General features: G+C 40.5%; 4 protein-coding genes and 1 non-coding gene across 13 annotated transcripts in view; all 5 read right to left on the bottom strand.

The window, feature by feature from the left end:
- Positions 1-10676, bottom strand: part of vstm5 (V-set and transmembrane domain containing 5) — an 11631-nt gene extending 955 nt beyond the window's left edge. The window contains exons 1-3 of the mRNA XM_015387030.1: positions 10180-10676; positions 4675-5001; positions 1765-1908 (exon numbers count right to left, since the gene is read on the bottom strand). Coding sequence (XP_015242516.1) covers positions 1765-1908; positions 4675-5001; positions 10180-10255 — 547 coding nt within the window. The 5' untranslated portion in view covers positions 10256-10676. The remainder of the gene's footprint in view (positions 1-1764; positions 1909-4674; positions 5002-10179) is intronic.
- Positions 10677-16307: 5631 nt separating this feature from the next.
- On the bottom strand, positions 16308-33007 carry hnrnpl (heterogeneous nuclear ribonucleoprotein L). Of its 7 annotated transcripts, none has more exons than XM_015387018.1 (14): positions 32892-33007; positions 31810-31925; positions 29750-29987; positions 29173-29258; positions 28796-28892; positions 26774-26846; positions 23124-23156; positions 21032-21103; positions 20667-20914; positions 19234-19355; positions 18945-19146; positions 18795-18852; positions 18609-18719; positions 16308-16769 (listed from the first exon to the last, which is right to left on the bottom strand). In XM_015387018.1, exons 1-14 carry the CDS (start codon positions 32964-32966, stop codon positions 16711-16713), a joined length of 1590 nt encoding a protein of 529 aa, XP_015242504.1. In that variant the 5' UTR covers positions 32967-33007; the 3' UTR covers positions 16308-16710. The 7 variants fall into 7 exon arrangements, with proteins under 7 accessions (XP_015242504.1, XP_015242506.1, XP_015242501.1 ...); XM_015387015.1 differs by having other exon boundaries at positions 16309-16769; positions 18573-18719; positions 21032-21100; XM_015387014.1 differs by having other exon boundaries at positions 16309-16769; positions 18573-18719.
- Positions 33008-34985: 1978 nt separating this feature from the next.
- Positions 34986-41927, bottom strand: LOC107092507 (serine/arginine-rich splicing factor 7-like). 3 transcript variants are annotated; one of them, XR_001481578.1, is made up of 9 exons: positions 41817-41927; positions 40020-40253; positions 39743-39919; positions 39566-39664; positions 39321-39362; positions 39126-39170; positions 37436-37534; positions 36121-36652; positions 34986-35736 (listed from the first exon to the last, which is right to left on the bottom strand). XR_001481578.1 is itself a non-coding variant. In XM_015387025.1 (8 exons), exons 2-8 carry the CDS (start codon positions 40241-40243, stop codon positions 35685-35687), a joined length of 738 nt encoding a protein of 245 aa, XP_015242511.1. In that variant the 5' UTR covers positions 40244-40253; positions 41817-41927; the 3' UTR covers positions 34986-35684. The 3 variants fall into 3 exon arrangements, 2 of the variants coding, with proteins under 2 accessions (XP_015242511.1, XP_015242510.1); XM_015387025.1 differs by lacking the exon at positions 36121-36652; XM_015387024.1 differs by having other exon boundaries at positions 34986-36652.
- Positions 41928-47357: 5430 nt separating this feature from the next.
- LOC107092498 (sodium/calcium exchanger 2-like) overlaps positions 47358-54017 on the bottom strand; it is a 209638-nt gene continuing 202978 nt past the window's right edge. The window contains exon 17 of the mRNA XM_015387001.1: positions 47358-51901. Coding sequence (XP_015242487.1) covers positions 51525-51901 — 377 coding nt within the window. The 3' untranslated portion in view covers positions 47358-51524. The remainder of the gene's footprint in view (positions 51902-54017) is intronic.
- Positions 52449-52520, bottom strand: trnag-ucc. Its single transcript has one exon. It is a non-coding gene; the product is annotated as a tRNA-Gly (tRNA).

The raw sequence follows: 54017 nt of genomic DNA on the forward strand, positions 1-54017 counted from the left end.
TGGCCCTAATCCTCTTCCATATATAGCATTTATATATATATATATATATATATATATATATATATATATAAATGCTGGAAGAATTTAACATTTTGAAACTACAGCAACAAAGCTGTGTATTTTGTTGGGACTTCATGTGAAAGGCCAACACTAAGAGGGTTATCGTGAAATGAAAGGAAAGTGATGCATGACGGGTTTTTATTTTGCTGAAGAGTGCAGCAGGTATTTGTATTCTATTCACCCTCAGTCAGTTATCAGTAAATTTATTTGAGATTCAGTTAAATCTCTACCAGCTTTAGTTATTTAGAGACTTCATCCATGCAGAAATTACACTATGAAAAAAAAAATAAAGTGCATTTTCCCTCAGTTTAAGGAAGTAACTCAAATTAGCAGTGAAAAAATAACTTCTTTCAGGTGCAGTCGTGTTGGGGCCCGTGCCTATCTCTGGTAGGCGAGGGGTGGGCTGCACACCCCATCTATCACAGGGCTGTTTTTCTGATGGCTGATGTCAAAATGAGCATTTCAAACAAAATGAAATTCTTCCTAAATGAAAAATTCTGGATGATTAGAAATGAATTTCATAACTTGTATTACTTGATTTACTTTGAGGAAGAAATGTATTTCAGATCTCATAAATATATTCATTCAAGCTGATAGGTGCCCTAAGGGCCACTTAAAATGTGTAAGAATGTCTAGGTATATAAAACCTAATTCTTATTAGTTAAATTTTTTATTTATTTTTTTTAACTTTCTGAAATTTAGTTTCTGCTGCAAAAATGTAATTTATAAATCTGTTATTACAGTTTGGTCTAGGAGTTTGATTTTGATCAGGAAGAATCTTATTTTAGTGATCTACATCTGGAACAGCAGAGAGGAGAGTGCTTTCAATAAATGTCAAAACAGCCTGCCATATCAGACTTCATATAAACCTGCGCATTAATCAAACACATCAAGCCGAATTCCTCTCCTCTTTTTTTAAACATTTTCTCCAATTTGTTTTTTCATCTCTGTGGGACAAGCACTTCTATTTCTAAATACAATTCCGTTTTTCGGAACGGTTGGCAACCCTAGGGAGCACTTACATCAGTTTTTCTGTTGGTGTCAAACAGGTAGGAAAGTATATAGGATACAATGCAGCTAAATATTGGTATCAGGTTATTCGATCTCAGCCCAAATTCTAACATCAGTGCATCTCTGGTTCTAACATCGACCCTGAGGGACGTGATCCAAAGATGAATCAAACCTGATACTGTGGGAGGAGCAACACTTTGTAGGTTTTGGTGCTGTGCAAGGTCCAGAAAATTCTTAAATGCTAAATAAATGCACCAATCAGGCATAACATTGTGACCACCTGCTCTGACAGTCAGTCAGCCTTCCTTCTGGCTGCTTACCCGTCAAAGCTTGGACTATGTTAGTCCTCTGAAGATGTCTTGTGGGGTTTGGCACCAGGATCTCAGCAGGTGCACATGTAGAATCACAAGTCTTTTCTAATTGGCTCTGACCGAGTCAGCTCAACTTCTCAGAAGGCTGAGGTGAAAATGTTCTGCAGACGGCAACAGGGTCTATGACTGACTTTATCTCAACTGGTCATAATGTAATGAGTCCCTGACCTTTAGCCTTTAAGATGACCCTTTATACACCGCCTAATGATAAAGGCTGTATGTAACAGACTTCCCGCCTGACTGCCTCATGCATCCCATCAATGATCTGCATGTTGGACTGGACTGGTGGTTCTGGTCGGGTGCTTTAGTTCAGTGGACTCACCTGGCATCTGCTTCCTGCGTCTCCAGGCCTTTATCCTCCTGCAGGCTTTGTGCAGCAGCCACATGGTTAGCATGAGCAGACCGGCCACAAACATCAGTGCTATGGCGGTGACCGACAGGTACTGGAGATCCTCATACAGAACCTCTAGAAAGACACAGAACCAACTAGAATCAGCTTTCTGTTCAGGACCAGGATCCGGTTCCAGGTTAGAGGAGGAACCATCTCAGGTGGAGGGTGGGAACCAAAACAAAGAGTCCAGATACAGTTTACTGGCTCACACAGACGTCCGTGCGCTGCAGTGAATCTTCCCTCCCTCCACATCTGAAACTGTTTCAGGCCAAACAAAGCTGTTCATCCTTTCAAACAGCAGAACTGGGGCAGCTGGACCCTGATTCAGTTAGAGGATCAACAAATTCCTCTTTACAGCAAACATCTGCAACAGTTTGGGGTAAAAACAACAAATAGGAGACAGAGACAGACAGCTGAGAGGATCTTCATGATCAATCTTATATTTCTCTAACAGGTCAGCAGGGAAAGGCTAACACTGTTAGAGTAAACATCCTTCTGTCTTTATAGCCAGTAGGACCTTTTAGGAAGATGGTTCTGCTGGTTTAATAAACGGGCCTTCCCTTATCAAATCTGGACCTCTATCGAGGTTTGTTTTTGTTTCCTGTTTTTAGGTCCAACAGTTTTCGCTGCAGTTCAACTAAGATATGTTTAAGGTGCTTATTTTATCCCTGGTTCTTTATCAACTTTATCATTCTGATTCAATCAAGAAGCAAAAAAGTGGCTTAAAGGGTTGTTTTTTTAATCTTTTAAGGTTTTAAAGTTTTAAGATTAAATAAATGTCAGTTGGCTAAGTTACTTCAGAACTAGAATATTTAGGGTTTTTTGGTCTATTTCTAAATAACACCTAACATGACCCCCCCACACCGGGTCGGTTCTTATCTAAGAAGAATATCCAGAGGCTGAGCATTTAAAGTTTATATCTTTACACTATTTTATCCGGCAGATTTACTTTTTATAAAAAAATGTTTTAATAAATCAGAAAGATTTTTTTTTATCTTGTTTATAAAGAGAGAAAAAGATCATTTTTGACATCATTGTTTTTGACAAAATAATATATTTGTGTTTGTATATTACCAAGGAACTGTTGCCACTCCTAGATTTAACTCTTTCTGGTCCAACAGGAAGAACAGGAAGACTTCACTTAGTTCTCCTTCTAAAATGTCAAACTGTGGAACAGATGGAGATCTTTGAGAGTTTGGATCAGACACTCCAGAGTCCTCCGATCTATCGCAGGACTCTACGCACGTATTTACCTAAAGGGTTTAAGTCTATGGATCACTGCAGGAGGCTGATTTTGTGTGTTGATGCATTTGTCACTTATGTTTTGGACCCAGTTTCAGTTTACAGGCAGAGGCCACATTGTATAATTCAATCTCCTATTTAAAGCTACAGTGTGTAATTTTCAGCGACATCTAACGTTCAGACTGCAGACCGCAGCAACATGAACATCTCCCCCCCACCGCTTCTCCCCCCCAACAGAACGGCGAGCGTTACGGGACAAAATGTCTTCCACGACGTCCGCATCACCTACCTTCTCAAGTGATGAGGTTTGTTTACATAGATAATTTTACAGATAGTATTTCATTAGTCTGTGCAGGGTATAGATTATTTATTGTTCAGTACCGTCTCAGTTCATCTCTCTCAACTTGCCGTAGTTACTTTCGAGCGTAATGGGCGATCTCGCAATCGCTAGTTTGTTGGCTCTGCGCTGCCGTAGCGCAAAGATGTCTGCCTCCATGGCTGCGAGACCCGCTCCGATGTAATTATAAATAACGAATTCTAAGGCAACGCAAATATTAAGCTTAAGAGGCTGAGCTCGTAGATGATGATAAATAACATAGTTATGTATAATATATTATGTTTCTGACTGTATATCCCTGTAATTATTACACACTGTAGCTTTAACGCTTATCTCAAGCAGGGTGGAGAGCAGTGCTGGTGTCTATCTCCAGCTTTCTACAGGTGAGAGGCGGGGTACACCTGGACAGGTCTCTCCAGTCCATCACAGGGCAACACAGAGACAAACAACCATTCACACACACACTCACACCTAAGGAGAATTTAGAGAAGCCAATTAACCTAACAGTCATGTTTTTGAACTGTGGGAGGAAGCCGGAGTACCCAGAGAATCCCCTAATGCACAGAGAGAACATGCATACTCTAAGCAGAAAGATCCCGAGACGAGAATCAAACCCAGAACCTTCTTGCTGCAAGGGCACTGTTCCCCTGAGCTGCCTCTAACTCATTGTATAAGTCAAATATAAAAGACTTTAACCAGATTCTTGAGAACTTTTTGACCTCTGTCTTAATGATGAGGGTTTTCACACAAACGTCTGGAGTCCAGGTCCAGATCTGAAGAGCTTTCAGATGCATCCCGTCTCCAACTCCTGTATCTATTGCATGTTTCGTCACTGAGCATCTGTGTAATCTGGAGCAGGCATCCCCAACCTCGGTCCTCGAGGCCACCTGTCCTGCAGGTTTTAGAGGTTTCCTTGCTCCAGCACAGCTGATTTTAATTGAAAGGTGATTAACAGGCTTTTGGTCTACTGCAATCATTATAATCAGCTGTGCTAAAGCAGGGGAACCTCCCTGGATCAGGGATGAAGCTCTCCAGAACCACACCTGGGTCACACCGATCCTTTGCAAAAGAAATGTATTTGGATTTTTTCTTCAAGCTGCAAAGTGTGAAAACATCAGCCTCAAATCTCTACCTTCAGACTGAGGCTTATTGTTCACCTTCAACTCTTGTTCAGTCTCGTCTTTTTAATCAAGTCGTTTCTCATCTGCCAGAATAAATCAGTCTGTGTTTCTTTGAGCCGTATGCAGCCTGGAGGGACTCACCGTTCACCTTCAGGACAAAGCCAACGTCCTGGCTGTTCCCCGCCGGGTCTTCAACAGAGACCACATAGTATCCGCTGTCCTGGAGCCGCAGGTCCAACAGGCCCATGGAGCCGTTCTCGTAGGTCTCCACTCTGCCGCTGTAATCCTCTGTGATGTTGGTAAACACCCTCGGCTGCCATGTCCCTATGGAGCGGCTCCCCTCTCCTGACATAAAGCTCCATTGTATGGTAGGGACCCCGGAGCACGTCACGTCCACAGAGAAGAAGACATCCTCCTGCACTGACCGGATCAGGTTCCTCTGGGAAGAGTTGATGGAAATGGCTCCAGCTTTGAAAGAAAGAGAAGAGAAGATTTAAAATCAGAAAACTGATCCAGATGTGTTTAGGTTTGCTTTGTTCAGGATTGCAGCTCAGAAAGTAAATTGTTAAAGCAGCAGGTGGTCCACAGTTTAGGCAATGAAGAAAAGCACCACTTTGTTTTGTTGTTTACCCAAGGTTGTCAGGTTAGAGGACAAAAATATTTCAGGTCACAAGTTTCCGTCCACCTGCATTGGTTTATGATGCAAAGTCCCGTTATTTGACAGGGACAGAAATCTGACTTTAATCAGAATTCTCTTGCTATTTGACAGTGTTTTTTTTTTTTCTGAAAGATTATGGCATCCTATTGGTATATTATTTTGTTATTTTTGTGTTATTATTGTCATTTTTTTCTCAATTTTTTTGTAAATAAAGTCCTTTATTATAACATTTGGGGCATTATACTGTGCAGCTGATAAACAAAACGAGGAAGTTGTCTACTGTGGCGAAGCCAGTTTTTACCTCTAAGCAGAATAATGAAGAAAAGGCCAAAAGGTAATTTGTTACATTTAATTAACTTTTTAACAAAGATAGGAGTAGTTTTAATGCACCATACTTTTATTTTTACTTGAGCAATATTTTTATAAAATAGATGGTTTTAAAATGCTTGGCCACTATGTTCTCATGAGTAACCGAATAACAAGCTTGTTATATGCAAAGTGCTTCAGATAAAGACTTGCTGTTAGTGATAGTTATTATGAGTATTTATTTTTTACACAAAGTTATTTTAGATTTGGTAAAGCTGCCAAAGGTCAAATTAACATACAGCAAGGAGTAAATATTGTTTATATATTATTTATTTTACACTGGTATTACATGTGTGCATTACCTATAGTGGGGATTTGTTTCTGTTGTTTCTTCTGCCTAAATTTCCTTATTTGTTCTAATTATTTCATTAACAGTCTTTAAAATATCAGAATTTATCGCATAATTCTAAGTAATAACTCAGATGCTATCATGAGGTTATCAAGTCTTCTTTTTGCTAAACATGTTCTACTCTTACTAAAAAAAAATGAAATTGTGTTTTTTCTTCTTGGGAACAATTTCTCTGTTTCTTTCCCACCTTTGCTGAGGAGATAAAGCTGCTGATTTTAGGTCGGGTTTTATATTTGAAAGTAGTGGCCTTTTATTTATTGGGCAATGCCCCTTTGACAGCAGCAGTGAGACTGCACCACAGCATGATGCTCCCACTACTGTGCTTGACATATGGTACATAACTCTTAGATTTAAAAACCTCACCCTTACTCTTCCAAACATATTATTATTCCTCATTGTTTTATCCACCCAGAAACACATGGTTGAGGTGTATTTTTATCTGTTAGGATGATCAGAAAACAAAACCACAGAGGCTGAAGGCTGCTTTACTTAGAAACAACCTGAACAGCAGTTCAGAGCAGAGCTGAAACAATAACTCGGATTAATCATTGCTTATGGATTGTTAAAATAATCATCAACCCAGTCAGTCATTGAATAATTTTTTAACTAGATTATAGACAGACTGTAAAACTTGACATGCAGTGAAAGAACAAACCACTCAGAGCAATAAATAGACCAAAACTGTAGAAAAAAAATAAAGCTGCAGCTAAGAGATACTAGCAGGAACAAAGCAGAGTTCCTTTACTGCAAAATGAAAATAACTACGAACAGGTTCCATCACAAACCTGCAGAGACAGATCAGAGGTTAAGTTCCTACAGAGCCGTTAGAGGAGAGTTGGTTCAGGTTCTGTCCGGTGCATTTTTGGCAGAGGGTCTAATGTGTGGCTGAAGTTTATGATGAGGGTTTGATTTGGAATCAACTCTTGGCTTTAAAGGTTGATAAAAGTTGATAAATTCTGCTGTTTAAAAGAAACACTTGATTTGTGACCTTTTCCTCAACAAAAGCAGCTTAGTGCTGATAAATCACACAGAGGAGGCTGAGCTTTTCACACATTGAGCTTAGAGCTTCATTGTTTAAGAGCACAGGAAGCCTTTATAACCAAAGTGGGCACTGGGGACGTGCTGCATGTGTGTTAGGATAAAGGAACAGAATGATTTGTTTGCTTTGGTCTTTTTTGCCCCTTGTTTAATCCTATTACTTGATTAATCACTAGATTAATGAATTACTTAACTAGTTGTTAGCTGGAGCTCAACTTTCATCAGTGAGGTCAATTTATCATCAATGTTGACTAAAAAGGGTCTTGACTGAGACAAAAATCCTCGCTCCAAAAAAATAAACACCTTCTAGCCACCAAATATCTTGAAGAGAGAAGCTTAATGCTCTCACCAGAATAACTACAAAGTATGGTGGTGGCAGCATCATGCAGTTTAGGGCTAAATAGATGGATTGTTGACAGAATTACCACTCAGCTCTTTAGCTTGAACTCAAATCACCATTTGGACACAGTCTTGTGTTTTTCTGACCAACCTGCTTGGTTCAGTAACAAAATCTAACAAGTCTTATTCTTATTAAATCTTTCATTTTCTGTGTTTTACCCTGGAACAAATGAAAATCTGCTAATCTCTTTTCAGTCACCCTCTGCCTCTCTATGTTACGGGGTCCCACAGGGGTCAGTATTGGGCCCTCTTCTTTCTTCTACTCTAGGCTCTGTTTTCATGAAATAGGGAGTTTCCTTCCACTGTTATACAGATGATTCCTAAATATTTCTCCCCTTTAAGAAGGGTTACACAGATTCTTCCATCTGAGGCGTAAGCCAATATAAGAGAAAAACGACTAGAGGCATGAGAAAAAATCGTTTTGGTTGATATATCTTGATTTTTGGCTGCCTGATATAATATTGATCTTTCAGATCCTAGAACCAAAAGAACCCAAAAGATTTTGACCTAAAACGATGAGTGTAAATGGGCTACCTCTGCGCCGCCACTCTGTAGCACCATGTCTGTAGTTGAGGCCGTCACAGTGAAAGGCGTGGACTGACTCACACCACAGACGACGTGGATACCAAAATAACCAAATGATCATTATCATCTGATGAACATATACAGAACTTGGTATTTTATCAATACATTTTATTTTGATAGCTGGGGAAAATATCGCAAAATATCAATATTGTGATAATATTGTATCGTGAAATGTATCATATTGCAACAGCCATGTCAATACTCTGTCAGGACTCCTGTCTGTGTGTCTGTGTTTCTGTGTTTGTCTCCCTTCCTCCACCAGGAGGCGCCTGGTTGTGGTCCGCCTCCTCACACACCTGCTGATGGTTTCCTCGTTAGACGGAGTGTTCTTAAGCTGCTGACTGCCACTACCTCGACGCCAGAGTGTTTGCCAGTTTTGGGTACTCTCGCCAAGCTGAGTTTTGCTGAGTCAAACTGAGTTCTTGTCAACCTGAGTTTTAACATTGTTTGTCTTTTGCCTCTCGGCAGAAAGTCATCCTGCAAAATGGATTTTTCGGACCTTTTCTCCCTGGAAGGATCAACTGAGCTTCAAACTGAGCTGGGGTTCAAACAGGAGGTTTGGATCCACTTTCCCCAAGAGATCGTTTGAGCTTCGCACTGAGAAAGGGATTAATCTCCACTACGACCCGTTCAAGTACCGCAGGAAATCTGAGTGGCAGTCAGTTTCTCCGTTCACCTATTAACAACCGCATTCTGGGTAAACCCTGTTCCACCCTCCACCCAATAAGACAAACACTGGAACCACAACACACAGACAGGAGTCAAGGATTCAACAACTTCTCTGGAAACGTGAGTCAGCAACCAAAGTTCACGAGTCAAATATCCCACTGAGCCTGAACTAACCGCTGTGTCTTTCCCTCACTTTTCAGTTCCGGTTGAGCAGTGTTCAGAGCAACACTTCTCTCTGTATTATCTCTTCAATAAAACCTGTTAAACATTTTCCCTGGTCTCCACGTTTGGTCTTCTGCATTTGGGTCTGAACCTTAGTAAAATCATGACACACTCACCCCTAATAACAACAATTATCTGAGCTTTTATTTAATCCATAATGGATTACGGTAACGCATTGTATTAAGGGATTAGTGACACATCTAGAAGTGCTTGCAGATTGTTCAAAATGCTGCATTTTGGCTCCAAATTGGAACATAATCCCACTGATTTTAATTTCATTGCTTTCCTGGACATTTCAGCATCCGATTTAAATTTGTTTTATTGTTTTTAAGTCTCTCCAAGCACATATACCCCTTACCCTCTTAGAGCTATTACCTGCCCCCTTCCTAAGGTCCGCTTCCCAGCAGCTCCTTAAAATGCCAAAAACAAAGAATCCCTCACATTTCTTTGCTAAAGCGTTTTGTACTTCCTTAGAGATTGGCTCTCTTTTTAATCACTGTTCTTATTAATACCATCTTTTAGTATATTTTTTTAAGCTTCTTCGTTTAATCCTGTTTATTTTTATCTTCGATATGTGCAGCACTTTGTGAAACCTGGTTTGTTTTAAAGTGCTTCATAAATAACGGTGTATAAATCACTAAAAGCTCTATTTAAAATGACCATTATGCGGACTGACCTGAGCTGCATTTATTTCAAAGAAGAATGTGAAACTAAACAGATTATCAAAGGTCTTTACTGGAGAATCTGGTCCAAACTTTTCAAACAAACCAGCAGTTCATGTTTAAAATCACATAAAGAAGCATCTAAAATCTGAGACCAGAGTAAAGGTTTGTGCATTTCTAACCAGTTTCACCTTTCACTCCGTTTCCTTTCTGATCAGTTATTATATGGCAGCAGTTACAGCTGCAGCATGTGGGTGAATGACCCGCATCTGAGCCATAAAATAGGACAATATTTCACCCTGCAGCTCCACAGAGGTTCTGTTTTTCTGATACCAAGGTGGGAAACTGGTCAAACTGGCTGAGAGCTCCTAGTTCTCCTTTAAACACAGAGACATGACAATCAGTGGACGTTCTGGTTCTGCTGGTATGTGTTTGCTTAATGAAGCACAGGTTAGGCATTTCAGTCCTGACTGAGAAGAAAGGCGAATGACTAAACATTAAACCTTCATGGATTCCTACCTGCTTTCCTGTGGAACATGGAGGCCAGAAAGGTTTTAATTTTAGAAGTTTTAACTCAGATTAACAGACAGAATGAGAAAATGTGGGTTTGTTGCTTTTAAATTTCTGGACATGCAGGACAAATGTTGGCTTTTTGTAGAAGCAGACAGCAGTAATCAATGAATCAGACAGAAACTCACCTAAGTGACACATATAGAGGGTGATGCTGAGAAACACAGCAACATCTTGAACATCCCAGAACCTGAAATGCCACATTAGAATCTCAGGCCCATCTGTCGAACCGCAGCAGAAGAATCCCCCCTGAGGTTATTTCACATTCTGGACCAGGCTGCTGGTTCCCCTGCCGTCCACCCCCACTCGGTCCCGGGCTCTTCCTTGCTGAGGTGGTGGGATCCGTTTACCTGTTTTGTTTTCCAGAAACCAGAGAAGAAGCAGAGTTTCCCCCAACGTCTCTTACGACTGAGCAGGATTTCTTCTCCCTCCCTACAGCAGCTAGCTCCGGACCAGCCCACACCCACCAGACAGGTTGAGCCGGAGATCACAGAGCAAACAGAAGGATTGCACACCTGGCGTACCTGAAACTTCTCTGTGCTTGTCGTGACTCTGAGAAAGGCCACAGCAGAACACCAAGGCCCTCCTGAACGCTCTCAGAGTGGGATCAGGTAACGACAGCGGGTCAAACTGAAGCTTCAGGGCTCCGATCCAGGACACACCTGGAAAAACGTGTCAAACAGGAAGTCCATACTTATGCAAATCAAACAGAACACAGAGGCAGACATTTTAGTTCAAATGTCCTCGATTACAGCACAGCGCTTCACATTACAACATAAATACTGATGTACTTTTAGGATTTCATGTCACAGCGGAATGGAGCTGAAGTAGAAGTGCATTTATTTAGCCTCCCTCTGTCAGTCAGCACTCTGTAGCAGCATGTTTGGCTGCAGGTCTGTTAGAATCTGTCTTCAACATCTTTAAACATAGAAACTAATATTATCTCCATTCTTCATTGCATAAAATCCCAAATTCAGACAAAATACTGAGTTTTGTTAACAGCAAATAACAGCTATTACTACAGATTCTGAGTTTATTGACTAGGCCATCCCAGCCCAGAAAATTTAATTAATCTAAATAAGGGGTCTACAAAGTTTTCCAGGCCAAGGACCCCCAAACTGATGGAGAAATGGAGCTGGGACCCACTAATTATATATATTGTATCAAATTGTGTTATATCAAACTGGTACTAAAGTCACTCTGTTACAGATGGAGTAATGTAGTAAAAACTATTTTGCCCTGGAATTATTAAGGCACTGATTCTGATTCCTGGTTGATGGGACAGGTGTTTTGAATGAAACGGTGCCCAGCTTAAAAGAGCTCCTGTGTGTCACTGAATGTGTGCATTGATGACTGAAAGAGATCTTCTGCCTCCATTTATCTGTTTACTACAGTCTGTTGAATTCATGTTAATGTGGATTAAAAGACATTTCAATTAGTGGAAAAAATTGCAGGGGTGGGGGGGGTATAAAAGTCTAATCAATCAAAACTTTCGCGACCCCCATGCAGTACCTCCTTTGACCCCCTACGGGTCGCGGACCTCCTGTTAAAGACCTCCGATCGAAACCTTTCCACTGGAGCCAGCATTGTCCTGAATTTAGCTTCTTCCATCTTCTCGTCAACCCTAACCAACAGGAATTCTGTTGAAAATATGATCCCCACAGCATGATGCTGCCACCACCATTATGTTCAGTGTTACTTTTCCAACACATCAAGCATTTTACATGAATGGTGAAATGTTAAATCTTTATTTTCACATAGGAGAGCACCTTCTGCAACATGTCTGCTGTGTTTCCCCTCAATGACTGGTGACAAACTGCAAACAGGTCTCGTGCCTTTCTGTTATCATTTGATGCTCTTTCCGTCTCTTTTCAATCACGCACAGCTCTGTGGACTTCATTGATAGATTTGATTGATCTCACAGTGGATAAATGTACTTGTTACATTGGCTAAATAGTCCAATAGAAGTGCCAAAAGGAGGAAAAGGGGTGATTTGGGGGATATATAGAGTATATATAATAAAAAAGGAGAAAAAATCATATAAGTCATATGTTTATACTACTATTTTTATGTATTTATTACTGTTTTCAAGGCCGCACTTTAAAAAAAAAGTAAAAAAAAATATATATATATATTGTGTGTGTGTGTGTGTGTGTGTGTGTGTGTGTGTGTGTGTGTGTGTGTGTGTGTGTGTGTGTAACTCTACTTATTATAGCAGCTGAAGTCTCTTATTTAACAGGATTATTGCACAGGGTATTTAATGGGTATTTATATAAATAGGTATTTACATATATAGTTATTGCACTCGGTATTAAATATAAACAGGACATCACACAGGGTATTAAATAGTGATTGCACATTATTTTTTGCACAAGTTATTGCAGTTATAGTGCTGCATTGTAAAGCCTGATCGCAGGAGGGATGAATGACAGAAATTAATGTTACCTGTTAACAGATATTTCCAGCTGAGCAACAGGCTGCTTCTCTGACCAATGCTCTCCTTGCCTGGCCTGTCAATCTAGCTGATAGGTTAGGATTATGACCAGTCAGCAAATTAGGATGGATTTTACTCGTTGAAGCAGCCAATCAGATGTCAGGTTCTCTAAAGTAGCAGCCCTAATCTGCCCAATAATTTCAATCATTCCATGTCAACAAATGCAAACTGTCTCTCTGTCTTCCACACTCTGTATCTATGCATGTCTGAGCTAAAACACGGTAAATTAAATTAACCAGATAAAACATTTTTTAAATACATATATGCTCCCAAGTGTAATTTCTTCACAGGGAGATAAACTTCGAAGTACTGGACATGAAATGAAATGCAATACACAAAGCATGTAAAGAAAATCACGCATGGAGACGATGAACAATGGCTTAGTCCCAGCTCTGCTATTTACTCAGAGTTCAGCAATGTTATATTGGCAACAGTTTACATTCCACCACCTGATGACAACACTGCGTGGGATGTTATCAGTTAAGTTGCTGTTAAGCCACAGACACATATCTAAAGCAGGACTTTGTCTTGGGAAATCAGATGACATCTTCTTTTTCTCTGCTCAGAATATAACTCCTTTTATCAGAGGCAATCTGCAGTAAAAATAATTGTATGGAGATGGTCCTAGGAAGCTGAAGAAGCCTCAAAGAGTTGTTTTGAGGTTACAGAGATGTACTGTATGAACTATGTGGAGAGTGTATTCATTGTGTATAATTGAGAATATAAACTTCTGTGTAGATATGACTGTTCAAATCATGATGAGATTCTTCCCCATGATAAATGCTGGATCATCATTGATCTGAAGGAACAGCTTATCAGGGGGGGAAAGAACGTCCAGGAAGGGAGACAGGGAATTAATAAGGAGTAAACAGAAGTGACCTCGAGTCAAGATAAGAAGCAGATCAATATTTAAGGTCACAGATGAAGAATATCACAGGCTTCAAGCAGAAGGACGGTGAGACAGACAGGCAATGAACTGAATTTATTCTTGAATAGGTTCAGTTCAGGAGCAAGCCTGGTATCCTTTTCTCTCTCCCACAGTCAAACACACGTCTCTCCCTCCTTTAGGCTTCCCTCTCTCACCTAAAGGGTTTATATTCCACCTCTGCCATGGACCCGCCTGCTCCTTATGCTTTTGTTCTCAACCAAATCAGAAGCTGGTACTGCTCCCTCCCCCTTCCCACCCGTATGTCTCTAGAAGCCAAGTGAATATGCAAATAGAGACTAAACTACAATAAATCACCTAGTCCAGATGGTGTCAGTCCTGAATTCCTGTGGAGAGCAGGATTTCTAAAGAAATTCTTCAACCTTAGCCTGATCCAGGAGACAGAAAATCCCCTGCTTTGTTCCACTATCAACAGAAAGTTAACAATCACTATAGACCTGTTTCCTTGACATCCCACATCCTTAGAGAGTTTTCCGTTGGTCCGCCTGAGCAAGCAAACTCTTTGCAGTTTGCTTATGGCTGTGCAGCTGGAGCTGTCATTAAGACAAAGCATCCAGCATTGTGGGGTCATGTTCTTTGATTTCTCCAGTACGTTTAACACCATTCAGCCTGAAATACTTTGTAAGAAACTCCAGAAGACTCAAGTGGAGGCATCAACAGTTGCCTGGATCAATAACTACTGGACAAACAGACCAGGTTAATAGACTGAATGGTGAACCTTCTAACCAGGTAGTTAGCAGCACAGAAAATGGGAACAAGATGTATCCTATTGACATCATGGGAGAAGAAATGGAAGTGGTGATGGAAGTCGTCTACAAGAAGGAACAGAGCAGATTGTACTTCTTAAGGAAGCTCAGGTCCTTTAGTGTTTGCAGCAAGATGCTGCAGATCTTCTATCGGTCTGTTGAGGAGAGTGTGATCTCTTCTGCCATCATCTTCTGGGGTAAAATAAAGAAGCTCAACAAACTGACAACAAAGATTGGTTCTGTTCCAGAAAGTCCTCCAGATTATTTCACAAAGAAGAAATCTTCATAAGCAGCAAGTATCCTCTTCATCAGACGGTTAAACACCGACGGAGTCTATATCTAATTAATCAGTTTTTATTCATACCGCAAATCAACAACACATCATCTCAAGGCAGCTTACAGAGACAATTCAACCAGATCATACAGTCAGATTGGTTCAAAGTTTTCTATCTAAGGAAAACAAGCTGATTGCATCAACTAATTGTCTTGAAAGCAATCCCTCACACTAAGCATGATTGTAGCGACAGTGGAGAGGAAAAACTCCCTTTTAATAGGAAGAACCAGGCTCAGTGTGAGCGGCCATCTGCTTAGGCCGACTGGGCAATTGTCTACAGCAACTTGTTGAAAATTTCCCTTTCCCAATTAATTTCCCTTTTATATATATACATATATATATTTGAGTTTAATTTAAGTTCAGCTGTTTACCTCACAATATATTTCTGTTAATTTTGTTGCCTTTAAAGCTCAATACAAGCTGTCCTTGCAATTGTTGTGTTTGTACGAGTGGCAGGAATGAGCCTCTTTCTATTCGATAAACTGGTCCGCTCAGTAGTCCAGTCTAGGTCCCTTTAAGGGTGATCACTAAAAACAGATGTTATTGGCCACATAGGGCCCCTGATGTAAAAAAAAAAAAAAAATATCAGCTTTTTTAATTGTCTGTCCAGTTGAACACATGTATCAGGCTTGTTTCAAAATGTTTGATTTGCAAATGATTTTATTGTTCTGATGCTTGTAGAGTTTGTGACTTATTGCTCATTTTATGTCTTATTTTATGGGCCTGTGCAGTACTTTGATCACTTTGGGTGTGTTCGATAAATGAAGTTCTGATTAAATGATAAATATTATGATCCTCACTCTGCCCAGTCACTACAGCCAGAACTATAGGGTGGAAACCATATCTATGACCACAAAGCGCCCCCATGTTGTATACAAGGTGTATTACTATGTTGTCCTGATCTTAAAACCAACTGTTTCCTGAGAAACTCCTCCAGAACGAGTTGGTGAGGCAATCAGCTGCCTGATTTGGTTCTTTTATTGAAGAATTCTAGTAAAGCAGGTTATTCTGATGTCTGCTCATTTCTCCAGATCTTGGATGCTCTCAAAGCAGTTCTTTCCTGAAACTGAGGGAACTTCATCCACACACCATCTACTTTGTGCATTTTTTCTGAAATCTCTCTGTAAATCTCCCAGCTCCTTAAGTTACCCATTTGACGCAAACATTTTCCCCTCATGTTTGACAAAAATCACAGGAGACTGAAGGCCTGCAGATAATCTGACACTGCATACAGGAAAGTTACCTATTCAGACTACTGTGTCAATGTTAAGGGAAAGTTTAGAAGGGAACTAAAATATTTTTTGTTGTGATGACCTAACGAGCACGGGAAGCTACTCTTCCTTTCAACTAGGAAAGGTGATCTGGACATATTTGATGTATCTTTATAAGTATTAGAAAATCTACCAGTGACCTGAAAGCTGTTGAAGTGATTAAGCTTTGGATCATATTACGATCAGACAAACCAGGTAAGAAAACAGCCTCCCCCTTCAGAATAGGTCAAAGAGCAACAGTTCAGCTGATCAGTCAAGATAAAAATGCCTCCTAGGAAAAATGAAGGCTGATTAAGATCAGGGCAGTAAGTTGCCCCTAGCAACTAACAGGCCTAATTTTTTTACTGATCATCTCTGCCGCTTTCTTTTGGTTTAACTCCAGAACCCGGAGTGAACAAAATTTTTCTGAAAATTAACAGTTTTTATAGCTTTCATTCAAACATGACTCTTACACGGTCTGTCATGATTTTTCTTTATTTTCTTAGAACAAAACATTTCTCCAACTGCATATCATGTTTAAACACAGAAACAAACAGTCGGTAAATTAAAACAAGAAAAAACAAAAACATGATATAATAAAAGTTTGAAGCAACGCTGCGTTCTTCAGCCTGATCATAAAACCAGCCATCAGATGTCCACGTCTTAGTTCAACAATTCAGAGGGACAACTAAATGTGTGGACACAAAGGCGAACCACATCTTGGCCATGAAGATTAAATCTAAACACTTGTTACTGGGTTTAAACGATAATTTATGCCAAACACGGATCAATCAGGTTGTTAGTCGAAGTAATTTTCACAAGCAGTCCGGGTCAGACTACATGCGAGCAGGTCCTGGTTCTTCAAAGTGGACTTGAGTGGAACCATCTATCAGTTGGCGTGCTGGACGGTGGAGAAGCACAGCTTTAACGTGTAGGGGTAAGGACCACCTGGAAGCAAAAAAACAGGACGTCAGACACCATCAGAACGGCAGCAGAGATCTTCAAGACGTTTGGACAGCAAAGGATGGAGGAAATTCAGCCACCTGAGGTGCAGATTTTTAGTGAGGATTTAAAAAGCAGAATCTGGGAAGTTGGACCTGGCTAACAGCTGGATTACACAGTCACCAGAGCTGGAGTGCACCACGTCAGACTGGAACCATTAAAACCATCTCCTGTTAGCCTTTTATTTGAAGCTTTGACAATTGATCGTTCCATCTAAAAATCCACTGGGATGCTGAAAGCTGTACTGAATCCAACTATATAAATATTTTCTCCTGCACAGAGCCTTACGATGCTTTATAGTTCTGGGCTTTTATTGCATTTGCAAAAAAAAAAAAACTTAATTTAACAAGATCCAATCTTCACATCGCAGATGTGCTCAATTTCAGTCACATGATTAATGAAGATCAACATGATGACCCTCTCCCTCCAGTCCTTTAAATGGTGGCAGCACACATCATACAGCAGTGTGCAGATTGACGCATGCGAGTGAAGGTACTGGACAACGAACGCTTGACAAGCAAGATAGGAAGTCAGTTACCACAAACCTTTGTGTCAAAGTGGATGCCAGAAAAAGGAACTGAAGAAAAGTTTCTTTCAGTTAAAGCAAGTGGCCAAAATAAAGCCCATTCTCTCCAGAGATCTTTTAGAGACAGTAATCCATGCCTTTATCACTACCCGGCTAGATCACGGTAACGCACTTTATTTGGGGGTTAGTGCCTCTAACATTGCTAAACTCCAGAGTGCAAAACACTGCAGCACGTCTTTTATCTGGCACTCGTAAATTTCAGCACATTACCCCAATTTTAGCCTCATTACACCGACTGCCTGTACATGTTAGGATTCGTTTTTAAGCCTCTCCATGGTCTTGCTCCATCTTGCCATCTCAAGTTGCTGCACCTTCATGCACCCTCCTGTTCACTCAGGTCAGCCCATCAGCTGACGCTTCAGGTGCCAAAATAAACAGAAGCTTAAGATCGTGCTTTCTCTGTGGCAGCTCCAAAAATGTGGAACGACCTTCCATTGCAAATTCAATTGTCTACTTCTTTGATTAAAGTTGCTCTTTAAAACTCATCTCTTTGCCTTGGCTTTCTAAACTGTGTGAGATGTTGATTTTAGTCTGATACATTTTCAATTAATTCTATTATAGATTTTATAGTTCTGATTTAAATTTTGTCTTTTATGCTTGCATGGTGAATTTGCGTGTAATGGTGTTTCACTGTACATCACTTTGGTCGTTTGAGAAGTGCTTTATAAATAAAGTTGGATTGGAAGGTTTCAAGGTCATGAAAGTAGTGAAACCCTGGAGGATAATGTGTACGCTCCTGGTCAGGGTAAAGAGGGAAAAATAAATTGAATTAATATCAAATCACAATATTGCTTCAAAGATTACATGGTAGGTTTCATTTTTTTGAAAATAGACCAGAAGGTTGAGCTGTGCTTCAGTACGTCTAGAATACCCATCATGCAACCTGAGCACTGATGTTTGACACAACTCTGACACGTCCAGCAGCAACAAGCCGCAGCTCAGAGGTTCCCTCAGACATTAGTTACCCAACAACAAACATCAACCTTCATAGAGCTACATCTGAATCCTCCATGTTCCTGCAGCTTCTGTGCTTCGTTCTAACAGATGTCTAGTTTGCAGGCCTCTACAGAAGCGGTCGCTCTGCTGGACTGGCTGTGAGCTCCAGGACCAACAGAGGGGAAGATTGGAGAGGAAATGAGAGGAGGTGTGTGATCTAAACAAACCCTTTGTTGACCCTTTGCTCGCCTGCCCCCCCACACCTGGGTTTTTCATTTGGTAGTGGTTCATCAGAGCCAGAGCTTCCATGGCATCATTGATGGACTCCCATTCTAAGAGACCGGAAGCACTGCGGTCACTGGGAGCGGCGCCGCCTGTTGGCAGGAAACAGCAGGTTAATCCTCCCAACGAACAAACATTTATAATTCAGTTCTTATTGATTTCCTTACTTTTTCCCGTGAACATTTTGACGTTAACCGGAGTCTTTACTCCAAGCTCTTCACAAATCTGCAGTGTGAAAAATGAACATTTAATCAAAACAGTTCCAATGCAGCGAGTTATTGCAGAACATGGACTCCATGTTTGCGGTTTGAACAGACCTGAGCGAAGATCTCTGGGGTGACGTCTGGCTGAGCGTTAAAGAAATGCAACACGTTGCTCGGATGCTGGATGCGATTCTTGGCCGCCTGCTCTGGGGAGGCAAACCGGTTGTTCCGGGAGCCGTGGAAATCCTTGAAGCTGCTGGTTCCATCCTCCAGCTCGTAGCACTGACCGGGAACGATGGCCTGCTGTTTAGAGACGCTGCAGGAAGAAAACCATTTCCACTTACGTTCATGACAGAAGAGGACTCTGTTCAGCACAGAGCTTCATCATGCAGAGCAGACTCACCACACGTTGAGCTTCTGGCCGAACAGGAAGTTGTTGTTGAGGTGTGTGATGGCACGGTCCACAGCGTAGCAGTCTCCCATCTCCACCATGGCAGCCCCAGGTTTGCTCTTCATGAACTTCACCTGTGAAACGACAGAACATCTTTAAGAGAAGATCCTGTGGAACAAAGATCAGGGTTTATACAGGAATGAGTAACTAATTTAATGCGTTTTAATGCTCTTTGAAATAATTGTAATGCCATCATCAAGTACCCATGACTCATATATACATGGGAAAATCCTTCATCTTTACCATCGACAGGCAGCAGCCATGTCCGGAATTCCTTGATTTCCAGCCACGTTTGTTGAAATTAGCATTTTCCAATTCTCTAGCTTTTTTCTCCGCTTCAAGCTTCTTTTCCAAACATTTTCCAGCATTAAGCTCAAGCGGAAGCAGTTCTGCGCAAATATATTGCAATACATCATACAAAATAATTTTTATAAACTTTTTTTCTTTATACAAACTATTTTAAATGCCACAATGATCAGATTTAGGGAATTTTAATGTCAATTCTGGGCTTAAATCAGATAATTTAATGACTTATGGACCCGTGGAAACCCTGAATATGAAAAAGAACATTTTTCCATTTTAAAATCTAAAGTGTTTTTTGAAGTTGAGAACAACGATCATTCAGTTTGGTATTTAGAAGAAAATAAATGTTCAGTTCAGGTGTTTTTATAAAATGTGAATCAGTAAACAATCTCTTTTTTATGCCTTAATGAGAGCAGTGGGCTTTAGGCTGACCTGCAAGGCTTTAAACCTGGGTTTGAATGGAGACAAAACCATTCTAAAGCACATATAGTGCTCATTTGGAGCCTGGATGGATATTTAATTTTTTATATAATCATGGTGGAAAATCCTGCTTTAACCAGTTCACTGCGCTTTTTCCAGCAGTCCACACTTTCTCTGCTCTCTTTTTCTCATCGTCTTCTTTCCCATCGCCCGGCTTGCTACAGTTTTACCAGCCTTGTCTAAAAGTAGCAGCAGCAGTAACCCAGACTGACTGCAGCTCATTGGCTAATTTGTATCACGAGTAATCTGGTCCTGGAAGCTCTGCCGGGCTTTACCGTACAAACAGGAGAAGCGGTGCAAGTGAAATCAGACACTGTCATTGGACAACATGCAGTAATTTATAAATGTTTAAAATAGGGGTGGGTCCAAATCCGGACCGCGGTCTGCTAATCCCTGACCTCTGTTCTACACCTTGTAGTTCTATTTTCCAGCCCAGATGTTTATACACAATATCTAAATGATAAATCACACCATCAGGTTTATCATAAAGGGCTCAGCAGACATCTTTGAATTAAAATGTTGCTTATTTAAGAAGATGTGGATTAACGTTTGCATTTATACTTAATCCAGACTCATTTTCTTTGCAAACCAAAGGTACTGACCCGCTCTACGTTTCCATAGAGACAGAAGATATTGAAGACTCGATCTGCATTCATCTTAGCCGTGTCGAGCCCATAAGCCATGAGCACTGGAGAGTCTGCATGGGCACCGTATTCGCCTGGAGGCGGGGGAGGGGGTCCGTAACCCGGCCCGTAGCTCCTCCCCCCACGGCCCCTCATTGGAGGGCCCATGCGACGGCTCTCATAAGGAGGAGATCCATAGCTCTCGTCGTAGCCATGGTAACCGCCTCCTACAAGCAGGGATGAAGGAAACGAAGCTTAAGCAGGAACATGGATGTAAAACTCAGAAGTGCTTAATTATGGGGACATGAAAACGTGTGAGGAGCTCTGCTGTTCCTTCAACTCACCGTACTCTGGAGGATGATCTCCGAGCAGCGCCGGCTGTCTCTGCCGCTTGTTAGGGTTTGCGTTCACATCTTCTATGAGAGCAGGAAGGCAGAAAGACAAAGAGGCACAACAAAAAAAAAAAAATACAGACATCTATTAACATCCATATCAGCAGGACGCAAAATGGTTTAATAGCAAAAACATCCTGAATGAGCACCACCCAGCTGTAGTTTCACAAAACTCCAGATTAGCAAACATGCTTTAAGATTTAACCAGGAAACTCCTTCCAACACAAACAACATCCCTCCCCCCTCATTACTCTCCATGCTGGCTGCATTTAGCTCAGAGGAACAAGGAGGGAGGCATGAAATGCAACATAAGGCAGGATCATCATCATCATCAGGAAATGGACCTGAAACTGAATTCTTTTTATGCAGAATCAGTTTTATTTTAACCTCAAGTGGAAGAGCAGAAAACTTGAAGGATGAGGTGGATGCAGATGATCTAAGGCTACATTCAGACCTGGCACCAACATGCACCCCAAGCTGAATCCCAGAGGTTGGTTTAAACTAAACTCAGTAGCCCCTTCAGACCGATACCCCTTAATAAAATCTGGCTGAACAAAAGACCTTTGAAGTGAGCGACAGCAGGCTGGTCGGGACCAAGTTCTGGTTCATTTTAAAGCAGGTTTTATTCCTAAACATCTCATGCTTTGATCGTCTCCCAGAGCTCCATTCAACCCACCATCTGAGGGAGGACGGTCCTATAAGGACATCCACCTACACTCATGGGCTGGACAAGATCAAGCAGAGAAGGAGCCAAGAGGATCATGGTTACTGTGGAAATTAATGGCATTTGCAATATATTCACAAGTTAGCAGTTTCTTTTTTTTTCTTTTTTAGTCCATGGCCGTTTCTCAATTCACCAGAAGGCGAGCACAGTGTCCTCGTCCAGTACGTTCTTTAGAACACAGGAAAGTCTGGACTTGGGGAGAACGGGAGCACTCAGCATAAATATGGGTCAATTGGAACAGAAGCGTACCTGTGACATCACTTCATTTAGTGGGGGAATAATAACAGTCAGATAAACACAAACTGCCGTTAGCCTTGGAGGAACGCTGGTTGCCGCGATCCTCTCAACTTCGGAAACGCATTTAAATGGTAAATGGACCACATAGTGACGCTTTAAAGTATAATATTCTCCCCCCCAAATTATCTTAAAACATACTTTTAATGAACATCAACAGAAAAGAGAACTTTGAACTTTCAATGGAGCGCTGCATTGAAAGCTGCAGCTGCCGCAGAGCATGCTAGGACAGCTGTCAATCTCAAGAACGGACAAGTCTGCTCTGATGCATGCTGGGTAAATAGGGAGGGGCGAGAACAACTTCTCGGTCTGCTGTTCTTGTGAATTGTGACAGCACTAGGGCTGCGGCTGTTGACGTTTCATGAGTACACGAGCACGTAAGAACATTCCATGACAACCCTGCAGGAAAACCTGTGGGCTGCAGAGGACCTGGGACAGAGATTCACCTCCCAGGAGGATAATCATTCAGATATATTGGGGGTGGGGTGGGTTCAAATTACTTTCATGCATTAAAATGGTCAAGTCAAAGTCGAGACCAAAATTCATCTGAGAGTCTGTAGCTAAGCTAGCTAAGCTAGTTCTGCTACCATTCCATCTGAGCTTGAGCTCCAAATATGGAACAAAATGTGGAAAGTTAAAGTCAAACTGCAGACCTTCCACTTTACCCAGCAGGTGCCGTTAGGCTCGGTCAACATCGGACCCTGATATATAGGCTCTGTTTGGTTTGGATCCTCTAAAGGTAGCGTTCTACAGCAGGGCAAAAAAAAAAAGAAAAAAAAAAAAAGAAGAAAACCCAACATATCTTCATTAAAAGGGATTCAACCGTTTTGTAAAGTCCCACCAGGTCAGTTAGCATAATTCAGTGATTCTTCCATCTGGCGACATCCAGCGGATGGATGTTAGTGCCCGGTCTGAATGGGAGCCCAACAGGCCAAGAGGGGAGGATATCAAACAGACATTCATTCTGGACAGTGGGTCACAGATGGCCAAGTTTAACAGTAAAGAGGTTTGGACGCTCACACACACCTGCACTGCTCCCATTGCCATCTGCATCACCATCTGTACAGGTACAACAATGAAGCCATGTTATTCACCATCACATGTTCACAGGGCAGAGAACTGACCACACCCCAGTTAAATGTCGGGTGAGGAGGGGAGGGGGGGTGCTCCAGATTAAATGTGTGGTTGGGTGACCAATGAGGGAGCCTGAGCCCCCAGCAGCCTGTGCGGCTGGTGGATGAACGGCTCTCCAGGCCTATCAGCGGGCAAAGTTTGAGTTCATCCGTGGTCTAAACAGGCTGACTGAGGAATCATCGATATGAAAACTTTGCTGGAATCGCTCATGAGCACCAAAACATCAGCTGGTTTCAGAAAGTACAGGAATAACAGGTGTATGAGGGGGTAAATGTCTGAGCAATGCTGAGCTTTAGGAGGGTGGGGGGGTCATGTGGTGCTGTGCAGTTAACTTTCCGAGGAGGGTCTCGGATTACTTACTGCAGGTTCAACAACACGAGGAGGCATTTGCTGCAGCAGATCCCTCACTCTCCACTCACTTCAAACCATCCATACTCTCATCCTGTCTGGAGGAGGGAGCCGCCTCCTGCCCTCCGGTCCGACTCTTGGTTCTATCAAGTAGGAATGTTCATTGATGGTTGGTTGGTTGAGATTTCCATCCTTTTGAGCCTTTTTAGAGGAAAATGTTGCTTTAGCGTCCGCTGGGAGGCTGTGAGGCTGCCACTGAGCACAGTTCAGTTGGGAAGGTGGCCCCTCTTAGCCGCATATTGCCAAACCTGCATTACATGGAAGGCATTACACAGGTTCTAGATATAAAAAGGACTTCAGGGAAAAGAGTAAAACTGTAACTAAACAAGGACATTTAGCAGAAGAAAAAAAATAGATGGAGAACAAGAGGAGAAGAAAGAGCAGAAAAAAAATAAATCCATGTAGGGGAATATGAGGGATGTAGGCAGAAATGGGCCTGACTGGGCTCTGAGTGTTCTGGGTGGTGTTGTCAGCAGTGTCCTGTCTTCATCAGTTGGCTTGTGTCGACTCCAGTGTGAGTGGCTAGTGCTTGATTGGATGGTGTTGGTTGGATCGGTCGTTGTGATGATGAAATGTGTCAGAAAGCACTGATGCTGCACAGATGAAGGCTTATATGGGTCTGTATCAGTATGCATCAGCAGCTGTGATGTTTGGCGTCTTTCTGGGTGATGGTTCTGAATCCTCTGGTGTGAGCCTCCGCTCAGTGGCGCTGCTGCAGATGTGGCCTGCTTCAGTGTGTCAGGCTCTGGTGGGACAGAGGGAGGGCGAGGGGGGAGGGACCAAGTGTAGCTCAGTGCCCAAAACTCCCCACACTCTTCCAAGTGTCTTCGTGGCTCAGAGGTGGAGAATGAGTGGAGCGTATCAGTCCTACTTCGTCGTGTGGGGTGGTGTTGTCTCCTTGTATCTTGGATGCTTTGGCCCTCTGTATGACAGTGCGCGTGTCCTTACTGAAGATGGTGGCTGCTGAGTGCTGGTGTCAGTCTGTCCCTGTGCGTGTTCTCTGCAGGCCAGACTACAGATACTGATGCTGGTCCATGCCTCTGTTTAGGTTTTTGACTTTTTAAACCTCCATAAACCCAAACCAGCTTAAGCTTGAAAAAGTCTGCTCCCATTTTCAAGGCAAGCCCAACAGATTGAGAGTGAAACAACTTCACCGTATGCGACAGCGGAAAAGACCAGAATCAGACTCAAGTCAAAGAAACTTGTTTCCCAGTGGTTTACATTAAATATGCACAAAGGTCATGGTTGTAGTTGTGCAGGGAGGAATGCAGGAACAGCTTTTGCAAACAAAGAAAAAGTTTCTGTCAAACAATAGCCTTTAATCCTTACCTGCCAGACACTAGAAACTTGAACATAGGGCTGGGTGATATAGAAAAAAAGCTTATCGATAAAAATAAATGCATATTGATCGATATCGATAATTATTGAAAAGATTTGAAACCATATTTTATGTGCAGCTCTACCTGGACTTTTTATGATATTGCTAAATGATTCAATTTTAATAAAGAACACAAACCTTTAATTAAATCTTTATTTAACCAACTTTTTTAACCATAACAGAATTGTTTTAAAGAAAAATAACTTAAAAGACCTGAGTTATGTTATCAAATACTGACAAAGAATAAACTAAAGTGACCAGAAAATAAATGGCATGACAGCATTTTTCTCTCAATCGTTAGAACTATGTGGGAAACTGCCCTGAAAACAATTTCCTCCGCCTCTCCTTGCTGCGACATCTTCATGTTGCTCTGTGTTGTGGTTTGAGAGGGCGGCGCTTGGTGAATTGGTCACTCAGGTCTTTTAAGGGGGGGGCGTCCATTTATGTTCTGGTCACTTTAGTTTATTCTTTGTCAGTATTTAATAACATAACTCAGGTCTTTTAAGTTATTTTTCTTTAAAACAATTCTGTGCCTGGGTCCGCGATTGTGATTGTTTGGGAGGACGTAGTGATTAACATAAACCTACATGCTAGGCTACAATGAGAAGGAAGGAAAACAGCGTTTCTTTTTTATCGAACTTTTATCAACCCGCTTTATTTCTATTGCGCCACACGTCTATCGATCGATATATATCGTTATTGAATTATCGCCCAGCCCTACTTGAACATTTATAACTTTACACCAAATTTTATGCCTCTTACCGCCCTAATGTGAAGAAAAGTTAAGCTGTTCATTTTAAGGTTTCTTGATGGAACCTCAAAGTCTTAGAGAAATCATATTTAAATGTCAAATTATTATGGCTTAAACATGTATATAAATGTACTCTTTATCAGACCATATAGTCCTAAAAGTCAGAAAATTACTATTTAGGAAAAAAAAAAAATTATTTTGTGTTAATCACGTAAACTTTTGATATCAGGGTTATTTATATTAACAATAGTAAATCATGTGATAATATTGTTCAGTGACTATATTAGCTTTACTGCATTAAAATGACCCGCATCTAGAGTTAAAGCTATCAAGCTAAGTCCACTAATGAAAGAAAAGCTTCTTGTATTTTGCACTGATCAGCACATTTTTCATCTGGTTTACAAAATCTGTATAATTTATTTAACTTCTCAATGACTCGACTCTAAAAGCCTTAAACTCTGCAGCATACCATTCCAACAAGTTCAAAATCATTTAAAAAGTGTAGAGATTTCAATTGTCTGTCTGCTTTTAGGCATTACTGCAGAATCTGTGAATGAGAGGAAGGGAGTTCCTGTTCTTCACCAATCACAGGTATCCTTCCCTGATCACTGGTAAACAACTAGACTGAACTAGACCAGCGGCGTGCCAACAGGAGGAAGAATGAGGGCCTCCAATTACTAATGTTTGTCATCAAGGCTGGTTCTAATCTAATGGGAGTTACGCCACCATGATGAGAAAACCTCCAGGTTGTTGTCTCCTGACTGCAAGGCTGTTCCTGCACATCCCAGCACAACGTTCAGTTTACATCCATAGCGTTTACACACAGAGGATTTCAACTCGGACAAACATGTATGTGACCCTCGCACACAGATGATTAACTAGTGAGGGGAGACTGAGCCCTCTAAGGACTAGTTGTATGGTCAGTAAGGACTAGGGCTGCCCAGTCTCCATGGTAACAGATGTGTGGCCCTCAGCCATCGACTGAAGATGTTCAGCAGATTTTACCTGGTCCTCCCAGGTTGGGGTTTGTGTAATCCCAGGTGTCCTGGTCATTCTTGAACACATTCAGGCGGGTAGGCTGTGGATTTAGAACAACAAGAATTTATACCCAAAATAAACCATCACATCTAATCAGATTATATTAAAATAACAGGTTATCATTTAAACCCAGTAAAATGTTACAGGGTTAAGATGGATTGGATCTCTTCTCTTCATGTGGGAAAAAAAAAAAAAAACTTAAAATGCAGGCGTACTTGGATCAAACTACAGCTGGGTTTTTCCCTACCAAATCTGATTAAATGCATTTTTCCTCCCTTTTCTTTCACTGTAAAAATTGTGTTCATCTGGATAACAAGCTAGACTGGAGACGCAACTGTGAAGCTGTCTACAAGAAGGGACAAAGTAGACTGTACTTCCTAACGAAGCTCAGGTCCTTTAGTGTTTGCAGCAAGATGCTACTCATCATCTATAGATCTGTTTTGGAGAGAGATCTCTTCATCCTCTGCTGGGGTAACAGTATTAGAGCTAATGACAAAAAAAGCTTAACAAGCTGATAATGAAGGCTGGCACTGTTTTAGGAACTCCTCTAGAACCTCAGATTATTTCAGTGGGCATCTTCATTATTAAACAACAGTGTCAACATTTACAAAACCCATTTAAAAAATAACTTATGAGTTGCTGCAACTTTTAATTTTTCATTGGGATTAATAAAGAGAAAATAAATGAATTGAATACTGCTTCACAAAGTAGCTCTGACTTAATTTATCATTGTTTATCCTGTGAAACATGTTTCACAACAATGAAAATGTTTCACTAAATGTTAGCAGCAGAGGCCTGTACTTCAAGCTAGTTTCATTCTCAGTGGGGTTCATCACCATGGTAACGTAATCTGAACAGCAAACCTGTTCTAGAACAGGCTAGCTTTGAGAATTGATCTAAATCTCAGATAACACTCCAACCAGCAGCCAATCAGCTGTTCAGGAATCAATGATGGGTCCTGTGATTAGAAACCCTGTTTAATCCAGAGGGAAAGAGAACTTCACTAAAACATCACAATAAAAAGGACTTGAAAACCAAAACAAAATGAATCTTTTCTCGTCTTTATTGTACTTTTCCTCCTTTTGACAAACCAACCATTCACTATTCTGTATCAATATATTCGTATATACACACACCAACATGTTTGTTCTGCTATATGTAGTGAGGACCATGTGTTGACTCCCACTGATTTTCAGTCATTTTTAACCCTTTCTAGGCCATGACCTTAAAACCACACCTAACCATTACCCTATTGAGACCTTAGCCCTAAAGCTAACCATTAGCAAAATGCCTTGTGAGAACTAGCAAAATGTCCTCACTTTACAACTGGTCCTCATTGTGATGGGGAAATTGGAAAAATGGTTTTCCCTCTGGTTTCTATAGAAGTGAGTCACTCACAAACACACATACACCTCACAATTTCACGCCGCGTACGAGTTTGACATTTTGTTCACTTCCCCCCCAAAAAGTCCCAACTAATTGAAAAAATTAGGCTGTTTAGCTTAGAATCAGTTAATCAAATTAATCACTATCATTAAAAAGGTACGGTTTAAAGGAGTTTAGAAAACATCTAAACTTTGCACCTTTAGGCTGGTTTATAGTGAGAAACCAGGTGGTCTGCGTGTGTCGCAGTGAATTCAAATGTGCCCCCGACTCTGCCCCAGACACTCTGGTGCACCTCTCCAAAATTGTAGGTGACCACAGACAGGAGGCATCTGATTTGTCAAATTTACATCCGCTCTTTTTCACCCTCATGCCCCTTGGTTGTCGCACAAACTTGCCCCTTGCGTTTTTCCATTTCCTCACCGCCTTGGCGGTATCTAGACCCAAAGCTAGTTCCTGATTGTCCCTCTTGCGTTTGAATAACAGCACTGACCAGGCTTCAATATTGGGCATAAATCAAATATATCTGCGATAAGCTCACTGCTGCGGGAGAAAAACCAGCCTATTAGTGTTTGTGAGGACGGGAGTCGTGCATCGTGGGCGTACCTTAGCATACTCGATCTTCAGGGTACAGCAGCCAGAGTAAATGTCTGCTCCGTTGAGTGATGCCTTGGCTCGCTGCGCACTCTGCACCGAGTCAAATGTGATGACAAGTTGAGGAACGAACGTTCTGCTCAGATTTCCTTATGACATTTATCTTTGTTTCTCATTGAATCTAATTTTATGAACAGCAGCATCTAAGGTTTTCCATTTAAGGAAGGATGTTTTATGCAAGACACTAAACCCGGCAGCTGCAGATATGCCTGTTATCCGTCTATCTTAATGACTTTCACATTATTGCAATAAACACCTGAGAATTACAGCATTTACCCATGGTAAATATATGCAAGCAGGGCAAACTGATGTCATTTTATAAAGGATATTCGACCATGGCCTGGACGCCGTTTTTCCGGAAGATGACGATTCTGTGAACAGGTCCACAGTTGTTGCAGATGGTGTAGAGGACATCCTGGAGAAACACAAAGGAGGGGTTGAGGAGAAAAAGAAAACATGGAAGATATTAAATCAAGCGGATGTTTGAAACTGTGACGCACTGGATCAATTTGGACAAAAGGCCGGACTGTCTTCGGTTAATCCGATCATTTAAAGGAATGTCCGTTTCCTGGTCTCTAGATGGCTGTAATCTTATAGCCACAAAGCTGCTGTCACATTCTGATAAAAACATTGAAGCCTTTGACCAAAATTTGCCCAAATTCAATCCTCAACAGCTACAATCTTGCAACCTTTAGAGGCACAGACTGAAAGTAATGACATCTAATCATTTTCCCAATTTAAACTGACAAGGCCAACACACATTTAAAAAAGGTACTGATAGGTTTAGTCATTAACATCAGAGTTATTTAAATTTAAAAATGAGTTAAAGTAGCTGCAGAAATGAACTTCTTTTTTTTCTGGTATCCGAACCCTTTGCTGTAAGTGGACCATCTTGTTAGTCCTCACCGTGGTGATGGGGTAGATGGGGTTCATGATGGTGAAGAGAAGAACGTTGTTGACGCTCCTGGAGTCGTCAGAGTCGCCTGGTCTGGAAATCTTTTTGCTGGTAGAATAGTTGATGAAGGCTGCGTGTCCAGCGATGTAAACCTGGTTGTCTGCGGCGTAAGTAACTGCTGTAGATGATCCATTCATGTCCTCATACTCTACCAGAGCCTGCCGCTTGTTTGGCATCACAACAACATAACTGAAACACAAATGCAATCAATTTTAGCTCTATGAAGCCTTTTGATTCTGCAAGTAAAAAAAAAAGAAACTCTTGTGGAACCCTTTAACAAACCAAAACAGGCATCAGAACAAAACAATAGAAACAATCTTTTGTGTGAAACACCTGACCAATTAAAAGACATTTTGATTGTTTTACAGTTGGATCATTTGCACCGATTCCCTTCATTCGGGCCATTTTCCTGGTCTTCTGCTCATTAATGTCAATCAAAGGTAGAAAAGTTACTTTCTAGCAGCTTTAAAAATATTGGAAGAGGTAAACAAAACAAAAAAAAAACACTCTAGAAAGGATGCCCTAGTGAAATTGATCCAAGGATTAAATAGGTTAATGTCAATGTTAGCCAGGAGCAACATGTTAGTGGCTACATGCCGCAGACCAAGTAAGGCTTAATTTCTTTCATTTTTATGTATTTAATAGCATATATAATGTTTCAAAGTAGATTTGAAGTTAATCCCTAGATCCCATGTTAATTTGATCTAATGGGGCTCCCCAATCCCAGATATCCTGCAGTCATGGCTAGAAAAATCAACCCAACTTCTCAGAACCATCACATCTTCTAAATGGTTTAACTTAATGTTTATCCCACCTCTACTTCCAACTACCTGTGCCCTTTTGGGACCAAGCCCCATAAGAACTCATACGAATACAACATATAGATTAGATCATTTCAGGGTAGTCAGACCCAAAACGTGCAGCTGAAGCGAATTTGGATTGGAATTTGCTACCCCATCTCTCAGAAATGAAGAAACTTCTGATGTAGGTAAACGGAGCCTCTAAAACACAAGGAAAATTTCACTGATTTTAGACCAAAACAGATTTTCAGATGTAGTTAGTAAGAGTGTATTTAAAACTGAAAATGCTAAGTATATACAACTTTAAAATTTAAATGTTTCAAACAAGATGGTAGGATAGAATCTGAATGCAACTCTGGGAAAGACCGACAACATGAATGGATGGGTATAAATGTTGAGGCTCAGAATGGAAAAACAGATCTTACGATGGAATATCAAGTTAACAGAAAACAGAATTAAAATGCTGGAGATGATTTAATTAGTGGGAGATGTTCAACATCCTCCACATCATGTTCCAGGTCCATCTAATTAGTCCCCCACATCTTAAAACTGCCCAACAGAAACAGGCCTGTTAAGTTCATGGCTCTATAGCAGGTGTGCTGAACCTCAGAAACATCCAAAACATGCAGAGCAGGGTGCCATGAGGACCAGGATAGAAAAACACTGCTCTACAGCACTGAATTTATTCTATGCTGGGTCCATTCCATTGGGAAATCGCCTTATAGCCTACAATATACTCATTTCAAGGAAGAATTTTTTTTTTTTTTTTGCAGCGCCCAGTAGCAAACAGATAAGTCATATGCATGAATTTACACCATATCCCTGTTCGCTACCGGGGTGCCGTTGAGGGTGTTAAAGGTTGGTTTATACTCAAAAACCAGGGAATCTGTGTGTGTCGCAGTGAATGCAAATGTGCCCCCGCCTCTGACGCAGACCCCCTGGTGCACCTCTCCAAATTTGTAGGTGTCTGCAGACAGGAGGCCTCTGATTGGTCAAATACATCTGCTCTACACTATGCATATTTCGTGTTTGGTACCTTACCGGCTTGTTGTGTTTGTGTGACTGCCATTGTGGAAAAAGACTCATGAAGATATCAATATTGGGCATAATCATAAATATCTGCAACAAGCTCACAGAGACACACTGCTGCAGGAGTATAACCAGCCCTTTAATCCTCTCTGGATTTTGTAGATATATTTTTAGATCTTTACCTGATTGCCCCAAACTCCTGTAAGGCCTCTACAAGGTCAGCCTCTGTGACTCCATCCATCAGTCCCCGGACATGAACCACAACTGAAGGAAGAGTCTTGTGTGGGTCTTCGTATCCCTGCAGCAGCAGAAAAAGAGGAGGAGCCATTATAAACACCCGTTTATTATGCTACAGGTTGGATTTGTTGCCAAAACTAGATAATGGAGAGTCCCTGGAATGGGTTATGGTTGCTCTGTACAGAAACTATGAGGGGGGATGGGGGGGGATTTCAAAACGTTTGTTTTTAACTAGATCTGCTGTTTAATCTCGGGGAAAGTAGGGGAAACACTGCAAAGTTAGGTTTGCCAAGAGACTCCAACTAGTGATTACTTAGCTCCTCCACAATGGGTCAATAAAACTGAGGCTAACACTGATTAAGAGTTGGCTAACCGCTTTAAAACATGGATCAAATAATGGAATGATCACACTGCAATAATATAGACTGTTATTCTAGCTTTTTTACATCTACTAATTTGTTCCTTTGGGAGGAAAATATGCGTTTTACATTATTTTCGGGGAAAAAAGCAAAATCCCATTGAAAAAAAAATACCGTTTATTAGTTTGCAAAAGCTTTTTTTATTACATAAAACAAAAATAAACTGTGGAAAAAAATACAATGGATATTCAGCTGGACTGATGGCTAAAACAGCTTTTCCGGTCGTATAGGTTGTAGACCCCTATTAGCCCAGAGGGATCATGCTACATTAGCGGTTCTAGGACAAAGTCGGGCTCCAGATGAGGCCCGGAAAAAACCGCCTTCTCTGGCACTCATTCAGAGCGAAAAACAAACACGTTGAAAAAAAAAAGAAGAAAAAAATCATGGAGCTTTTGGTAGTTATATAACCTATAAAATCAACTGCACGGCTAAGCTAGCCTCTTTCCAAACGGTGGAACAACGGTATTGCGTCGCGTCGTGACCCCCTTTGCAAAAGCCTACATGATTGAATATATACGAAACCCCCCGAAGCGGTACCGATAAAACTGGTTCTAATCGTTCCGAACGTGAAAAGAGGCGGTGACGCAGGCTTTAGGGTGAAAACTCACCGCCATTCCGTCGGTTTTCTGTCGTTTTGTTGCCCTGCCGTCTTCGCTGTAGTAACGGCTCGCTGCAGTAGCCATGTTGTCCCGGACTAAAAGAATGCTGAACTGAAATGGACGGAAAATTCATGAAAAACGAGGCGTGCGTAACAACACCCATTATAGTGACGCAACGCGCGCTTATAGGCTGGAGGGATTGTCGATCTTTCCTTTTAGCCAATAAGAGGTGGGATATCATTGGTTGTAGTTTTTACTGCCCAAAACTCGAATAGCAGTCATTAGGCGATTGTCACAATGACTTGTTTTCACAATCAATTAAAATTTGAAGTGGATGATATTTTAACTGTATTGGGCAAAATAAGTTTATTTATACAACACTATTCACATGCAAGTTACTGTTTTTCAAAATAAAGGTTAAAAAAAAAAAACAAAGCAGTGAAGCCTCTAGAAAAGTCATGAGGAAATTAACTGAACTTTTACTGAAGATGGTTTAAGACTTTAAAACGTAGAAACGGGCTATATGCAAAGCTCTAACTTAAAAGAGCTACTTTATTTGCGTTCTTTTTCTACTTCAGGCATCTGCAAAGTTGGGCCTTGAGGGCAGCTGCCCTGCAGGTTTTAGAGGTTGCGTTGCTCCAGCTGATTTTAATTGAAACCTGATTAACAGGCTTGTGCTCAACTGCAATAATCATAATGAGCTGTGCTAAAGCAGGGAAACCTCTAAAACCTGCAGCACAGAGGCCCTTGAGGGCCTACATTGAGGATGCCTGCTCTACTTGATAAACCAAAAGTTGTATTCTAGTCCTAGAAGCAAGTAAATAAATACACCTTACAAACTTAAACCCAAGACCAAACCCATCCTTTCATATAAAAATATCCAAACATATATCCTTAAAGAACATCTTTTATTTTAAACTTGGACATAGAAGCAATCTCATTGTTACAATTCAAAACAATATATCAACCAGGTTTAGACTTTAAGTGTTGTATGGCATTAATACAAATTTAATTTAAAACATGTCATAAGTCGGTACCGTTTTTATATAAGTAGAAAAGGAAAACGTTTCATGTTTTATTTATAAAATTTAGAGATGGGTTTAATTTGGTCAAAAATTTCAAGTGAGTAAAAATTTTTTTTCCCTGCATATTATGTTGTTGCACATCCAGCAAATCCCGACGCCCGATACTGCGCCCCAAATATTTCTCTGGCTGTACATAGCACCAAACTGGTAACCTTTGCAGGATATGGAGGTGGGTTCTTTTTCAGAACACTCCCATCACTTTATAGCATTGCAGCATCTATGCAGATATAGACAAACACCTCATAATAATCTGTATGATGTGACCCAGTTAAAAAATAAAAATCCATGGCCCATAGGTGGACTGTGAAGTAATTTATGCAGCTATTAAGAAGTCAATATTCCAGTAAAACCTCTTCAGCTTTACAATTTATCATTTGCAAAGAAGCAGCTTTTCTCTCCCTACTTCTTTGCGTTAAAACAAACAAAAAAAATCCTACACCCACCCAGATGCATGCTGGTCCCACCCCTGACAGCTTCATTTTTAAACGTATCCACCTAAATTGTTCGATACATAATAAGAAACGTAACTGAAAATATATGACCTCAACTAAAAGATCCACAAATAAAAATGTTATTAATCCTCATGAATTAACTGGATCCTACACTGCATCTAAAAAAATAAAAAACAAATCCTTAATATAACCTAGGAAGTTGCTTAACAACCTGCTTTAGGGAAAAAAAATGAAATAAAATTCTGCCTAAGATGCAGGCGGGTGGGTGTCATTATTTAGCATAGCTAGCATGGTCACTGGTATTTTGTAACGCTCCAAACTCTGAAATGAAGTATGGTTCAGGTTGTATATCAATGAGACAAAAGCTCTAATTTAGAAGGTAAATAAAACCACATCTAGTGATTATTGGATCAATACTGAGACTCATTTCACCTAAAAGCTAAATCTTGAGGCGCTTTTATTCTAGTGCCGTAAACAATACATGCCCTTAGATTACCGCTGCACTTTAACAGCAGTTTAAAAACAATACACTGAACAACTGATCCAAAAAAGAAACAATTACAGCATAAGATGATGAAGATGTTTATTTGAAAATAATACAGCCACACGTTTACTTCTAAAGCCAAAAACAAGAAAAAAAGCTGCATCAACTCAAGCATTTTAAAACCCAGTCAGAGCCACAAACCCAAGGTAGGAAGAAAATAATTCAGCACAGGGACATTAATTAGGTTCATGAGGGGAAACAAAGCAGAAAAAACAAATCCAAAGGCATGCAGACCGACTTTTTCTGTCAAATGGTGCGACTGGGAGACAAATACATAAAACAATTTTACACCCGAGCAACAACTGAGAACAGAAAGTTTTTGCCGATACATCAACTTATGTTCATATCCACGTCCTAGTTTATCATCCCCACATCTTTACTGGAAGAACTGAATTTTACTGCTAAAAAAAAAAAAAAAAATCAAATGAATTAAAGGCGTTGCATCCTACCTGCGCAACAATTTGGAAAATAAAGATTACTTACATAGCAGCAACAATTAAAAACCACTCCTATCTATGTCTCTCTCTGTGATACAGACAAAAGATCCTGACATTATGAAGCTGTAGAGACGGCAGTCCTGAAGGTAAAAAAATAATCTGGAAATAAGAGAAACAAGACAAACTAATACAAAAAAAAAAAAAAGACAGCTGCTGCCGGGCTGTAAAAACAGACAGGATGTCGAGGGGCTGCCCGATTAGGACAGCGGTGAGGGGGAGCTCACTCAGTCGTCTGCGGGCGTAGGGCTTCGGTTTGGACTTGCTGAGCGGGAGCGACTGAAACAGAAATGGAAAGGAATCAGATGGCAACAGGAGAAGATGGAGCACTACACACCTATGGATATTCTGCATTGTTTTCATCTTTGGAAAATTAACTGTAAATCAAAGGCCAAATAAGTATATATTATTGACACTAATAAATCATCTTATTCTAACAGGTCTTACAGGACAAAGCTGTGGCAGCATGTGTGAATAACACCCTCCTCTCATTACACCTGTTAACATCATCTGTGTCTGTCTGTGTCGCACACGTTCACCCATCCAGTCACTCCCACATTCAGTCGCACTCTCAGCATGCTTGTTTAAGGCTCAACTCTAGCAAGCCTGAACATTTCTGTCACCATGAACATGAGCTTGTCAGGGGGGTTGATTTTTGGTTACCTTTGGAGACAGCGGCAGAAACAACAAGTACAGAGAAGCGAAGGATCAAAGGACTGAAGGACGGAGGACTACAACTCGGAGAGACACTGGAGGCTCTTGAAGACTGATCTCTCGTCAGCTCTTTCTCTCACTTTCAGAAGCTAAGACAGAGGCGAAGAACTCTGGTAGGTAGGGGGGGTCTGGTTGGTAGTAGGTAATGGATTTTTAAGGCCGAACTCTGATCTGTGCGGGTCAGCCCTCTGGTAGATCTGAAGGCTGGCTGGGTGAGTCTAGTAGAACAACTGTATGTGTGTGCGGGCTGATCTCGTCTGAGCGTGTGCGTCGGTTGAACAGACAGTCATCCGTTCACTGAGGGGGAGGGTTCGGTCGGTAGGTCGACCTCTTTCTCGCTGTCTAACATCAGATGCAGGCGAAGGCTGATCTCAGGTCAGCGCTTAGTCAACCTCCCGCAGGACGTGCACACCGCCAGCTGGCAGACCCTGGGCCTGGGATCAGCGGCGGTGTCTGTGCAGTGCTCAGCTCCCACCACACGCTTTAAAGAAAATATGAAAAATAAACAAAACTTCTGCAAAGATGTTTACCGCAAGTCACACCCCTGGTGCTGATTTAGCTGATCTTATCTAGAAAAGTTCTGGAGAATTCTACTGAGCTAGCCCAATTCAGAACAGGGAACTTTAATTTTACTGACATGAATATCCTGTCTGAACATTTCAAATCTTTCTTACTTTCTTAGCCTTCAACTGTTATAAAAAAATAAATAAAAATAAAAGGTAGGTGGCTCTGTCTGAGGTGGAGGAGCAGGAGAACCTGGGCGGTGGCTGCTGCTCCTTCTGCTGAAAGTAGCTTTCAGGTAAAGGTTAGAGGCTGAGCCCAGATCCTCTTTCCTGGGCTCTCTTTTCAGGATCAAAGCAACCGATTCAGAGCCACATGGATCCGGAAAAGAGAGCACAGGAGGTCCAATCTGTCATCTGCTGGACTTTCCCTATGTCAGACAAACAGCTCAGTTCTCCTGCTTTACTCCACCCAGTTCACCACTCCGGCTGCAGACGTCTTCTGGTGAAGCCCCGGCGTGTCTTCGGATCCTCCCACTCATCGTCATGCTGGGGTCGGCAGGCAGGAGCGTGACCCCTGGCTGGAGGTGGGCCTAGAGGGGGCACCTGACCTGGCTAACATGTCTGACTCTAACCTGAACGGCTAGCTAATGGTGGGGTATCTACCCTTTTTTTCCTGCTGCGATGTTACAAACATGAACTATGACACATTTATCAGACCCCCAACCCCAGTGCAGATAGAGACAATGAGACTTTGAATTTACCTGGCCTTCTTGTGGTTAGCCGATGGTGATCGAGAGCGGGAACGGGACACAGAGCGCCCCCTGGGGGCAGAGCCTGACCGGGACCGAGACCTAGAGTGACTGAGAGGAATAAAACAAACAGAACAAACATAAATCACATGTTTCAAACCAAACTTATCTAGATCCAGTTACGCTTCTTTACATGAGGGCAGCTGGACCTCCGCAACACGCCACCTAGCCTTGACTCAGCGCGTCACCTACACCACTGATTCGGTCTTAAGATCCACAACAGAAATTAAACCAAATAACGTTTATTTCTCCTTAGATAGAAAAAAATAATAATAATTGCATCACTTAAAAACAGATAAAACCAACTAGTTTTTTTTGTGGTAGCGTTACACTCATGTAGGGTTAGATGAGATATACTTCAAATATGATCACAATACTGAGTGGAAATGTGGTGATAAAGATAAAATTGACAGAAAAAAAAGAACATCACTTCTTCACAGTCTTCCTTTGGAGGCTATTTTAAAGTCACATAAAAAAATAAAATAAAAAGAAATAATAAAATTTCTAACAATTTCCCCACTTACTGAAGCTTTTAAATCTACATTAAATGTAATTTATTGTTTAATTTATGAATTAAAATTCTTACGATTAGAAACTTATCACAATAATAAGATAAATGCCTAACCCCATACCCATGGTCCGTTGATTCAGCAAAAAAAAAAAAAAAAAAAACATTTCAATTGTGCTCGTCTTAAATTAGGCAGCCTGATTTACAAAGGCACTCTGATATTTGAAACGAATTAGCTAATATTAACTGAACTTTATTGATCTCACAATGAAGAAATTCACCTCTGCATTTAATCCATCCTGTTGGGGATCAGTGGGCTGCCATTGTGCGGCGCCCGGGGAGCAGTGTGGGACTTATGGTTGCTGCTTACTGACTCAAACTGACAGTCTGTGGGAGTAGGGCTTGAACTTAGAACCTCTGGATTCCAAGCGCAAATTGCAAACAGCTAGGCCACCCCTCCCCCACCATTTCTTCTGTGATGGACCCATAAGCAGTAGTACAACAAAAAGGGCCAAGCAAACGTTAGCACGAGTTTGGCTCTGGAACTCATTTGAAGGGAAAATCCCCAGAGTACTTATGCAGAGAAAAGAATTAGTCCTACCTGAACCACAGTCATAGATAAAGCCGCAGCAAACACCACCGTTTTAACTGAGAGCCAGGTTTTTATTTCTTTGCATCAAAAAATTAAAAAACAACCACAAAAAAAAGAACCACCTAAATAGTAAATTAGTTTGCAATGCAACAATAAAACAAAGATTATGAGTCTTATAAAAGTCCTTGTTACTGAGGAAGGATTAATGACTGATAAATAAAACCTAAAGATAAAAAAATATGAAAGGCTGTTATCCCAACAAGCGACGGTGGGCCTTAATGTCAGTTTCAATCCTGCAGCTAAACCAGGATTTATAAAGGAATGAGGAACTCTAATTTAATGCTTTTTAATGCTCTTACACTTTTTATTAAAGCATTTTAAATGCCACAATAATCACAGTTAAGGATTTTGAATACCAAGTCAGACCTTAATTTAAAAAATAATATTCTTAAAGACTTAATGATTTTCAAAAGACTTGGAAAACCCTGTAAACATTCCCCTGATTGGCTGTGGTGGAGCCTGACATGTTACAGACGGCATACCTTCTCACTGAAGTCCTGGACTTGGACCGTGCTGGGGACCCAGATCTGATGAGAAACAAACAAAGAATGTTTTACTTAAAACCATCTGAAAACCTCCAGGTTAAGCGATTTTAGAGTAAGATAACAACCAGCCACCCTGTTTCAGATGGCACCATGCCTGAAGCCCGAGGTTTTATTAAGGAAGCTGCAACTCACCGGCTTCTGCGTCTGGAATACGATGGAGATCTACGGCGGCTCCTGGTGGAAGAAGGGGAAAAAAAGTGAACACCACCAGTCTGAGCGGCATGATTCAGCACCAGAAAACACAATAGTTACGACCGACCAACAACACAGCAAATGTAAACTTAACTGTGGAAATAAAGTACTTTGTTTCCTAAAACAGAAATATTGGAAACAAGCCTTCACTTGTTAATGGCGTGTCTGTTTCCATGTCAACATACCGACTGTAGCTGCGGCTACGGCTACGGCTGCGGGAGCGAGACTGATAACGTCGGCCACGGGATCTGGACCTGGAGCGGGACCTGGACCGAGAACGAGACCTGGAATACCAGCACCAACGGGTTAACACCCTCCTGCTGAGCTTCACCCGCTGAACAGGAAAGACAGAGCTCACTCACCTGCTGCTGCGCCGGCCCCTCTTGCTATAGCGGTAGCAGTCGTAAGCGTAGTGGCCCCGGTCCCCACATTGGTAACACCGATCATTGGGGTCAAACTGGCGGCGGCTGGGGCGTCCGCGGCCCTTCCTGGAGAGACCAGTGGACATCTCCACACGAACACGGGAACCACACAGGATCCTAAACACAAAATGCCACACCGTGTTCAGTCAGTAAAAATACACATTTCCTTAAGGATGTTCGGTAGGATATATATATATATATAAACAAAGAGACTTACTTTCCATCCATGCCTTTGACAGCATCCTCTGCATCTCTGGGATCTTCAAACTCCACAAAGGCAAAGCCTGGTGGATTCCTGGCCACCCACACGGTCCTCAGCGGGCCATAATAACCAAATGCTCGCTCCAGCTCGCCCTTAGCAGCGCCGTTACCGAGGTCACCGACATACACTTTACAGTCGGCGGCCCGAGACGAGCTCCGGGAGGACGAATGGTAGGACATTTCTCCTTACCTACAGACAGAGAGAAGTGGGACTTATAAAACCGAGCTTGTGATACTCAAAAGAAAATAATAAAAATAATAATAATAGTACTTTGCTGTTGAAAAGAAGCAAACTTTAGTTTAGATTCATTTTTTTTACCATAAATGTTGTAAGACTTGGCTTGACTTTGGCCAACTGATGCTCTCAGAAGACACATATTCTTTAATATTTTTGCGATTGTCCAAATAATTGTTTTTGCACAAATATACAAGCAAATTTCTACATTTTAAATAATAATTGAACTTTATTGATCTCACATTGGAGAAATTAACTCTCTGCATTTAACCCATCCCCTTGGGGAGCAGTGGGCTGCCATCGTGGGACAGCCAGAGGGCAATCAGGAGTTAAGGGTCTTGCTCAGAGAGCCAGAGTGGCAGTCTGTGGGAGTGGTGCTCAAACTCAGAACCTCAGGATTCCTAGCTATATGCCCTACTAGGGCACCACTGCCCAAAAACACCACCTTATACAGTTGCACATATATTCCAAGTATGCCATTCTTTTTAAACATACTGTACTGTATTCATTATATTTTAGGTTAAAATTGCCTTCACCAAATCTCTTCTTCTTAACCCAGTTTTTATCTGCAAGCATCTGCTCTCTTTTATCTCTGTTACTCATAGACCATAGAATATTTCTATTTATAAAATCAACATGACATGGGTAGACTGAAGGACTAATTCACTGTTTCAATTTAAACGGAGTGTTAAAATATCAAATTTAAAACAAAGCAAGAAAAGAAATTAGCTTTAATATATAAACACGGATAAATTTGTTCAAGTTTAAATGAAGTTAAAATGGCAGACCTTACAGAAAGAAAAAAAAATGAATGGTATGCATATTCATCTGTTCCCTCCAGGAAGCCAGCGGGAGGTAACCACACCATCTCCATGGAAACGGACACTTAACCGCCTCCAAAAGGCAACATATCCAACAGTTTCGGTGTTTATACAATCCATCTCATTAACAAGTGAAACCTGAAGTTAAACATCTCGTTCTGGCTCCAGTTTCACCATGATGATTATATCAAAGGTCATCCAATCCAATCATGTTTATTTTAAAAAGGGTAATTTGTGCTATTTTAACACACCTGACAACCTGGTTTCGTTTTTACGATTGAAGCGACCTGAACCATACAGGAAGCCATCTGATCATTAGCTTCCTGTTAGCAGCTGTGTAAAGGTCCATTTTAGGAAATTACAATACAGAAACATCATTTATTTTTTATTTTTTATGAAGGATTTGTTATTACTGTTTAGTAAGCAATAATAGTCATTTTAAATCCAGAACAAAGTCCTTTGCGGAGCCGCAGGGTAGCTGTTAGCTTGACTAGAGCCTCCCCCCACTGGAAGGCCGGTTTGCTTTAGGTGTATAAAGCAACATTCATCAGAAACACAGTTGAACCCTACATTCGAAAACCCTTTAATTATAGCCCCAAAAGTGAGCCCCGATATTATCTATAAGCGGTTCAATTCAGGAAATAGCCAGGCCCCGCTAATCGCAATGGCGCGCGGCCCACGCGAAAGCTTGCCTTACCGTCTTCTGTTGTTGTTTTTATTCTGCCTCCTCCTCCCGAAAACCGAACTCCAGGAGCCTCTATGAAACTCTATTATTACCGAAGTGTAAAAACAGCACAATTTTAAACCGCCAGGTTTTTAATCTAGTCCCTGCATATCTTTCCGCAACGACTTCACCTCCACGGCTGGTCGTAGTGGCTGCCGATTCTAATGGTTCTTCTTCTTCTGTGGACTAAGGCGGTAGAAGACCGTTCCAACATCCATTAGCGCCTCCGCCTGATTGAAGGTGGAAGCTGCAGTTTTATTCTAGAATAATTTACGTAAAATACCTAACTGTAAAATCCAACCCTCTTTCCACTATCATAATTTATTGAAAAAATAGTTTTATCTGAGTACTTCACAAATTAAAATAATACATACTTCCTATTCATCATTTATGACTGGGAATTTGTGCAAACATCCAGAAACAAACATACTCACCTTTAAGGAGTCATTTAGAGTAGAGTTTCCCAAAATTTTCAGCCCAAACTGTTGCTTGAGTATAAAACATTTCTGGAAAAATCAACTAACCACATGTGTTTTCCTATTAGAAACTAGTGTTGCACCGATGCCATTTTTTGGCCCCGATATTGATACCTGGCTGTGCCGTATTGGCCGATACAGATACCATACCATATGATACCATCTGTTTGAAATTGATGTGTGTGTGTATATATGAAGAACTGCATACTACTTGGTTGTAAAATAATAACCATCATGGCTTTTTCAAGCTGCTGCCTACCTTTGTTAAACAGGAAAAAGACTAATACAAAGTGAATCCAGTAGAACTTTTAATGCCTACCTGGAATGGGTGACAATAGTTGAATAAAATTAGGCTCTCAAAATGGTATCGGTGCCCTATTTGTTGGTACTCGCCGATACCGATACCACCATTTTAGTGCTGAAACGGGCCCCGCCCGATACTGGTTATCGGTGCAACAGTAAGTACGAGGGCGAACTATGAGAATGAGAAGAAAAGTGCTGCAGTTCTGAGTTTTGGCCACAGGGGGCAGTTTCGTAATGCATGTTTTCAAAAAGCTCATTTTCTTAAATATTTTCCCTGCAGTGACCATGTACAACAGAAAAAAAACCTGATACTAATGTGGCTGAAATTCAAGAGAAATAAAAAATGTTCACGGTTCATTAATGATTTGCCTAATTTTCTGATTTTGTTATAATTATGTATGTTTTATGTACATTTTAGTGCTGGATCGGGGCCCCATCCCATATTGGTAGCGGTGTTGGTACAACACTATAAGAAGCCACATTAACAACCAAAGCAGCTGGTTTGGTCCATTTCGATATTATGCTCATACTTCCTTGAGCAATTTAACATAAATATTTATTGGTTGGTTTAATTTCTGTAATGAGTCTCAAGACCCCATACTGGTTGATTAAGGAGCCCAGGTGGCATCACGGCCCCAACATTGGGAATCAGTGATTTAAAGTGACTAATAGTCCCAACAGTCACATTTTTAGGCTGTAGGAAGAGGCCAAAAAAGCCACAGAGAACCTAGGCATGCATGAGGGAAATATTTAGAAATATCGGTCCAAGTCACGTCCTGCAGAGTTGATATCCTACAGCTTTTGTTTTAACACAGGTAGGTGTCTGACATAAGCAAAGGAAAGGCAGGGGTGCTCAAACTGAGGGTCGAAACTATTAGGTAGGCGGTCCTGAAGTGATGCCTGAGGTTTATGAAAAAGAAAGTCACATGATATTAATAAAAGTTACCATGAAATATGTAGATATTATATTACAGATGAGACATTTTATTTATATTTATCCAAATATAACAGAAAATTTCATTAATTAATTAGATATCCCACTAAATGATTCGAAAAATAACTTAAAATGATAAAGGTAATAAAAAATAAACGTATTCCCAGAGAAATATAAATACTCTGCTATACATCGATGCAAATATAGAGTAAAATAAATATATATGTATTTTTAGGGAGACACCAGTCTGTGGCACTCTGAAATGTTTGGGAACCTCCACATTGAAGGGGCATTGAACATTCTTTTTCTTTTCCATCCATGCCTCTACAATTGCCCAACATTTAAAATGAGTTTTTCTCAATTTATAGTTGTCTCTATAAGCTCCATATGTCTGTTCTTGTGAGGGTGATTCTCTGCAACGCTGCTGAAGATGAATCCCAAAGGGCCAGCCATGGTTAGCCTCAACCACAGGAGTACAAAAATAAAACTGTCTAGGTAACCTAATGATCATCATGGTGTAGGGAAAAAAAACCTTGAAGATAAGAAAAAACTTTAGACGGTGTGCAATATGTTGCATTTGATGCAATAGTAGGACAGCATTTCAGGAGAAGGACATACTGAAAATCAAACATGGTGGTGGTAGTGTGATGGTCTGGGATGGTGTTGCTGCTTAGCACCTGTTCAGACCATGAATTCTGGTCTTAACCCTCCAAAAAAAAGAAAAAAAAAGAAAACGTGAATCTTCTCACAGCATCAATTACACTTTTATACAGCAAAACTGACCTGAAAAGCTACAAAATAACTATTAGGTTTTGAAACAACCAAGTCAAAGTCTGAACTTAAGTTTAGCTACATAACCTGACTGATCACTGACCTCAGTGATGTTGGACTTAGTGTCAGTGGTAGCAAACATTTGATACATATTCCTAAGTTATACGCTGGTGAAGATTCTTAGTCATCCAGGTCATAGTCATTCTTAAAAAAGAAAATTAAAAACAGTCCACTGGACTTTGTTTTCAAGTTTGAAGATGTTTCGCTTCCCATCCAAGAAGCTTGGTCTAGCTAGCCCTTCCCGCTATCATCGCAGCCCCTCTGTATAGTAGAGCAGAGGACCTCGCCTATTCAGCCAGGCCAACAATTCCCTTTAAAGACTCACCTTTCAGACACTTAGACAGCTACGGGGCATTGCAGGCTAACAAAAGAGGCCAAACGACCCCCATTCCAAAGAGGTGGACCCCTATTCCTGATATTTTGATATGAAAAAGCTTCCGGGATGGGAAGCAAAACGTCCAATGGATTGTTTTTAATTTTCTTTTTTGGAGTTATTTAGGAGATCTTTGTTATATTCGAGTTTCATACCAAAAATACAGCAAATCTTTAAGAGAATAAATACTTTTCAGGGGTATTAAAGCGAAAAGGCATAGGAAGATATTCCTGGTCATGTGACAGTTCTTAACATCCTTTTTCTGGAGCTTTTCAGGATCGGAGGTCGAGCTAACAGCCAATAATAAATGGTGAATTGTGGAGATGCACCGATCCAGTTTGTTCCGATCCAATTCGATAACTGGGTGGAGCGTATCGGCAGACATCCGATCTGATTCACCTTTTGAATGGATGAACCATATATCATGAAGGCTTTAACCTTGACATAAATCAACACAGATATTAATGTAAATTACATTCATTATTAAGGCATAAGAAGCAAAAAGAAAGAAACAACAGCTCCGTGCAAAGTGCAGTGGATTGGATTCCCGATACCAAATCAGCGATATCCGATCCAGGTATCGCATTGATGCATCTCTAGTGAATCAGAATGAGTGTGATTAATGGCTTTTATTGCCGTTTGCCCTCAAGCCGGATGATCAGGACCTAAAATCCTTTTAATAATTCAGAAATGCAACATTATTTAGGCAGAATAAGCGGAACCACCTGGTTTGGCAGCGAAGTTACCATTTTTTCTGGTTTTAGGAACACAAGGTTCTGCAGTCCTTCTGCATTGACGCCACAAATAACGACTCAGACTCGTTACACATTGAAAATAAATAAACTATATTTAACTAAGGTCAACTTCACTTGATTAAAGACCTTCATTTTCTTTCGGTAACACATTACATCTCATGCCATGTTTTCAAAAACAAGTTATCTTTTTTTTTTCAGATTTCTTTTCTTTTGCATTTCATACAAAAAAAAGTCAGTTAATTTATTAGAATGCTAAATAAATGTATAAGTCTATCACATGATATTATAATAGATCAGTCATAGTTTCCCTACAAAGATTCAGGCAGAGACATTTTTTTTTTAATCATCACATAAAACAAGTTCACAGAGAGACAGGTTAGAGAGCAAGACCTGGGCAGGAGCAATGGGGGAGGAGGAAGGCGAACACCAACACAGACGTGGATTTATCATACAACTAAAGAAACCTGACACAATGGAGGAGGCCTTCTGTTAGGAAAAGGCAGTAAAAAGAGGAAACAGTAGACAGATGCGTCTCTGGATGCAGCTGTGGTTTCACAGACAGAGTTTGAAAATGTAGGAGTCTTCTGGCGTCCATCACAGTAGACCATGCTGCTAACACACCAACAAACAAACACACAGCTTCTTCATGCATGTGCAGAGGAACACAGAGGGGAGGCAAACACAGAACACACCGGGGAGGGGGGGCAGCTGTGAGGGTTGGATCACATCTACCTAAGGAACAGCAAAGGCCGAAGCCGACAGTAAGGAAGTTCACGGAAACACGGAACATTGGCGGGACGTCCCGAGCAGATCTGTCCCATTCGGAGCTGGGAGCCCCAGGCTGGAGGGGTTCCAGCTGAGGCTGAGCGTTTCTCCTCCATCCATCAGAAGATCAGCTCGCCCCTGTTTGATGTGCCAAGATTTGATTCGAACCCAGCCGGAGACCAACTGTCTCACCGGCAATGTTCCACACTGTTTCATCATGTAAACATGCTACTTTCACTTAAAAACCCTCCGACACGAGGACTGGATGAAGAAATGCACGGAGGGTTACAGTAAACACTGCAGCAGGAGAAGGTGAGAACTATTGCACATAAAAGACCACACTCCTTGGGCCAAACTGTAGACGGTTCACCTCAAGGACTTGCGGCGCAGCTTATCTCTAAGAAAATAAATAATCTGATCACAATGATTCCACATCAACAGAAACCAGTCGATGGAAGACTGAACCAGCCAATGTATTAACCCTTCAGTTCAAATATGAACGCTTAATGAAAGCTTAATGCTTACATAGTGTCCTGTTTTCTCTACATCTGTTTCTATTTATTTCCATTATATATTACATTTTAGACATTTCTTTCAGATTTAATGAAGTTCCTTTATATGTTGAAAAGTATTTTCCCTTTTATGTCTCCTTTATTTTTATTTTTTTTTAGGATTTTCTCCATGTATCTCAGGATGGAGCTGAATTTTAAAAAGAAATGCAAAACGGAGACGGAAATCAACATATTTGGGATATTAAAATTCCCAATTTACTCAGTTGTTCTGTACACTTTTAAATGCACCTTATTTTCACTGATCAGGGGACTAGTTTAGACTAGTTTAAGTCCTAACATATTATTAAAATACTGACAATATTCCACCCAGTTACAGACTAATCATAATCAGTTTTCTACATGAATATAGCAGTTATTATTGCCTATGCTGATGACACCCAGTTATACACTGGAAAATTATGTTTTTTTTTCTTAAAATAAGTGCATTTGTTCGTGGATTGAGGAGGTAAAAGAAACATTTTGCCAATTTACACTTAAACTAAGAAAACACAATTGCATTGTCTTATTTCAAGTGTATGTTATCTACTTATTTAAAGAGTAAAACTATCTCATTTACATACTCAAATTAAGGGTAAATACATTTAATTTAAGGAATTTTTAGTTATTTCTGGATCGTTTTTCCAGTGCATTTAATGTAAGCAGTAACTATTGTTAATTAAACCTTGATTCATGCAGATCTTAATGAGACACACATTTTCATTCCAAGGAAAGATCGACTTCTAACGTTACAAGTTTGTTCAGCAGTGGCTTAAAATAAAATCAGCAAAACTGAGCTTTTAGTTTTACTCAAACAGAATTCAAGATTCTCTATCAGAATTATCTCATAATGGTTTCTAAGCTTCAGCAGAATATTAGGATTCCACTAGTTTTTCCCCTCCAAGTTTATCAGAGATTCAGATAGTTACTGACAGTTTTTAAGAGAAGATATATTCCTTTACTGTCCTTCCTTTAATGACTCGTTGAATTAAAATGTCTATCTTTCATTTACTGGGAAAGTAAGGTCACAAAGTTTTACTAAATGTTTTTACTCTTTTTTAAAACGTATTTGAGACCAAATAAAGGTTAAACATAGTAAATCCAGCCAATAATAAACAGCTAAAATAATTTAGATTGATTCTAGACAAACCAAACTCGGACAAATCAAGATCATTCTGGATAAGCCGAACCCATTACATGCTGATACCATCCAAACCACATCTTTTCCAGGCTAGTTTTAACAAACAACCCTCTTTCCTGTCTGTTTCAAGACAAACTAAGCTGATTCCACACTGGTACCATCCGATCCACAGCTTTTCATTCTTTCTAGATGTTTCAGACCGTCTAAACTTACCCAAGAACACAAACAGAAAATCTTCCCCTCCTTCAAGCTAGTTCCACCAAAATTCAATGTTATTCAAACACCCTTCATTAGTCCTAAAGGGGAATTAAATAATACAGTAACACCTGGGTTTTATTTTAACCAGGTGTTCATAGCTGTAGGCAGGAAGGATTTTCTGTATCCCGCCATCCAAATTTAAACTCTTTCCATGTTGTTTCGAGACCATCTTGACGTCTTCCAGACTGGGATTAGACAAACTGTACCTTTTCCAAGCTAGTTCCACCTCCATTTGCAGACTGTTAACCAGAATCAATTAACACATTCCTGTCTGGTACCAGACAAACCACACTTGTTCCAGGATATTTCCACTCAAATAAAACTTTTTCCAAATGTTTTAAAGACTAACTAATCTCATTCCAAAGTGGTACCAGGCAAGGGTATCTTTTCCAGCCAAGTTTAAACCAAGTTACAACATGCAGACTATATTTAAGATCCAAACTGGATAAGAAAAAGGCTTTATACAGTAAATCTAGTTTTAAACCTCAGGACCAAATGCCCTGCATGTTCAGGTGTTTCCCTGCAGCCATCTGAGCTAAAGGCAGGCCAACAGGCTCTGAGGAGCAGAGTTGACAACAACTAATATCCTACGGATAAATCCAAATTTGTTCCAAAGCATTTCTGGACCAACCAAACTGATTCCAATCAGATTAAATTTAAACAGTCTTCAGAGAAACTAAAATAATCCCAGGTTTGTTTCAGATTAATTAAATGCCTTTCAGAACAGCTTCCTCATTTCAGACAAAACAAACAATGACCACTTAAGAGTGATTTTAAATTAACTGTTTCAGACTCTTCTAGCCAAATATAACTCTATCCCAACTTATTCAAACCCATTTCCATATGAAACAATCTCTCTCCAGAGAAACCAAATCATATTAAATTTCCTTTGATAACTTATTCTACATTTATTCCAGTCAAACTTTGATTACTCTGTTTATCACATTATCTGTTTTTTTGTTGTTGTTGTTGCTTTCATTCTGTACAGGATTAAAACTTTAATACAGCCGATTTAACATTGATAATTTAAGGGAATTTAATAGGAAAACTCCAAGAAATATAAAGATAATGAAAATATAGTAACGTTTTTAAACTATATCTTTAACATTTTGTGTTAATAAATTCATGTATGTATTCATTTATTTTTTTACTTGATTTTGGCAGTTTCAGACTTCCATACCGGGTAAATGAGATGTGGGAATGTTTGGATAATTTTCACGGTGTGAAGAATATATTAAAATCTAATTGACTAATTAATGAAATAAGGTGTCTGTTTGTTTTACATACAGAAGCTAATCTGAATGTTATAATAATATAGAAAAAATCGACCTTGGCTTCACCTGCAAGGAAAAGATACAAAATCTGTTTTAGAAAGTTTACAAAGTTTTTTTTTCGGGTTAACTATGCTATAATAACACTAATGACTTAGCAATTAAGGTGAAGTTTGATAATGCAAGAAACACCAAAAATTAATCCAAAAGTACTTATCACATCAATTGAAGCTGTTAATCGAAGCAAGTTCATAATTTCATTATTAACGTCTGCAGATGCCTCACATGGTTCACTGTTTATAAATATTTCTCACACATTAACTTCTCATCTTCCTCAATCTGAAAGACAAAACCCTCAAATGACAGTGTTGAAATGTCACCATTAATTTGAGGAGTTTTTTTTCTTAGACACCTCCGGGGTTTCGTACCTCCTAGTTTATATTTCTGGTTATTTTCTACAGTCTGTTTAGCAGCCGGTAGTTTCAGTAGCTTCACTCTGACTTGTTTAAAGTCTGCATTAAAATACTGAGCAACACACGCGCGCCCTGCAGGGCGGCATCCTCCACTTCCCTCTGAGGTCAGCACTCAGTATGCAGAAGTTCAAGACTCTACAAACATCACTGAGTGAAATCACCAAGGACTTCCTGTTTCAGATGAGAGACGAAGGTCCTGATCGCTGCTCTGAACACTGACGCTCTCTGCTGTTGACAGGAAACTATATGACACATTTTCTCTTTTGGTTACTGAAGACAAAAGTATTTCCAGGCCCGTAAAGCATGTTGTTCTTCATACATCTTTTCCTACCTGACCTGAAACATCAAGATCCAGTGTTACATTAGACAGCAGAACCAGTTTTATATATTGCACACAACTAAATCAAGCGTAACACTAGAAGTGAGGAAAAGCTGGGCGTTTTGTACAGCTAAAAGTTTGAATACCACATTTAAATGTGATTTTTATTCCCTTAAGGCATCTGTTGTTTAGTACATTGTGTGCTGCAGACCGTAATCATGTGGACCAATAGAAAAGCGTTGAAAGGTGGGATCAGTTTCTAAACAACCACCTTCTATTTTAGCGACTCTATGAACTTAATTTCTGTCAACTAATACTGTTGTCTCGATGGACTGCATGTGCCGAGGTGTCTGTAGTTATTACAGGTTAAATGCTGCAGAAATAGGCCTGTCGGTCACCATGCAGCAAGTTTTACACCTTAAGAGTCGATCCATCTGAGAGGAATGTAAGGAATCGAGGAGCAGCAGATGGATTGTGGTTATTCCCTTTTTAACATACAGTAAGTTTGTTGAGGATGCTTTCCATCTGCTGTTGCATGCAAAACGCTCCTCTGACAGAGAGGGGTCGGTAACGAGAATGTTTTCTGAGCTAAAGATGTTAAAGATGTTTGATGCTCAAGTCCTCTTTTGAGTTTTTGAAAAAGACCTCAACTCCCTTCTCAGTGTTCTGCTAAATAATCACATTTATGGAGATATTTTTCATCCTCTGTATGTATTTTCAGTGTCTATTTACAGCGCATGAGGAGGACTGCCTTCACATCAAGAGGACCTCCTGCGGTAAACGTGTAATTTTAGCGTTTTTTTTGTAAACATTTGACTCGTTTTTTTTTTTCACACAGTGCTCCACCTCCTCAGTGTAAAACATGTGGAGTCGCTGCAGACGAGAGGCGACAGGACGGAATTATTTTTCTTCATCATGTTTAAAAATGTCTCTGATCCACAGTAAACCCAAGTGGGTGTGATGATAGGGCCCAACATCACAGCCCTGCTCAATTTTCTCTTAACCAGCAACATGTTGACTCAGTTATTTCTCTTATAATCCCAGTAGCTGCATCAAAATGATCTCTTTACATATGAACATGTATCTGTTGTATTTCTGCAAAGACCAGGAAGCATCCTGGCTTCATTGAGCCGTTTTAAACTCGTTGAATCGTTGAAGGTGTGAACCGGGGGGGAGGTCAGAGTTTACAGGCTGTTTGTGTTTCTGGCCAGTACGCCTCTGAAACATTCGGTTATTAAAAGCCCTTGATGTGGCAGTAGGCCTCCAGGCTGGAGAAGAAGATGTAGAGCAACCAGAGGCCAAAGAACAGCATGGTGGTCAGCAGGCGGGGAACCCTGGGGCCACCCAGCTCCCCGCCGATGGAGGGCCGGCGCCTGAAGAGCAGCACGGCCATGCAGACGAAAGCGAAAATGGTGAAGAGGGTTACAGAGAAGGCCAGCGAACCAGGGTCCACGATGAACTTTTTTCCCTGGATCTGCCAGTAGATGGCGGCCACAGACCACGCCACGCCGATCCCCAGGAACACGTTGACCGCGTTGCTGCCGGTGACGTTCCCAACAGACGCATCGGCATGCTGATCTTGCATGGCAGCCACTTTGCTGGCAAAGGTGTCTGTAAGAAGAGGGGGAGTGAGAAGCTTAGTGCCTTGGAAAAGGGAACATCTACTACTTTTTTTGCATTACATGGATTTTTCTAAACGCAAACTGATGCATAATTAGATTAGAGTAGATTCAACTTTATAGTCATTACACAGGTACAGGTACAAGGCAACAAAATGCAGTTTAGGTCTAACCAGAAGTGCAATAGCAGCAAGTGCAGGATAAATAATGGCTCCATAAATACAGGGCATGGGTTTCTACTGAATAAGTATAGAGATAAATACCATCATAAACAGAATCTTACTAATAGATGAATATAATATATAGATAACTAGTGTTAGGAACTAAATTTACAGCTGGATATGTACCGAATATAATATACAAGTGTATATTACTATAAAAAGGGTTTTTACAGTTATGTACAATAGCATATATACAGATTGATTTTACTATAAAATGAATGAATAAAGTTTGGACAGAAGCTATCTAAATTAAAATGCAGTGGAAGATAATTGCATATTACAGTTAAAGTACATTATTGAAAATGTAAATAAAGACATTGCAATGGCTGGGAATCGAACCCAGGTCAACTGCTTGGAAGGCAGCTATGCTCACCACTATACAACCATCGCCCAGATGGGAAAGAATGTTAAAGAATCAAAGCATAATATATGTGACCTGCACTTTGTTTTCATTCCCCTGAAGCTTAAATTAATGCTTCAGATTTTTTTGGAGGGTGACATCTATTTTAAATTGGTGCAGAGTTTCTGTTGCATTTAGGAATGTTAAGGGAGGCTGTCCTGGTGGATGGGGAACCTCCTCCCAGTTTCATATATTTTAATGCCTCTAACAAATTTTCTTCCAGGATTATTTTAACCCAATTCCATTCAATTCAGTTTATTTCTATAGCACCAATGCACACCACATGTCATCTCAAGGGACTTTACAATTCACCAGGTCATCCAGTCAAATTGATTCAAAGTTTTCTATCTAAGGAAAACCAGTTGATTGCATCGACTCTTTGACTCGAAGGAAATCCCTCACACTAAGCTCGTAGCGACAGTGGAGAGGAAAAACTCTCTTTTCAGATTTAATACCATTTAGAGAAAAGCTTTCAAACATCATAATACTGCCTCTACTATACTGTGAGGGAGTATGTGGGTTGATATAGCTGTTCTTTGTGAGTTTGCTGGTGAAATGCAACATCTCTCTTTTGCATATGTTGTGTATGGCCCTGAACACACCAAATTTGATTTTGTGGCCAATCCAACAGCAAATCATGAGGTTGTGGCATTTAGCACTCGTTGAAAGTCAATGGGGATGATCACATTGACACGATTTTCTGCAGCAAGTAGTTACAAAGCAAAACACATCCTCCACTTTGGTGGAAAATACCAAATAAAATCTGTTAATTTCACATGAGACAATCAGGTTTCGAGTCGCACAGTGAATTCAAAGCAGGCGGAGCAGAGTGGGACATAAATAATCAATGGAACATTTAAAAAAACCTGAATATTTACCCATGATGAGTGTGGGATAATCCACTTTAAGGCTCACAAAAACAATGAGGGACAGTAGAAAATGCAGCTTATAGGGCTCCTCAAAAAAAAAAAAAACTTAGACAAACTTCACAGATCTGTCTCTGAGAATCTCAGCATATAAACTATCCCACATAGCTGTGTTTTCCTTTTCTTTAAACATAGTGCCCATTATGTTTTTAATGTAGGCCTCTAAAGATTCACAATTTGTTCCGGTTTAAGAGATGCTGCACAGATGCATAAAGTGGGGCTTCGATTTGCAGCCTCGCCATTTATTTTTTATTATTTTTATTCACTTATTTTGATAACTTTTTATAATCTGTTCCAGTCAAATGTGGGAAAGTGTTTCATTTTTTGGGGCAAATAGGTAGAATTGAAAAAAATCTGCACAGATCTGCTCTCTCTGTGTAGTTGGAACCCCTCTATTTTTTTGTTATTTTTTTGTGTTTACTAGTCTCCTTTTTGTGCTTGCCCATTTCTTTTTTCCACTTCCTACATGTTTATGCATTTGCCGGCAGAGATGGGAAGTAACGAAGTACAAATACTTCGTTACTGTACTCAAGTAGATTTTTTTGATATTTTTACTTTACT

The sequence above is a fragment of the Cyprinodon variegatus genome, unplaced genomic scaffold (assembly GCF_000732505.1).
Source record: "Cyprinodon variegatus isolate N-32 unplaced genomic scaffold, C_variegatus-1.0 Scaffold383, whole genome shotgun sequence".
Lineage (NCBI taxonomy): Eukaryota > Metazoa > Chordata > Actinopteri > Cyprinodontiformes > Cyprinodontidae > Cyprinodon > Cyprinodon variegatus.

What these genes read in the sequence shown, in the direction of transcription:
- LOC107092507 (XM_015387024.1), bottom strand. Translation starts at nt 40,243, where the DNA reads ATGTCCTACCATTCGTCCTCCCGGAGCTCGTCTCGGGCCGCCGACTGT. An exon ending in GTCAAAGGCATGGATGGAAA is followed by an intron (nt 39,920 to 40,019) that starts GTAAGTCTCTTT and finishes TTTTGTGTTTAG; the next exon opens with GATCCTGTGTGGTTCCCGTG. An exon ending in AGGGGCCGGCGCAGCAGCAG is followed by an intron (nt 39,665 to 39,742) that starts GTGAGTGAGCTC and finishes CTGGTATTCCAG; the next exon opens with GTCTCGTTCTCGGTCCAGGT.
- hnrnpl (XM_015387014.1), bottom strand. Translation starts at nt 32,966, where the DNA reads ATGGCTACTGCAGCGAGCCGTTACTACAGCGAAGACGGCAGGGCAACA. An exon ending in CCCCAACCTGGGAGGACCAG is followed by an intron (nt 23,157 to 26,773) that starts GTAAAATCTGCT and finishes GTACCTGTACAG; the next exon opens with ATGGTGATGCAGATGGCAAT. An exon ending in CCCCAGAGATCTTCGCTCAG is followed by an intron (nt 18,853 to 18,944) that starts GTCTGTTCAAAC and finishes TTCACACTGCAG; the next exon opens with ATTTGTGAAGAGCTTGGAGT.